Source organism: Castor canadensis, chromosome 16 (genome assembly GCF_047511655.1).
Source record: "Castor canadensis chromosome 16, mCasCan1.hap1v2, whole genome shotgun sequence".
NCBI lineage: Eukaryota > Metazoa > Chordata > Mammalia > Rodentia > Castoridae > Castor > Castor canadensis.
The window spans coordinates 17,238,996-17,308,531 of record NC_133401.1 but is presented as its reverse complement, the minus strand read 5'-3'; the positions used below and the strand labels follow the sequence as shown (position 1 = coordinate 17,308,531).

General features: G+C 52.4%; 2 protein-coding genes and 1 pseudogene across 13 annotated transcripts; 1 reads left to right on the top strand and 2 right to left on the bottom strand.

Moving 5' to 3' along the window:
• Nucleotides 1-9,054: 9,054 nt before the first annotated feature.
• On the bottom strand, nt 9,055-34,570 carry Ppp5c (protein phosphatase 5 catalytic subunit). Its single transcript, XM_020171099.2, has 13 exons — nt 34,365-34,570; nt 28,612-28,853; nt 20,699-20,846; nt 17,809-17,930; nt 14,539-14,604; nt 14,136-14,234; nt 12,976-13,081; nt 11,337-11,479; nt 11,155-11,242; nt 10,439-10,479; nt 10,169-10,347; nt 9,680-9,761; nt 9,055-9,569 (listed from the first exon to the last, which is right to left on the bottom strand). Exons 1-13 carry the CDS (start codon nt 34,483-34,485, stop codon nt 9,507-9,509), a joined length of 1,500 nt encoding a protein of 499 aa, XP_020026688.1. The 5' UTR covers nt 34,486-34,570; the 3' UTR covers nt 9,055-9,506.
• Nucleotides 13,713-13,829, top strand: LOC141418372 (small nucleolar RNA SNORA51; annotated as a pseudogene).
• A 1,576-nt stretch (nt 34,571-36,146) lies between the features above and the next one.
• On the bottom strand, nt 36,147-69,204 carry Hif3a (hypoxia inducible factor 3 subunit alpha). 12 transcript variants are annotated; one of them, XM_020170895.2, is made up of 15 exons: nt 69,111-69,204; nt 63,865-64,055; nt 62,286-62,431; nt 59,696-59,780; nt 59,351-59,460; nt 58,713-58,921; nt 57,277-57,383; nt 56,906-57,053; nt 50,301-50,419; nt 49,165-49,355; nt 47,721-47,825; nt 44,321-44,592; nt 42,956-43,067; nt 40,881-40,962; nt 36,147-38,974 (listed from the first exon to the last, which is right to left on the bottom strand). In XM_020170895.2, exons 1-15 carry the CDS (start codon nt 69,134-69,136, stop codon nt 38,877-38,879), a joined length of 2,001 nt encoding a protein of 666 aa, XP_020026484.1. In that variant the 5' UTR covers nt 69,137-69,204; the 3' UTR covers nt 36,147-38,876. The 12 variants fall into 12 exon arrangements, 8 of the variants coding, with proteins under 8 accessions (XP_020026484.1, XP_073913847.1, XP_073913850.1 ...); XM_074057746.1 differs by lacking the exon at nt 69,111-69,204 and adding an exon at nt 64,259-69,077; XR_012442636.1 differs by lacking the exon at nt 69,111-69,204 and adding an exon at nt 42,735-42,887 and having other exon boundaries at nt 38,925-38,974; nt 63,865-64,230.
• Between the last annotated feature and the right edge of the window lie 332 nt (nt 69,205-69,536).

Genomic DNA, 69,536 nt, shown 5'->3' with positions numbered 1-69,536 from the left:
CTAGTGTTTGTCTTGTTCATTTTCATGACACAGAACAGGAATCAAAACTAAAGCCTGATACTAGCCGGGCATGGTGGCTCATGCCTATAATCCTAGCTACTCAGGAGGCAGAGATCAGGAGGATAGAGGTTCAAGGCCAGCCCAGGCAAATAGTTTATGAGACCCTATCTCGAAAATACCCCACAACACAACACACGGCTGGTGGAGTGGCTCAAGTGTAGAGTGCCTGCCTAGTAAGTATAAGCCCTGAGTTCAAATCCAGACACTGCCCTCCCCCCCAGATGCCCGATGCTTCAACGCCACAAAACCTGGCAACTCTGCCCTGTGCCATTCTGAGTTTGCTTTCTCCTTCCTCTGGAAGCAAGGGACAAAATGTTGGGGATTGTGTGGAGGGAGCCTCAGGTTACAGCCACAGCCTCAGGCCTTGAATTTCCTCCTGGCCCGCAGCAGGGAAGAACCTTCCAAGGGAGGAACCGTGGCAGGGAGCGGAGAGGCCCCACGTTTTCCTGCCTTTCCTCATTGATTTTTCCCTAAAAGAACAGCCACGACACAGAAGAATCCACGCAGTAGGAATGTCTACGGAGAAAGCTCAGAAATGGTCAAATCCACTGAGTCTGGAGATCCATGGTGTTGTAATAAACGCCCACATCTCTAGAAAGCAAGAAGTACTTTTTATGAAACGGGATCCTTTACCCCGGGGTGGGGCGGGTGTGGGGTGAACAGAGGGGCTTCTGGGAGGCTATTTCATTTTCTTCTTCTTCTTTTTTTTATGGTGGGAGTGGGATTTGAACTCAGGGGCTCACACTTGCTAGGCAAGCTCTTTACCCTTGAGCCCCCCCCCAGCCAAATGTTCAAGGTTCCAATCAAAGGGACAGCAGAAAATAAATGTTAAAATCACTTTTTAGAATGTTCCACAGCTGAAAATTTGAACCCCAGCAGTGCAAAACCACATTTTCAAAATAAAAAGACTCATAAAAACGCACGCCACACCATCAAGGTGAATTTCTCTCACGGCGTGGGGTCCATTTTACTTCTTGCTGCCTAGAAAATGGCACACGGCTCAAAGGCAGTCTTGCCTGGTGACTAATCCTGCTTTTTGTTGGAAGCCCTTAGCCAAAGAAAAAAAGAAAGAGAATGAACTAGTCTTTTAAAAAAAAAAGATAAGTGTGCAGGGTGGAGGAGCGCCTGCCTAGCAAGTGTGAGGCCCTGAGTTCAAACCCCAGTGCCACCAAAAAGAAGGTCAACCACACTTAATAAACCTGAGGACGGAGTTTCTTTCCACGTGTTAAGGAGGGAGGTCAAATTCTCTGTGTGTCACATATATTTAAACCCTAAATGCAGGAAGGAGGACAAGAGCGACATTAGGAGGGAGAAGCAAGCTTTTGTTCCAACTGAAACAAGATTTGTGCAGGAAGGAGGCTGACCGCCAAGGCCACCCACTCTCCCTGGGGGAGGGTGTTAGCTTAGAGGTGGAAAAGAAAAATGAATTATTTATATGGCTTTTTTTCCCCTCTTTCCTGGCATTTCCATTAAAATGGTCCATGTCAGGCCAAGCATGGTGGTATATGTGTAATCCCAGCACTCAGGAGAGTGAGGCAGGAGGGTCACAAGTTCAAGGCTAGCCTGGACTACATAGCACCACTCTATCTCAAACAAACAATGCTGGTGGCTCACACCTGTAATCCCAGCTACTCAGGAGGCAGAGATCAGGAGAGTCTCGGTTCAAAGCCAGTCCAAGCAAATAGTTCTTGGGACCCTATCTCAGAAATACCTATCACAAAAAGGGCTGGTGGAGTGGCTCAAGGTGAAGGCCCTGAGTTCAAGCCCCAGACTCACCCCCTCTACTAAAAAAAAACCCACAACACATTTTAAAGGAGGCAGCGGAGATCTCTAGTCCATCTTTTACGGTCACAAAAGTTCCCACAGTGCAGTTGGTGACTCTCCTGTCACTGGTCTGGAGGATTTGCCGACCGGAAGTGCACAACCCGAGCCCCTGGCTGGCCTGCAGCGTGTCTTGCTCCTGTGTGGCAATCGCTATGTGATCTTCCCCTATGTGAAATGTCACTGATTGAATCACACCACCATTTAGTGGCATACTTACCATGTTTTGACATGTCTTTGAATTTTAATGAATTTAGAGACTTTTTAAGAGGCAGAAATGATTCTGTCTCATCCCAGGGGAAGGGGGCTCTGTAGAGAGAGAGAAGCTTTGGACACTCGGGAAAGTGGTAAGATGTGAGGGCCTGAGACAGCACACTTGGTGACCCTGGAACAGCAGGAATAGGCAATGAGCGAGGTTTTCACTGCCCAATTCTGCCTTGATCTCAAATCCTGTCTTTTTTTTTTTTTTTTTTGGTGGGACTGGTTTTGAACTCAGAGCTTTGTGCTTGCAAAACAGGCACTCTACCACTTGAGCCACATTTCCAGTTCATTTTGCTTTGGTTATTTTGGAGGTGGGGGGATCTTGGAAACTATTTGCCTAGGCTGGCCTCAAACCTTGATCCTCCCTATTTCAGCCTCCCAAGTAGCTAGGATAACAGGTGTGAGCCACAGGTGCCTGACAGACATGGGCTGAATCCCCGCCTTGCCCATCAGTGGGGTGTGTGCTTGGGCAGGTGGTGTGGGGGGGTCCCAAAGACCACCCTCAGCCTTGGCACGAGTCACCAGAAGGATTTCAGAACTTGGGAAAGCTACTGTCCTCCCAGTATGGACCTGTTACCAGAACAGCTGAGGCTCTGGGGAGGTCTCCAAAAGGAAGGCCCTTGGGTACCAGGTTTGTGACGTCGTCACAAAAGAGAATTTTAGGACACGTCTAGTTGGACACCAAGAAAGTTTATTAGTAAAGCAAAGCCATGCAAGAATAGCACACACCCAGAAACAGGTGCCGGCATCCTGTAAGAGGCGTGCTGAGCGCCCCAACTTTGAGATTTACAGTGGCTGCGGCTTGGTTTAAACTCGTCTTTGTCTGGACACCTGCTACTGTCAATCATTCTTGCTGTCACACTGTGGACATTACCAGGACATTCTCAGGCCAGAGATCAAGGCTGGTCAGTGTACTATATTTGGGCCACTGTGACACAGACACCTGTTGTCTTTGAGTGTCCCCTTAAATACAGGCGGTGTTTCAGCAGATGGTCCTTTTAAGTCAGGTGCCCTTCCTTAAGATAATTTTTTCCTTCTTTGCAAGCACTTCTGTGCTCAAAGGAGGTTTTTTTGTTTTGTTTTGTTTTTGGTATTGGGGTTTCAACTCAGGACCTTGCACTTGGTAGGCAGGCACTGCCAGCCCTTTTTGCTTTAATTTTTCTAATAGAATCTTGGACTGTGCCTCCAGTGTAGCTGAGATGACAGGCATGGACCACACTACCCAGCGTTTATTGATTGACATGGGCTGGCCTCGAACCCTGATCCTCCAGATCAGCTCGATTACAGAGAGCAGACCCCAGCGTCACACCCAGTTTTAACCAGCGGTCCTGGAGCGCCACCTGGTGTCATATTGGGCACTGCAGCTCGCGTGGGCTGACAGCTTCTGCCTGTATGTGGGGCCAGGCGTCCTGGGCCACAGCCGCACTGAAACGCCAGGACTTCGGGGGACATCAGATCTTGGTGAACCAGAAAAGAGGAAGGGCTGTCGTTTCCTGTCCCTGGAACCCTGACTTCTCCCTGCGTTATAGCACCTGCACATATTCCCAAGAGTCTGGGGTTATCCCTTGTCCCAGTCTGAGCCAGCCCCAGGGGTTAGATAAAAGCCTTAATGTTCCCAGCATGGGCACACACCCCGAAAGTCTGCAGTCCCCACCCGGTCCCAGCCCCATAGCCTCTGCGCACTCTTTCCTAAATTGTAGCCTGCGTGGTTCATTCCATTGGGTAGTCACTTGACAAACGTCAGCCAACAGCTCCTGTGTGCCATGTTGGGGCTGGGGACACAGCAGGCACAGGACAGACGCCACTCCCGCTGGGGTCCTGAACCTCAGCGCTCTGCTGTCCGCCCCCTGCCCAGTGCCCTGGAAGACTCCTGCCCCCCCCAGGGTCCTTTGTTGCTGGGGCACTGGGGTTGGAACAGAAGAAGGGGACACACTTCTTGACTGCATTATTCTTGTCACCAACTTCTCCTATTGCAACCCCTGACACACACCATCGATGTGTCCAGGTGGGTCTGGAGTGGTGAGAGCGCTAAAATAAAGGGAGGTATGTGGGAGGGGCTACAGCTTTAATAGGGTGGTCGGGGAGCCTCCGGGGGAATGTGGCATTTGGAGAAAGGCTGCTTTGAGTGTAGGATGGAGCCCTGGGAGTATCCTGAGTGCAGCAGCACTCCAGGCAGCAGGGACAGCCGTTGCAAAGGTCCTGGGCAGGAATATGCTGGTGTCCTCTGATGGGGGTGAGGGATGGAAGCCAGGAGAGACACAGAGGGCCTTGCCTACTACTCAAGCCACTGTTCCATGTGCTCTTGCTTTTATGTTTTGAGACAGGGTCTGAACAACTTCTTTTTTTTTTTTTTTGGTGGGACTGGGGTTTGAACTCAGGGCCTCACACTTGCAAAGCAGATGCTCTATGGCTTGAGCCGCTCCTCCAGTCCATGTTGCTCTGGTTATTTTAGAGACAGGGTTTTGCAAACAATTTGCCCAGGCTGGCTTTGAACTGTGATCCTCTTGATCTCTACCTTCTGAGATGCTGGGATTACAGGCGTGAACTTCTGTCTGGACCAACTCAGACACCACTCGCTATCACAAAAGAGAAAAACGAGGGAACTTCTTGTTCTGTCCCAGGAAGGGGACGATGATGGGAAGATGGAGAGGCTGTGACGTCTTCCTGCTGAGAACCACACTCCCCCCAAGTGAACCCAGGGCCTCATCCCTCCCTGTCCCCGTGGCCCTAGGCTGGGGCTTGAACTCAGAACCTACACCTTGAGCCACCCTACCGGCCCTTTTTGTGTTGAGTTTTTCAAGATAGGGTCTCACACACTATTTGCCCAGGCTGGCTTTGAACCTCGATTCTCCTGATCTCTGCCTCCAGAGTAGCTGGGATTACAGGTGTGAGCCCCTGGTGCCCTTTTTTCTTTTTTAGGCAGTACTGGGGTTTGAACCCAGGACCTCACACTTGCTAGGCAAGCACTCTATCGCTTGAGCCACTCCACCAGCCCTTTTTGCTTTATTTTCCAAATAGGGTCTTGAATTTATGCCCCACTTCCATCTTCCTAGTCACGCTTCCCATGAGCTGGGATATCAGATATGCACCACCAGTTCAGTTTAATGGTTGAGATGGGCTCTCTCGATTTTTTTCTCCAGGCTAGTCTTGAACCATAATCTTCCCAATCTCCACCTCCCAAGTAGCTGGGATTGCAGAGGTGAGCTACCACGCCCATCCAGTAAGGGGGCGAGTACAGACCACTTCAACACCCTCCCTTGGGAGCACCCCTGCTCACCCCATCTGCTCTGGTTACCCACACCTGCCTGGGGTTTGGGGTAGGGCAGTAAGTGGGGGTCCAGCCCCAGATTCTGCAGTCACTGGGGTTTGAAACTCGCCAGATTTCAGCGCTGTGTGACTCCTGGCGAGTCATCAACCCTCTCTGAGCCTCGGTTGCGGGTTAGTACAATCTGAGCGCTTTACACCGTGCCTGGGTGCAGTGAGGGCTATGGGAGTGCTAACGATGGGGACCGGGGCACTTGGGCCCCCCCCCCCCCCCCCCGCCCGCTCTCGGCTCCCTGGGTCCCGCGCGCCCCCTGGCGGGCGGCACGAGCGCCGCGGGTCTTCAGAACCTTCACCCCGTGAGCTCTGCCTCGTCCCCGCCTTTCTGGGCTCAGCTTCCTCCTCTAGCAGGGGGTGAAAATCTACCTGCGCCTCGCTCCCCAAAGGCAGCCCCGGGAAGGGCCCGGGCCGGGGAGGAAGGGCAGGCCGAGTTAAGTCAGGAAGCGCGACTCATAGGAAGCCAAGTGCGAGGAACACGGAGGGAGCCCCAGACAAATGAAGTTCGAAGTTCACCATTGGAGGGGACGGGCATTTTTCTGTAAATATCTATTATTACTATTGATAGGACAGGGATTTGAACTCAGGGCCTCACACTTGCAAAGCAGGCACTCTATGGGTTGAGCCACCCCTCCAGTCCCTTTAGCTCTGGTTATTTTGGAGATGGGGTCTCGAGAACTATTTGCCCAGGATGGCCCCGAACTGTGGCCCTCCTGATCTCAGCCTCCCGAGTTGCTGGAAGCACAGCTGTGAGCCACGGATGCCTGGCTCCTGTCTTTCTTATAAGGACACTAGTCAGACTGGATTAGTCTTGTCCAGGTGACTTCATTTTATCTCTTTAAAGACCCTATCTCCAAATGACAGTCCCATTCTGAGGTACAAGGAGATAAACTTCATATGTATTTGGGCTTGGGGACATAAACCATCCCAGAATATGTGGCACATCTAGGTTCAACCTGCAGAGGAATGCGCTGATGGATTTCTCACCATGATTCTGGTCACAGGTTAAGTGTTTAATGAACCTTGACTGTTGTCTTTGCCTGCTGGAGAATTGTTTTGGTGGCACTGGGGCTTGAACTCAGGGCCTCACACTTGCTAGGCAGGTGCTCTACCACTTGGGCCGCGCCCCCAGCCTTTTTGCTCTTTGTTTTAAGGTCTCTCACTTTTGCCCAGGCTGGCCTCAGACCACGATCCTTGGAGCTCACCGCCCCAGTAGGACTGATTACAGGTGTGTGTCACTAAGATGTGGTTCCCCAACCCTGCTACAGAGTTCTTACATGTCAAGACAAAACCAGTTGTTTCCCAATAAAGGTAAGGTAGGGTATTGAACAATAACTTGACTTGAGTTGGATGTTAGTGAACAGATTTTTCTGGTTTCTTTCTGTAGTTTGGAATTATGATTGATGGTTAAAAAACGTAATTGCCCAGCCCACTGGGGCCTGTGAGGTTTTTAAACAAAAAAAGTAACTCAGTACATGGTATAACTTTTAGACTGGGGCTTAATTTTCAGCTATGAAAAGTTCAGGGTGACTCTTGGTGGTTAAGAGGTAAACTCTGGGCTCAGTGTGGTGGTGCACACCTGTAATGCCAGCACTGAGACAGGAGGATCAAGAGTTCTAGGCCAGCCTGGGCTGCACAGGGAGTCCCTGTCTTAACAAAAGGATTGAGCTTTGCTACGGCTCTCTTTCTGCAATAGCTGAACAAAGTCATTTTGAGCTGGCCACTGGTGGCTCACACCTGTAATCCCAGCTATGCAGGAGGCAGAAATCAGAAGGATGTGTTTCGAAGCCAGTCCGGGCAAATAGTTCCTCAAGACCCTATCTTGAAAAATCACTTCGCAAAAAAGGGCTGGTGGTGTGGCTCAAGTAAGACCTTGATTTCAAACTCCAGTACCACAAAAACAAAACAAAGAGAAACTGAACAGGGTTGGGTAAAGGGTCTGTGGGAGGTGAGGTGACTGTACAGTTCTTGCAGGCTGTTAGGCTTACCCAGAGAACGTTGTGGGCCATGCAATTTCCTAGATTGAGTACAATATACCCTCCATCTTGGAAACTGCCAGCATTTGGGGGCACTGAACCTTACCTGTGAGAACTGGGAAGATGCCCGGCCACTGGCTGGACAAGCCTGTGGGAGGGAGCTGCATCAACTGCCCATTTTGGGAGTCACCTTGGACAGCCGACCAGGCCAGTCTTTTTTTTAGTACTGGGGTTTGAACTCAGGGTCTTCACCTTGAGCTACTCCACCAGCCCTACTTTTGTGAAGGTTTTTTCGAGACAGGGTCTCACAGAACCATTTGCCTGGGCTGGCTTTGAACTCTGCCTCCTGAGTAGCTAGGATTATAGGCCTGAGTCACCGGCATCTGGCTCAGGTCAGTCTTCAGCCCCAGACGGTACCTGAGCATCAGGCTTCAAACCTCAAGTGAGGACAGCCAAGACCAGTCAATCACGGAGCTAAGACAGGCAGCATCCCAGAAGCTTTAGGGTGGTGTCACAGATGTGCAGTAAGGGATAACTATAAATGGAGCCTTAGAACACTCTCCTGGAACCAGCATCTGTTAGCTGGGGGCCTTGGCTGTATAGACAGTTGGTACTAATGGTCCCTCTGAGACCAAGGCCAACCTTGGGGGCTGTCTGGTCAATGTGATAAGCCCCAATCACCACCTTGGCCACCCAGGCCCCACGAGCTCCCAGTCCACTCCCCTGGGAGGTAGGCGAAAGCAGAAGCCTGTCTGTCCCTCTCACCTATTGCTGCACACCCATAACCATGTGTACAGACTTCCCTTCTGACCTACAGAAGCACCTGCACCCCGAGAACAACTCCCCAGTCTTGCCTTCACAGCACACGTCCTCACTTCTTCCTTCCCCATGAGCAGTCCCTTCAAACAGGCCGAGCATCCTTTTCAGCCTACTGCCTCTGGCACCATGGGGCTCATGGCCCAAGAAGAGCACCCAGAGCCAGGCACCAGGGCTGCAGTTGCCCCAGTCCTGCCCTGGGGAGGCCACCATCCCCAAGCCTAGTCTCTCTGGAAAAGGTGGATCCTAGAAAGCTCAGCTTTGACAGCAGAGATCTTGAAGGGTTTCCAGGGCTGGGGCTGGGGGTGGGGGGTGGGGTCTGCTGGACTCATCTCATGTGATGGATGGTTAATTGGGGGTGGGGGAGGGAGTAAGGACAAAGTTCCCATGGTCACTCTTGCAGCCTGGCAATGCCTACCTCACTGCATGGTGTCCAGAACCAGAGCTTGGCTCACCCTGGGAGGGTCTTCCAGAGCAGAACTGGCAGGGAGCAGTGCGGAGTGGACACCTGCTGGTGGGTGAGGGGAGCAGGAAAAGGACTGGTATTCCTTTGCTTCATCTGTGGCCTGTCCTCGCTGGCCCAATGGGTTATGTGTGGAGGGGGACTCTCTACCCCAGGCTGCAGGACAGCTCTCCCAAGCGCCCTCCATGTGGGGCAGACACAGGGGCCACTGGGGGTCAGCCCAGCTCCCAGGCACCCAGGGAGGTACGGCAGGTGGGGCTGAGGCTACCACCCCCTGAATATCCTGGGGAAATATTTACCCCAACCCAGCAGCCACTGGCTCCACCAGCTGAGACAAGATGACTTACAATAATGATTTTATTTTAACATATTTAATTACAGACATAAAACAGCTGGGGAAGGGGGTGGGCCCCCCCCCAGCCTAGCCCCTCCCTGGGGCTACGAGGAGGCAGGGTGCAGGCCAGGCCTCCCTGATGACCCTCTTTCTAGGGTCTTCCTATGGCAGGGCCCTATTGCTTTAGCGGGGGAGGAGCCATGCAAACGAGGGGCGGGGAAGCCTCCTGGCCCCGCCCCCAGGCCGGCCTTCCTCCAGAAAGCCAGCTGGGCCCCACCCCAGCCTTACTGCCTTCCTGTGTCCCAGTAGCAGCCCTTCTGGCCAGCCCCGCTCTGCCCCACCCCCTCTGCAACCTAAAGGGGAATAAATACAAACTTTACAAAGTAAAGGGGGTCCAATGCTGCCCTGGGGCGGCGGGGCTGCTCCAGCGCTGGGGTCGTGAGCCCCACGTGGCACCTCACATCATCCCCAGCTGCAGCAACGTGTTGGCGTAGGCCATGGGCTTAACGTTGGGGTGAGGCTGAAAAGGCAGAGGGGGAGGGTCAGGGTCAGCAGGGGAACCCCCTCCCCATGAGGAGCCCCCAACCATCAGCCTTCTCAGCCTCTTCCTTCTGGCCAGGGACAACTCACCACTGCTGTGAACTGGTGGAACTGGGGCCGCAGGTCGGAGCCCCGGAGGTGGATGTAGGAGGCTTTATTCCCCATCTGGTCGCTGCAGGGACAGGAGTAGAGGGACCGGTGTGGTAAGGGCCGGGATTAAGACAGGTTAATACCAGGAGGGGGCAGAGGGGAAAGAGGGAGAGGAGGTAGAGCCAGGGACACAATCATGACAAACTCAGGGGCAGAGATGGCAGTGGGGGGAGGAAGGAACAGAGGGCACTGGCTTCTTCCACGGACCAAGATGAAAATAGGCCTTCCTTCCAGAACTATCCAGGGCATGAATGGAAGCAGAGGCTTGGTGTTGGCTGGGGCGTGGATGGAAGGCGGAGGCCTGGTGCTGGGTGTGCTTAGGCCTTCGTGGTACCCTTCCCATGACTTCAATGGTCCATAACGAAAAGTTAACTCCACACAGACAGTCTAGAACCTGTGGCCTGGGAAGAGGCCCTGGGTAGGACATACCAGTAATTGGGGGCGGAGAAGACGGTGACACAGCGGCCTCCGTGTGCCACCTCATAGCCCTCGGCCTTGACCTCGTGGCTGCGGATGATGTAATCCAGCTGGTTCTCCTCCAGGAAGGCCTTGGTGACGTCCGGCCCAAACTGGCAGCTCACGCCCCGCTTGCTGACTGAACGCCCGTTCTGGGGAGAGGCAGGGGACAGGAGATACAGGGTGACTACGAGCTCCACCCCACTGCACTGCCCACAGCCCACACCAGGGCATTGGACTCACCTGTGGCTGTGGATCTGACCACAGCAGGTCGCACATGGGACCTGGAGGAAGGCAAGAGCAAGCGTCAGGGGCTTATCTACCTCTGTGGCAGGCTCCCTGGCCAGTTTCTGGGCCAGCAATTATACTTCCCACTGCCAACCAGCCAGATCCCCAGCACAGCCCGGCGAGGGCCAGGCTGGCGACATGCACACATGGTACTGAGCTGGCCCCAGCCACCCACAGATTGGCTGAGTGGATGGAGCATTAACACCCAGCCACATCAGACCTCCTCCTGCTCAGGCCTGCACTGGCTCTCATGCCACACAGTGAAGACCAGGGAGCCTCACACCCAGCACTGAGCCCTGAAGCCTGACCCTACCCACCCTGCTGTCACTCCCTCTGTGCTCTTCCTCCTGGGGTCAGCTCAAATGTCCCCAGCCTGCAGAGGCTGCACCACACTACCCACATCCTCTACAGTGCGTCCCCATGACTTGTCAGGCACCTTCACACCTCACCCTGGGGCCAAGCAGGTGCTCAACTCAGCGCTGAGTGGTCACTGATGGTCCCTATCCAGCATGCCCCAATGGCCCAAGCTGCAGGTGGGGAAACTGAGGCTCAGACTTGTTATTCCTTGCCAAGGGCATGAAGCCCACTGTGCCAGTGCCAGTGCCAGGCCCATGCCTGCAGCTCAGATGGGAGTCCAAGCCACTCCTGTCCCCTGGCCTGGCACCACTCACCTGAGTCTGGAGGCTGCCGGTTCCGCTCGATCTTCCGGATGTCATCCAGGGTGACTCCGTCTTCACTGAACAAGCCCCCGTGCATGATCTGCGGAAGGCGGACAGCACACTGTGAGGGTAGGCCAGTCCCAGTCCCCACCACACCCGCACCAGCACTCATGGGCGGGGCCCCGTGGCCTCACCAGCACTTTGCCGTTGATGCACTGGGCTAGTGGGAGCCACTCGAACACCTCACTGAAGAGCTCGTACATCTGGGCTGTGTACTTGGCCTTCACTTCACCCTCAAAACCGTAGATCTGGTTCATGTTGTCTGTCTCGTGGTTGCCTGGCCACAGTGGAACAGAAGGGACCCCTTAGGGATGACTGTCCACAGGCAGCTGGCGGGCCTCACGTCAATGACAGTTCACACATAGTCCACTGGCCCTCCAGAGAAACCCAGTGAGGTCTATTTCCTGGGGAAGCAAACAGGCTAACGAGGTGTGTGGGCACGTGGCCACAGGCTCAGGCCTGGACTCTGCCCTGGCCCTGTGGACTTCGGGCTCCCACCTCAGAGTCTTCCAGGCTGGAGGTGGCAGGGGGGTTTCCACTCAACTGTCCATTTGCAGAGCTTCTGTCATAGCCTGGCCCCATGATGTTCCATCCTCCATGCAAGCACTGTCACACCCTGTCCCCAGGTTATCCTGCATCTGCTAAAAGCCCACCTGTCCCACCCTTATGACCCCTAAACCTGAGCTCTTCACTCTGGGAGGCCTAGAGAGTTGTCTACAGGGCAGGTGCACAGGCTGGCTGCTTCAGTGCTCAGACCCGTCTAGCCTCTCCTCACCCACTCTCCTGCCTCTCCTGTGCTGCACTTCCCATCAGTCCCCAGGGGTCAGCAGCAGGCCCTGTTCTCTGGGCCCACATGTCCTGGCAGCCTTATCCTGTTAGACAGCATAGGTCCACTGAGGAAGTAATTCAAACTTCACGGCCCCACGACCCTCCAGCCTATGTAGAGGATAGTGCTACACCTCTGGCAATGTAGTCTCATCCACACCATGCAGGTGCTCTGGCCAAACCCAGCTGGTTCCTCTGGCCCTTTCTTCCCTCCCCATACCCATTCTCACATGACAGACTCTGGGTTGCATCTCAGAGCCGGAACCCCCTCTGAGATGCACCCAGGACTTCTGCAAGAGCAGCACATGAGACCACAGCCACCGCCTTGTGAGGCCTAGAAGGCCACCCTGCCCACTATAATCACGGAGACGGAAACGGGGAGCAGTGACCATGGCTGGGTTGCAGAGCCTGACCCTGCCAGTGACTACACTACCTCTGCTCCAGAAATGCCCCATCCCATCTCACTAGTTGTGGGGGGGCGGGGGGAGGGCGGGTCATTTTAAAAACAAATGTTTTCTTTTTCTTTTTGGGATGATATAAATCATATAATTCCCATCTGCCCTCTCTCGTGCCCTCCCCCCCAGGAGAGACTGTGTGTGAAGAAAGCCCCCAGAGCAAACAGCTGCTGTTAACTGAGTGCTTACTGGCTGGCTCAGCTTGATCTTTTTGCTTGATAAGGGTCACCACAGAGCATTCCTGCCTGTGTGCAAGTTAGAAAAATGTGCCCCTTTTTCCAGGCCTTCAACTGCCACACACTGGAGAGCATGATCTCAGGAACACACACAGCTAGCGTGAGCCAGCTGGGCAGGGCACAACCTACCCAGCTGCCAAGGGCACGATCATGGTGAACTCATTAAGCAAGTTGCTAAGTTTATCGATAAAGAAATGGAAGCTCAGAGGGAAGGCAAGTGCACTGACTGGGCCTCACAATGCCGCAGGTAGTACTACCTCGAAGTAGGTGAAAGTGATCTGGGTACAGGAGCTTGAAGCCGAAGAGGGTGAGGATGACTTCCACAGAGAAGGAGCCGCGATCCACGAAGTCACCATTAAATATCTGCTCTGCTAAGGAAAATGCAGTACGGCAGAAGCCAGGCGGAATGGGCTGTCCCTTCCAGGTCTGTTCACCCCCAAGGCTTCTGTCAGCGCCTGCCAAGGAATGAGGATTGAGCGAGGCTCGGGGGATACGCTTTTGTTCCTTTCCTCACAGTGGGCTCCAGCCAGCCACTGGCCTCTGGGCTCAGCAGGATGGCACTGAGTGCCCCACCTACTGTGTCTCAGGGACGCCAATGAGGGGGGGGCTGTAGGCAGGCAGCCAGCTTTTGCTGTTCCCCCAAACAGGCCAAAAGCCACATAAGAGCTGGGACACAAGCCTCCCACTCAACAAGGCTACTGGCCTGGAGGCTCCTCCACTGCTAGTTATAAAGTCAATATCCTAATGTCAAAAATACTTATTGAGCTGGGCACCGGTGGCTCAGAGGCAGAGATGAGGAGGATCACGGTTTGAAGTCAGCCTAGGTAAAAAGTTCGAGAGACCCTAGCTCAAAAAATAACCAATCCCTCCCCCTCACTGCCACACACACACACAAAAGGGCTGGTAGAGTGCCTGCCTGGCAAATGTGAGGATCCGAGTTCCAGCCCCAGTGCCACCAAAAAAACCAAACCAAACCAAACCAAAATACTTACTGGGCCTCCAGTGCTTCCCACAGGCTGTTCTTACACTGACTCTATAGAAAGAGGAGGGAAGTAGACCTACCCCAGCCCAGGCACTGTGCCCGGGCTGTATTGTGAATGAGAAGACATGGGGCGGGAGAGCGGCCAGGCCTTGCTCTCAGCGCCACTCGCCTGCTTCTCTCAGTCCTGTTACAGATGGGGAAATCGAGGCACTAAGAGGAAGTGAGTGCTGCTTCATGCAGCTGCAAGAAGCCGAGCTGGGATGGGATGGCAGGCATAGCAGTGTGTGTGCTAACTGTAAGTGACCTTGCTGTAGACAAGAAAACCCAGGGCCCAGAGGGACACGGGGACTGGCCCTGGTCACTCCCTTCCTACACGGCCAGGCCTCTCCCTGGTGGAGGCTGTGGTGACCAGGGCTAGCTGCCAGAGAAGGATACATAGGGGTTGGTCTCTGAGGGCAAACCGTTGAGCTCAAATATGTTGAGGAGGTCATAGAACTGGCCGTGGGTGTCCCCGCACACCGTAATCTTCTCTGTCTGGAAGAAAAGAGGCCACCGGAGAGGGAGGGGCCCAGAGAGAGACATGGGGAGGGGGCAGAGGGGAAGGGAAGGGTGAGAGATCACGGCAGACCGAGAAGATCCATGCAAGACACATGGGGACACAACAATGAAAAGGGTGGACAGAGAGCAAGGGGCCAGGAGAGGGACACGCAGGAGGAAAGATGAGGAAGGGCAAACCACGCCAGGTGGATTTGTAAGTTCCTGAGCTTGATGGCTCCACCCCAGCCAGGTGGCCACCCACCTGCCCTGCTGCCCTCCCTCGCCCCCACACAACTCGCACCTCTTTCAACGTGGTCTCCACGAGCGTGCTCAGCTTGGAGAGGACCTCTTTGACTTGTACCAGAATCTGGAAGGCAGGGCAAGGCAGGGAAGACTGAGCGGGGCTGGCCAGTAGAGTGTGAACAGCCCAGGAGATGCTGCTGGGGAAGCCTGGACCACTGGGTGCTGGCCAGGACAGGAGGTGGTCTATGTGGTATTTGAAATCAGGATCATTTCATGAGGAAAAACTTGAACCTTGGTTTCTCCTAAGATGATCAGCTTTAGAAAACAAAGGGATGAATTCACAATGCACAAAACTACAGCTTGGACACACCTAAGGACACTGCCACAAGTCTCCTCCAGGTGTGAGCCTTTGTGAATGAAGAGGTAAAAAGGCAGGTCATAGGCAGTATCCAAGCGTCCCTGGCTGCTGGGGTTTTAAACTCAGCTTAAAAGGACGGGGTGGGGACGGGGGATGTGAAAATGTCTGCAGGCCGAAGATGAACTTGACAATGTCGTGAGCATTTGCCAGTGTTTCCAGACTTCACGGGTGACCTGTGGACTGTTTGCATTAGTCAGTATTGTCACATCAGTAGCTGGGACCGCTGAACCACGGTCACACAGGGGAGTGTCCTTGTTTTTTGGAGATACCAGTTATGATGGCTGTGATTTATTCTCAGATGGTTCCAGAAAAGAAAAGAAACTGTACAAGCACACATGCACATGCACACGAAGACAGTTAACAATTACTGAACCTAAGTGAAGACTGTGGTATTAGTTGCACTGATCTTTTTTTTTTTTTTCTTGTTTTTTTTGGCAGTAGTGGGGTTTGAACTCAGGGCCTCATGATTGCTAGGCAAGTGCTCTGCCACTTAAGTCACTCCTCCAGCCCTGTTTTATTTTGGGTATTTTTACAACAGGGTCACTCAAACTATTTGCCGGAAGCTGCCTGAGAACCTCAATCCTCCTAATCTCTGCTTCTCTGAGTAGCTAGGATTATGGGCGTGAGACTCTGGTATCTGGCTTTTTTTTTTTTTTTTTGATGGTAATAGAGTTCAAATTCAGGGCCTTGTGCTTTTGAGGCAAGTGCTCTGTCACTTCAGCCATGCCCTGAAGGATTGACAATTTCCAAAATAAAAGGTTTGGGGGGAAAGAAAGTGTTAAAAAACAACTTGGAGTGGCTACTTCTGGTCAGAATGCAGAATTTACAGAGGAATGTTACGCTCATCCTAAGGGTGAGAGTATGAGAATTTTAAAAGCAAACAAAACCCATTTTCAAGTCAGAAGGCTAAGAGGCCTAAGTTAGTCAAGTTGCAGACAATTACGAGCCAGCCATTCCTTATAGGGAGGAGGCCATGGCTGTCTTTGCACTGGGACGGGAGGGTGGCACCTGTCAAGGTTGAGTGCAAGGGGAAGTTGGGGCCGCTCCCTTGCTTGCTGGTGGACTCGTGATACAGTTGAGAAGCCAGGGGGCTGCAGCCGCAGCCACATTTGTCCTCAGCTGCCAAGTCTTCCATGGACCCCATGGAAGGCTGGGTGCTACGAGCCTGGTGTACAGACTCCCCCTCGCTGCATAAAAGTAGGGGGTGAGACTAGAGATGGGAGGACTCTTTAGCAAGTGCAAAATCTGGCAGCAGGGCTAAAAGGGAGAGAACACATACAACCCAAAAAGCTGGTGACTATAAACCAGAGGGGCACCCCTAGAATTCTACTGGGACGGAGACCCCATATGCCTCACTGAAGGGAAAGCTGATTATATTCTTTTCTTTTGTGGCAGTACTGAGGTTTGAACTCAGGGCCTACACCTTGAGCCACTCCACCAGCCCTTTTTTTTGTGATGGTTTTTTTCGAGATAGGATCTCTCAAACTATTTGCCCAGCCTGGCTTCAAACGGCGATCCTCCTGATCTCTGCCTCCTGAGTAGCTAGGATTACAGGCGTGAGCCTCTGCGTCCTGAAACAGAAAGCTGGTGTTGAATGAACGCCAACAGAAACTGCTCCTGAACCCCAACCTGCTCCCTGGCTCTCCCGGCCTGGTGCGGGAAAGGTGTGCCGCTTGGAGGGAAGAGCTCTGCTAGGCAATGCGTAGCACTTGGGAGTGCTAAATAAAGACGGCACGCCAGGTTATCATGGGGGGGGGGGTGTTCCAGCCTGTAATCCCAGCTACCTGGGAAGTGGTGATCAGCAGGATGATGGTTCAAGGCCAACCTCAATTAATGCCTGGGCAAAAAGAAAGACCCTATCTCAAAAACAACCAACTCAAAAAGGGCTGGTGGAGTGGCTCAAGTGGTAGGGTGCCTGTCTAGCTAGGGCAAATCCCTAGGTTCAACCCTGAGTTCCCCAAACAAACACCAACACCAAAAAAAAGATGACAGGAAGCCACATTTGGGACTAAGTTCCTACACTAGACCCCAATACATCAGGACAAAAGCCAGAATGGAGTCACTCCTGCTGAAGTTCTGGGTCCCCACACTCAAACGAAGTTATTTATTTGTTCTGAGAAGCCAGAAGAAGTGAGAGGTAACAACAGTCAAATTTCAGGATCTTTGCCACAGGATGTGACAAGGCAGTTTCCCCCGCCTTTCATGCTCACCTTTCATCCTTGTAGAAAGTTAAGAATTATCTTCCTGCCACCTGTCCTTACAAGGACAGCAACCGAAACAACCCATCTGGTTTTCAGTCTCTGTCTCTGCTTCCCCAGCCTTGCTCAGTCTGGAAAACCAGTCTCTCTTGCTCAGCTAACTGGAGCTACTTCACAGAATGGAGTGAGCTGCCCCCGATGACAGAATCAAAAGCAAAGCTAATTAAGATCTTCAAATTAAACTGCTGTAAACTTGAAACTAAACTTCCTTTGACAGAGCTAAAGGGAACTAGAAAGCCTAAGAAGTAACTTCAAAACTAAGTCTCTTTGTGGCCTTCTATTACTCCCCCTCCCCAGAGATCAACTCAAATCACCTAAGAGGAAATGTCTCACCCAACCGGCACTCCCTCTCTTATGCCACAACTAGTGCCAGCAGCCACCTCCCTGAAGAAGCCACTTACTTACCCCATCCTACCTCCCCAACCCTCGATCTAGATGCCCTGCGTCTCTGCACCTGGAGAACAGCACCGCTTGCCACTCCCCCACTGCTGTGACACTGACATGTGCATGTGTTAACCCCCAGCACACAGTCTCTGCTCAGGAAATGGCAGCTACCACAAGCAGCCTTCTCCTCACTGTTCACTGCTCTGGGAGGCCAGCCATGACAACATCCCAGGGCCCAGGTGTGTGCAATACCTGACAGGTGCCATACCTGGTAAGCGCATTTCCGGTGAAGTTTCTTCTGTTCCTTGTACCACTTCATGAGTTCCTTCATGAAGGTGATTGTCACTTTGCCGTCCTCAAGCTTGGGCCCGCTGTACTCATCCTCAATGGCTGGTGTATGACAAGAGAACTAGTCAGTGGCCTTGGCCGTGATGGGGCAGGAAGGGGACTTAGCTCCCAGGGATAGGGCAGATGAAGATGCTCGTGATACTTTGGTCCTCCTGGATTTTAGGATTTAGATTCTAGGATTAGCATACAGCCCCTAAAGTCCTTGGAGTCTCTGAAGTGATAATATCGTGATTGCCGGTTTCAACAGTGGCCTCTCCCTTGGGAGTTGTTCTTTGCCGAGTGGCTTCTCCACCCTCTGCCCCAAATTCAAAATTCTACAGAGAAGTTGCACCTAAATGATTAAGATGTCAGCTGCTTAAACAACCTTTAGATCTATAGATCCCAGCACATCTGGTGACCTACAGATAACATCAGAATGCTATCTTCAGTCCTGGGCATCAGCCGACACAGAACATGTAAAAGTTTAGCTTCCAGAAAAGTCCACACCTGCTAGAACTTGGGTCCACTGCCATGATGTTCTGGCCAGAAAAAAAAAGGACACACGCCTTAAGTGACAAAGCCCCTGCCCAGTACGTGGTCTTCTGTCCACTGCCCTGGTACCTCCTCTCCCTTCCTATATGAGCCCTCTTGCACGCCCCAGTTCCCTAAGGTGGTCTTTTTTGGGGTGATGATAGCTCCCCACCATGTTCTCAAGATCTGAGAACATACCTGACTTCCTTCCCACCAACTCATCTGAGTGGGAGACGGACTGGGTCCAGCACAGTGGCCAAAGACTTTGCTGTGTCTATGAATGAAGCCTGCCTGCATACACACAAAAGGAAGAGGAGGGCGGAAAGGGCTGGGGACCTCCTCTACCTCTGAGACCCTGGTGGAGGTGACAGTCAGGAACTCAAGGACCAACAAAGCTCAAACATGTACAGCAAAGTTGGGGTAACTGAAGACACCGCCTGTGAGGCGGCTACGCCTTTTACCTGCTTGTATTATGGGATGGATGCTGTCTGTCACTGCTAAACGTCCCCCCATGCAGGACTAAACAGAAGCATGAAGCCACCTTCTGGCAGTCACTGGGCTGCAGAACTGCCAGGGGGGACAGCTGTGCCACAACCCTCTGTGGAGCCTTGACTAGGGTTCATCACAAAAGCCTTCAGACTAGAGATTTCCACTCAGGACATTTACTACCTTGCTGTGGGCACCAGCTAGAGCTGGCTCCAGGACTGAGGACATAACACAGTCTTGAAACCTGAGGAAATCTGACATCATGGGAAACACCCATGGATGGCAGCAGGCAGAAGAGTCCAGAATGAACTGGAGCATCTATCCGGGCATTGCCTGGGGAAGGTGAGGAGAAGCCTCAGGAGCAGGAGCCTATTCTTGGGCTGACTGAGGAGCTACAGGCTCTAGTGACACCGGACAGGGCCCCGTAACAGCTGCCTGGCGTGTGGGTGGCAGGACCTAGGTGAAGGGACACAGCCTACCTGGAAAGACAGAGGTGGCTCTACTGGGGAAGGGGAACCAGTCAGCTCGGCGGGAGAACTGGACAGTGTTGAAAGCTGGGTATGTCCTAAGTCATGGGCAGTGGCCAGTGGCCTGGACATGTGCTCGGACAGGAGGACAATGCAAACCCTGCCTGTTAAAGGGATGCTTGTGTGCAGCACAGCCCCATGGGAGTCTGAGAGGTGCACTAAAGTAGGACATGTTGATGCTCATCAGAAGAAACTTCTGGGTACAGAAGGTAGCAAGCAGAATCATCACGTGCTTGCCTCAGGTGGTCACGTGGGCCATGAAATGAATGAGTGGACATAGGGAGTGTGGTGATGCTGAGATGGGCTGAGTGTGGACATGTTGCTTTTGACCTGTCTCAGGCACAGAATGCCAAGAGTAGCCAGCAACAGGAAGGGAGGGCCCTGAACAGCTGGCATGTCAGACAGATGTTGGGGTCCTGGGGACAGCTACAATGGATCCTGATAGGACTTGATACTGTCTCCAAGCTGGGCTTTGCTCCCTGATGGAAGATGCAAATGCCCAGAGTGTTCTGGACCAACCAGAACACAGGTAGTGTCTTTACACCAAGGAACGCCCCTCACAATCCCTAACATCTAACCACGGGCCCAGAGATGCCCTCCTCAGAGGCGGTCTGTCAGAGAAGTGGAAGACGCCGGCGGACGGCAGTGTCTAAGACAGAGGGAGATGAGACAGGAAGGCTTGGCTCGCACGTCCTCGGGAGCGTGTGCCCATATGCAGGAGCACTAAAAGACTGTCCTAGACATGCCTGTCTTCCTCGTGCATCTGGGGAGCAGGGTGGGGAGGATGCAGCTCTTGCCAGGTGAGGAGCGTGCTGATAAAATCATTACACTACTTATTCTTTCCCACCTCACCTCTCCCATTCCCACCGGATGCAGTGGTCACAGGACCAGGACTCTCACTCTGAGTGCTCGAAGTCCAACATTGTACCTGTGTTTTTAAACTCATGCCAGAACTCCAAAGGGCCTCATGGGCTTTGGAGTTAAAGGCAAGCACAGCCATACTGATGAGCTGGTGGTAGAAACAGCTACCTTCTGCACCCCTGAAACCTTACCCCATTTGAATGGGATGGACTCAGAGAGGCACTGCTAGGCTGCCATGAAGGAAAAGCCCCAAATGTCCACGTGTAATTGCCAGGGTGGGAGGACAGAGGGAAGAGGGTCAAGGGGCTAGCAGTCAGCGGCTATGGGGGAGACCCTTGCTCCTGACTACACATGGAAACCTTGATCTCTCTCCCAGTGGCAGTCCCCACCCCAGGCAGGTGGGTGGGGGATAGCCAGGCAACTCACTCATGCTCTCGATGTCCAGCGAGTCTACCACGGAGCGCCTGTGCTCATCGCCTGCGATGGCCCGCTCGAAGGCCTTCTGCTTCACGATCTTGCTGCATTCCTGGTACTTCATCTTGGCATCCTTGTCATGAGGCTTCACCTTCACCACCTGGCAGGAGGGGAGGCATCACACTCAGGAGGAGGCCAGCATCTGTTGCAGAGGAGCTGTCAGCATGGGCCTGCCCAGGCTGGGCTCTGGAGACCCCCAAGTCAGATCACCCAGGGCCACTATGCAGCAGTGGGGTACCCTGGGCCTCGGTTCCTGCACCCCCACTCTGAGCGTAACAGCCACCACACAGGTGCTCTGACTGAATCTTTAGGGCTGATCCTGTTAACATGAAACAAAACTGCCCATCCGAGGATCATGTGGCTTGGCCCCAGCTTCCAGGTGGCAGCTGGTATGGGAGCGAGGCACGTTTGCAAGGCTCTTGAACTGTCGTCACTGCATGTCACCACATGTGTGGGAATTCTGAGGAACAACAGCCCAGGCACTTCTGAAGGCTGGCTTGCTAGATGACCTGAGCCTTGGTTTCCTTGTCTACACAGTGGGTATGAGGGATTCCACCTGCCAGGGCTGCTGGAAGGAATGAGTCAGGATTCGGGCCTGGCACATAGCAGGGACTCGACAGGTAGCAGCTCACTTTGGCTCAGGCGTCTTGGGAGAACAGGATCTGTTGTTTTACTGAGGAGATGGAAGGATATGGGCCCTCTAGCTCAAATCCCTCTGAGTCAGTGTCCTCTCTGGAGGACAACAGGTCACCTGGGAAGGTGCTGTGACAGTGAAACAAGGAGCACTTATGTGTGTAGAGAGCCTGGCCAGGGGAATGCCATGTCAGCTTCCTCTCCACTTCCTGGCCCCTTTTGCACTGTGGCTGCAGTGTCAACGAAGTGAGATCAAACAGTAAGCACTGTGCCAGGCTTTGGGATACAGTAAGTTTATAGTCTAAGGTGCCTGTCTCCTCCCCTCCCCCTTCCTCTAACCTGTATCCTGTAAACCCTGACCCTCTGAGCTCAGAAGCACATGCAGCCGGCCCAGATCCTGGCTCTGCACTCGCCATGTGGCCTTGGGCACAGACTTCCCCTCTGAGCTGCACTTTGGCTACCTCTACCACTACTGTAACTATCTGCACCCTGCCTGACCTGCCCACCCAACAGTGGCCCCCAGCTCCTGTGCCAGGGCACAGACAGGGGAATGCCAGGCTGGCCCAACAGTGAGTCAGAAGCCTGAGCAAAGGCATTACTTCTCCCTACAGGTCTATCCATAGGCGTGTGGACCCAGAGGGAAGGAAAAAGTGGAGTGGCCGCAGGCGCTGGTCTCCTCCCTGTCTGGACAGGCCTACACTGGGACACATGCCAGGTGGCACACCTGGGGTGTGGACGTGGGATGAGGCCAGTAAGGCTGTCAGCACCAGATGGCCCCTGAAGTGCCTGTCTCTCCCAAGATGCCACAAGTCCACTCTCTGGGATAATGTCCCATCCCCACAGGGTGTGTCCCAGAGGCCCCGCCAACTCCCCTTCCGTCTGACCAGCACCACATGCAAGTCCCCACGTGCCAGCTCTCCCTCAGCTCCAGGTCTTTTTTTTTTTTTTGGAGGCACTGGGGTTTGAACTCAAGGCCTCAGACTTACTAGGCAGGTACCCTTACTGCTTGAGCCATTCCACCAGCCCAGCTCCAGGTCTTTGTTTACGCTGACCCCTGCTCCCTGCCCTGACACCTCCAGGTCTCAGCCTTCCTGCCCCCAGGCTTGGGCCAGCTATGTCCACCAATGGGAAGGCAGCTCTGGGAGGGCAGGGCTGAGGCTCAGCAGTGCCTGTGTCCCCAAATGAAGAATGAGCAGCAAGCACTTCCTCTGAGCCAGTCCCTGTCCTCAGGCTGTTTGTGGGCTGAGGTGGAGATGGAGACAGGCTGTGACAATGCAGGGAAGGAGGGGCAGAAGCATAAAAGCCAGCAACAACAGCAGAACACACTCCAGGTTTCCGAGCGCTGATACTGCTGTGATCAAATCGCTCGCTTGCTCATTTTATTTTCCATGCAGCTCCAGGTGGTAGTCAGCACAGCCCCCAATGGACAGAAGAAGAAACTGAGGCCTGAGTGGTAAAATCACCAAGCTGAGAACCCAGGATTCATCCTCTCCTGGATCAGCCCATGCCAAAGCCCAGGTTCTGGACTTCCATCATGCATGTGTGCAGGGTGGTGCCTTCTGCCTCTCCCCATCCTGCCAGAGGCAAGATTATCAGCTCCCACTGCTTCCACCTTGCTCACCCCAGGGAGGCAGCGAGCAACAGTGGTCACTTAGGCAGGCTCTGGGGCCAGGCCTCCTGGGTCTGGATTTAGGCGTTCCAAGGGAGGTGGCCCCATCTCTCAAGCCTCCTTCAGCTTCTAGAAAGTGGGGATGGTACTGGCATGGAGATTTGGCGTGAATTTTTTTTTTTTTTGGTGGAAATGGGGTTTGAACTCAGGTCTCAGGCTTACTAGGAAGGCGCTCTACCACTTGAACCATGCCACCAGCCCTTTGTACGGTAGTTATTTTTTGGACCGGATTTTGCTTTCTGCCAGGACCAGCCCCGGACAATGATCCTGCAGCGTAGCTGGGTTGACTGGCACGAGAACTTACTGCCAGGCCCACCGCTGAGCCCAAGCACCAAGCAAGCTCTCAATTCCAAAACCTGCTGTTGGCTGACTCTCTAAGTCTGCCTGGGATAGGGAATGGCCCTGCCAGGCTTCTACTACTGGGGAATGTCATTTATTGCAGGCTAGAAGGGGCTGGTGGGCCCTTCAGGACCTGAGAAGAGACCTGCTGGGCCCGAACTTAGCACTAAACATTTCTTTAAAAAGTGGAATCTGAAACTGGGCATGGTGGATCTCCTGAACCCAGGAGTCTGGGACCAGCCTGAGCCACATGAGTCCTCACCTGAAAAACAAAACAAACAACTTCCCCTCCCCAAACAACAATAGAAAGCGCTACCTAGGTTGCATCCGTGTCCTGACCTGACCGTAGAATTTATGCAGCGCTATGGTTGGAATCTGATATGTCCCCCAAGGCCATGTCTAAAGGTTGGTTGTCAGCTGATGGTGGTATTGGAAGGTGGTGCAAACTTTGAGAGTGAGTGGTTTTTCTCTCTCCTTCCCTCCCTCCCTCTTTCCCAGCCATGAGGCCAGCAGCTTTGCTCCATCACCCTTCCGTCATGCTGTTCTGCCTCATTACAGGCCCAGGAACAATGGAGCCAGCTGACTTAGACTGAAACCTCTCAAATCACAAGCCAAGATAATCTCTCCTCCTTTAAGGTATTCTCCCAGGTACCAACCCCCCACCCCACCCCCCACAAAAAAAACTGGTACCAAAAGTGGAAAGTTGGGTCATTGCTGTGACTACACCTGGCCGTGTGGCTCAGAAGCCTTTGGGACCGGTGTGGGGAGGGCACGCTCTGTTATATGACGCCTCCAGCAGGCCCAGGACGGCACCACAACCGCCCGCATGTCCACTTCAGCAAGCCTTCCAGTCACACCACACAGGGCAATTAAAATGAAAGCCATCAACACCTCTCAGTCACTCCATCAAACGAGGTGCTCGCATTTATCACAACTGTGTTTTTCTGAACTGCCTGGGTCTGGAACTAATGTTAAGACATTACACAGTAGCAAGAAGAGCCAGGTCCCCCAGTGAGTGGACCCACATAAAAAGGTGTAAAGGAGGGCATTAAGGTTTATCTGGGAGGGCAGATGGTGAGACGCAGCCCAGAGTGGGGCTATACCCACTGAAGGCACCACACAGAGGCGCAAGTCAGCCTCTGGTGAACTAATCTAGCAGGCGTACCCAGCACGCCTATGCCATAAACAGAACAGCAAGGGAGGTCCTGAGCTAGGACCAAGCCCTGTGTGTGGAAATGCGCCAGCAGCACACAGACAGCATCCCGAGCCTCGCCTGAGCTGGTTTCCTCACCTGTAACTCAAGAACAGCGGAGGCCCCCACTGTGCAGAGCGCTGTGAAGACTAAACGTATGAGAGCATGAAGGTCCCCACTGTGCCCAGCCTGTGGAGACTGCTGGACTCAGTACCAGCCCTGACAGTCTCGGTCCCTCCACACTGCCATACCACGTGTCCAGGTACGCATACAACTATGAATGGCAAGTGCATTTCTACGGACTGTGTGGGCCTATGTTCTCAGAAGCCCAAAGCCAGGCTGTGTCACAAACTAAAACAGAACCTAGAAGACCCCAGACAGGGTGGGGAGTAAAGGACAAGTCCCCCAGGTGTGGCTTGGGCCTGTATAACCACCTGTGTTCCCAGCACAGATAGGAAAGTACACAATTGGTCCCCAACCTAAGAAGAGGATGGTCCCTCTGGAAGGGAAAAGAGGGGCCTGTGGAAAAGGATGCATTGGCCCTAAATGGGGAGCAGAAAGTTCCCCAGGCCCTCGAAATGCCTTGGTGCTTGCATGCAGCCCTTCCTGTGGGCCACAGGCAGGGCCAACAGGCCCTCCCGTCACACTGAGCATGCCCAGATACCTTGAAGAGATGGTTAATACACCTGGAAAGCAGGCTCCCCTCCAAAAATACCAGACTCACTCGATCATCACAACAGGACTGCCAGGCAGGCCCCAAATTCTCCCGCCTTTACAGAAGACACTGAGGCCCAGAACCAAGGCACTTGGAGTCACACAGCTTGTATCTAATCTGAGCTGCAGTCTCCTGGGCATCCTGACCACTGAGCCTGTGCCTCCAAGCCCTGCACTGGTGACCTTCAGACCTTCTGACCCTGGCCCACAGTAAGAAGCAAGCACTATCTGACATCACAGCTGATATGTGCAATATTCCCGTTAGTAAACTATGGTGTTTTTAAAAACTTTCACAGTACTGTGGTTTGAATTCAGTGCCTACACCTTGAGCCACTCCACCAGTCCCTTTTTGTGAAGGATTTTTTCAAGATAGGGTTCCACAAACTATTTGCTGGAGCTGGCTTTGAACCGCAATCCTCCTGATCTCTGCCTCCTGAGTAGCCAGGATTATAGGTGAGCCACTGGCAAACTTTTTTTTGTTTTTTTAAATAAAACATTATATACACTTCCTCAAATCAACTGCTTTTTCTTCATTATGTGAGGAAGACAAAAGTTGATCTTGACTGTAGACCTGACTTAAGTGGCAGAGCAGTTGCCTTGCAAGTGCAAGGCCTCAGTTCAAACACCAGTACCGTCAAAAATATATAAGCAAATAAAAGCTTTATGGTTGAGCTGTTTTCTGAACAAGAATGACTGTAGAATGAAACCCATTGAAATCAACCTAACAAGGGGACTAAGGCAGAAAGGAAAATGGAGGGGTGAGTTATAACACATATATACAGCTGAGCTACAATACGGTATGAATGAAAACGTCACAATGAAACTCCTCTACAGCTATCTTAAATAAGAATGTTCTTTCAAAAACGGAAGACAGGAAGGCAAAACAGGTCCTGTCTGGGGGTTGGCACCAGTGGTGGGGGGAGAACATAAGGAAAGGGTGTAGGAAAGTGAATATGGTGGAAATATTCTGTACTCATGTATGAAGATGGAAAAATGAGACATGTTCAAAGTATTCTAAGAATGGGGAGAGGGGATAAAGGAGGATGGTAGAAGGGTGAATTCAACTATGATACATTGCAAGAGCTTTTGTTAATGTCACGACGTACCCTCAGTACAACAATATGAAAATAAAAATAAATAAGTAAAAGTTTTTTTTTTAAAAAATGCTGATCTCAAGCCATTCAATCAATTGCCATCATGGGCTCAGGTTCACATCCTAGCTCTGCCACTTCCTGCTGGGTGACCTGGAGGAGGAGGGGTATCTCCTCTGTTGCCTTCTGTCCTTTTCCTGTAGAGCAGGTTGAACTCACTCACACAGTGCTCCCAGCAGTATGAAGCCCACTGTGAACACTCAGATCAGGAAACTGGGACTGATTCAGGGAGGCCTGCACCCAAGGTCCCAGGCTGTGAGAGGCAGAGCCACAGGCTCATCTGCTCCAACCAAGGCCAGGTCTTAGTTCTGCTATAACAGCCAGCTGCTAAGCCAAGAGGACAGGGCCTGGGCATATCCTCTGTGAACACCAGCATCTGTCACAAGACCCCCTCTGGAGAGCATGAGGCAGAATCTTGGGATGGGAACTGCCACAGGATCCAGTCCTTCTGCCCTGGGCTTGATAGAATGTGCTAGGAGGGAGCAGGGCTCACAACCTGCAGGCCTGTGCATAGTTTGTTGGCACGGGCCAGACCTCGGAGGGCAATAATCTTAGGTTCATGCTGGGTTTTCCCAGTGCTGACAACGTAGGTGCTGGTTATGGCTTTGCGTCATCAATTCTGCTAAGGGCTTTAGATTTCCCACCAGTCACCCATAGCATCCACAAAGCCTAGGGTACAGCTACCTAGCCTCAGAGAGTACACAGGGTTAGGCCCTGCATCGGGCAGAGCCACAAAAGGAACCCAGCTCCTTAACCTAAGGCAAGACTCTCCTGTAACCCGAGAGTGCCAAGACCCTGTCCTTAAGTCCCATGGTTCCTCCAGGCTCTTTTGCCCCTCAGGAGCCCTGTCCCTCATTGCCCTTGGTTACTTATTACCTGGTCCTTTACCACTCATTACTCAGGGATCTTTACCACTTCACCCAGAGCTGCCTGGGTAGCCACACCTCTGGTTACCATTTTCCAGATCAGAACATCAAGGAACAACATGGTATGGCTTGGGCACCCAAGCTTGTAGAGACTCTGCCTGGCTGCCCCTTCCCCCACTACCGTGGTGGTCACCCCAGGCCCTCCACATCTTTGCCTCCACCCCAACACAAGTCCCTTGGTCTTGGGCTGGGTGTGAGCCTCAGCCTGGTTGCAAGTCCACTGTTCACTCCAGGCCAGGCTGTCTGACTCGGCCCTCTGCAATTGCTCTGCAGAGATGGTGCCTCCGCCCTCTTGGCTGCCCCTCCCAACAAGACAAAAATGCCAGAGTGTGCACAAGGCTGGGAGTGGAAGTGTGACTCCAACCCATTCAGCATGGTGAGCGAGCCCCTGCTGTGCATCCAGGCACATCCCAGCAAGCAACACCCCTACACTTAGGAGCTAAGTGTTTGAGGGAGAAAAGATGGAGCCTCAGGGGCCACACTGCAGGTGGCTTAACCCCTGAGCCTCAGTCTCCTCACCAATATGATGGGGTCCTAGTGCTCTCCCTCCACCCCCGCTGCTGTCATGGTTCAAGTAGCCAGTCTCTGTGAAGGGCACAGAACACCAACACACCTGCCCCAAGGTGTGTGCTCTGGCAGTCCCTACTGCCATCACCATGACCATCAGGGCACACTACCAGCTAGGGCGCCCTCCCTCGTCCCTGCACTGTCCCTCTACAGCGGGTTGCCCTGCTCCATTACCCCCTGCAATTACTCTGCTTGCCCGTCTGGGGACATGGGGTTGTGCCTGCCCCCGGCTGACAAGCCCCAGCAGCAGGTCTGCGTGGTTCATCACTCACTGCACCACACCGTCACTAAGAGCCACAATATACACCATGGTCGTTACCACAGAACACGGACTGTGCTAGCACCGTTCTAAGCACCTGCAAACCAGGAGACAGGTTCTATTACGTGTGGACAGGAAGGCACAGGGGGTTGCAGTGCATGAGGGCAGCTCTGGGATGGGGCCCCGCAGTCTGCCACAGGCTAGGGCTCCATGGACATTTGCTGGCTGACGGAGAGGTGAGGAGATGTGGCACAGCACCCCCCTCCCCACTTCATTGGGAAGGGAAGGAACAAACTTAGGCTCAAGAAGAAGGCCCAGAGTTGCTGCATAGGCCCAATGAGGAGCACTCCTGAGCACTCCAAGCATCCACCTAGCTTAGGTGCAAGACCTGGCCCATACCCCGAGGGCGGCTCACCGTCTCGTAGTCGCGCAGGGCGGCCCGGAACTTGCCCAGTGCCATGTTGCTGGCAGCCCGGCGGTAGTAGCCCTTGATGTACTTCTTGTCGAGCTCAACGGCCCGCGTGGCGTCACCCAGAGCGTAGCCATAGCACTCAGTGCGCAGGTAGGCCAAGCTGCGATTGCCGTAGTAGATGGCATTGCTGGGGTTCAGCTCGATGGCCTGGCTGTAGAACTGGATCGCGTTCTCGTAGTCCTTGGCTGTGGAAGAGGAGGCGGGATGAGGCTTCTGCTGCCATCCAGCAAGAACATGCCCTGGGTCAGGCTGTGGCCCTGCATCCTTGTTAACAGATGGGGAAACTGAGGCTCACAGTGGAGCTCAGACATGTCCCTTCAGCCTGCCCCTTGTCCCAATCATACCACCCTAGCTCAGGCCTTGTCCCCTCAGGTCACTATCTCCAGGACCCAAGTCAACTGCAAGCACTCACCCACCCAAAGCCCAACGTGGTCACTACTTCCAGGAGGGTCTCTCTGAACCCCCTGTGGACAGGAGGAGATGCGTGCTAGTGAGTGCCAGAACGGTTGTTTGAATGAGGCAAGCTGAGGGTCCTGCGTACCTGGCTGTCCAGCTTCCCAAATCAAGGAAACAGAAGGCCAAAAGGATGACACAATGGTGGGAAGGGAAGGAATAAACTTAGCTCAAGAAGGCCCAGAGGAGCTGCACAGACCCAATGAGGCGCACTCCTGACACAGGTGCAGCAGGTGAGGCCTGAGCTGAGGCAAGCCTTGGGTCTGGGCACTGGGGGAATCCAGAGTGACTGAGCAGAATGAGTGGGGAGAGGGCAGGAGATGAGGCAGGGAGCTGATGGGACAGATTCCCCAGGCCATGGCAGCAACACAGTCTGGATACAGATGTTCTAAGTATGAGTGAGGGTGTGACATCTAGCCAAGGGCAAAAGGTCAGATTTTATTTGACATGTGCCTGGCCTGTGGAATCTGCATGTGTCCACAGTACCATCTGGTGCTCACCTGACAGAAACAGCAGAGGACATGTTCAAGGTCAAATGCTCAGTCTGTACCTGCAGTGCCAGGCCTGTCCCCTCCCGTGTGCCCATTCATTCCACAGAGGAGAGCCGAGGCCTCAGAGGCCTGCCCGAACAGGGGCCCATGTTCTGGGGCCATGCAGGACTTCAGCGTAAGTCCCTTCATGGAACCCTCACAACCCGAGGGCAGCTGCGTTAGCCCATTCTCCACACGAGAGGGACTGAGGCTTAGACAGCGAAGCCTGTATCACCTAACAGGTGGTGAGGGGGGATTCTGAGTCAGGCAAAGAGGGAAATGCTCCCACTCTCACCACCCCGTGCCTGGGGTGCTCTAGGTGGGAGCCTGGCACAGGGAAGCCTCAGACACAGGGCAGGTCAGGTGGCCTGGGGCCAGTTCCCAGCTTTGCTTCTTACGGGCTGGGTATCCTTGGGCAACTTACCTAGCCCTTCTGGACTTGAGTTTCAGAGCCCTCTGCTACTACCCACCTGAAACTCCAATCCAAGTCCCTGCCATGACCCGGCTTTACTATTCTGTAGAGCACTTCTTCACAGCTCTTCCTCCCTTGTTCTTTGATGGCCAATCATTCATTTCCCCTGCCCCCCAACCTCCCAAGCCCCTGTGAATGTGGGCAACTGTCTTACTTCCTTGAGCTCCTGTCCTGTCAGGAGACCCAGTAGTCCCAGCCCTGCCCTCCAAAGTTCACAGGCCAGTGGAGGAGGAAGATCTAGCCCTAGGCAGTGCTTTGGGCTTGGGCAGCCCAGTGGAGGCACTGGAGCTGACACCTGGAGACTGAGTGTGAGCCAGATGAAGGGAGCAGAAGAGTGCTCGAGGCTCTATGAGTCGGGGGGAAGGAAGGAAGGAAGGAAAGAAAGAAGGAAAGGAGGGAGGGAGGGAGGAAGGAAAGAAAGAAGGGAGGGAGGGAGGACGGGAGGGAGGGTTAGAGACTGAAAGTAGAGAAGGGAGAAGCCAGGTCCTAGGGACGTGGTCAGAACACTATCCCAATCCTTTCTTGCAATCTTTCAAATGGCTCAAATATCCCTCCTTTGGAAAGCCCTTCACCTCTAGTCTGGGTAAGGTGCCCCTTCTGGACTGCCTCAGCTCAAGACTCTGATCCCAATTCCACTACCTAGGCAGCCACTGTCAGGTGATGGCGGCACCTTTCGGGTCTGTGAACCCCAGGCAGGCAGGAAGCAGAACTTCCGAGAAACAAGCAAGGAATAGCCCCACTCAGACCAACCCTCCCTGGAATGCCTGCACCTTCAAACACTCCCTCAGCCTCCTGGCCAGGCTCCAGGGGTGGTTGCCAGCACACCGGCCGGTAAGGTGTTACTTCATCCAGTGGCAAAGGACATGGGGCCTGCCTGACACCTGGCTCTGTAGATGGCAGGCAACAGCCTCCCCCGTCCTAGGACACCTAGTTTGCCTGTCTCAACCCCAGGATTGTTGCCCCACTGGCTCGGCCTCACTGGGAGGTTGGGAGGTCTGTGAACTTGTGCATACACAGTGACAGCAGCCCACAAATGACCACATGGAGGGAGGAGAGATGGGGAAATGGGAGGGGCCTGAACCCTGCTGCCCACACCAACACACTCCGTTCTTCGTGCCTCACACAGGTCAGCGCAAGGCACTCTCCAGAAGGCCCAATTCCAAGATGAGGAAACGGACTCACGGTGAGGTTAAGTCCTTCCCTGAGGGCCACAGAGGAAGGAACGGGATTAGAATCCAGGTGGCCTGGGGTCTAAATCATGAGTTAAGCAAACCTCTTCCCAATTTATTGAAGGGGCACAAGGCCCAGGAGAAGGGGAAGAGAGCGGAGCCACTCAGAGGGTCTGCCCTCACAGAGGAACCTGCCATGGTTGGAGTGGGAAAGGGGGCATATGAATCAGGAGTTCTTCTCCCTGCAGGGGGCAGGGTGACTGTGACTGAGAGCTGAGCACGTGTGGAGGAAGGGGATATCCGGGCCTGCTCACACTCTGACCTTGAGCAAGCGGTTTCACTTCTCTGAGCCTTGCTTCCTCTATAAAGCAAACAGGGCCGCTCCTACCTACTTCCCAGCGCCCGGGGCACATTAGGCCCAGTGGTGCACCTGGCTACCACAGGGGCTCAATTAAAATGAGCTGTAATTATTCCTTTTTTCTTTTTATTATTATTCCCACAGCCCCAGAGCCTGGGGCTCTGTGCCTGTCACTGCCTGCCTGACAGCAAGAAGCCAGGACCAAGAGGGGTGCCCTCCTCCATGCTAGCTCAATCAGGCCCCTCTGGCTGCCAGCCCAGTCCCCCGCTGAGAGCTTGGATCCCAGGTTGTGGGGGCGTGGAGGTGGTCAAGGATCACCCCGAAGGCTCTATCCCAGAATGCCCACCAGCTCCTCAGCAGCTCTGATTCTTGCTGCTCCACTGGAGCCCCAGTGGAGGGATGGTCATGTCTTCTACCCCACCTGGCCACCTCCAGCCCCAAGGCCCTACAGTATCCTCCTCTGCCCAGTCGCCCTCTGGAGTAGTTCTTGCACCCGCTTCTTCGCTTCTACCCCTGCAGCCTGCCTCTCCCCGGCCAGGTTTCTGCCCTATCCTTGTCTTGCTCCTGTTGAGGGGTCTTTCCAAAGCACAGTTTGAGCCTCAGCTGAAAGCCTGGGTCCCTCCTCACAGCCCCGCACAACCCGCTCCTTGCCATCTCACCATAGCCCCACTCACCTTTGGGCCTTTGCCACCCAGTTCATTTGGCCTACAGTGCCCTCCCCGTCTCCAGGCAGCCATCCTCACTTCCTCTCTGAAACACCTGGAGTCAGTGTCCACCCCTCCAGCCTGGTTGGAGGCTCTGGCACCTCTTGCCTGTTCACCCTCTAGAATCCTTCTGGTCTCCAGGTCTTGCCTTTGCATCCAGTCTGCATGGTGCCAGAAGCCGGGGAATCTGTTTCCAACACCAGTTGTACCCTGTGCCCCTCTCTTAAAACCTTCCATGACAGCATGCCAGTCACACCCCTCACCCAGCTTCCAAGACTCTGCCTCTGGCTTCATCTCTCTCTCTCCCCAGTCCTCCTTTCCTCCAATTGCTCCCACCAGTTCAAACTCCCCCCACTCTGCATCTGTTTCTGCTCACTCTCCACTGGGGATCCAGATTCTTCCACTCTGCCCCCACCTTCTCCAGAGCTCTGCTGGTGCAAATCTCCCCCCTGCCGCAAATTCCATCTGTGTCTCTGCTGATCCATGCTTGGAAAAGCAGACCCTTTGACCCCCCCACTTCAGAACCCAAACATTCCGCTGTCTCCCCTTCCTCACCTCTGTTCACTCACAGCCTGCTCTGTCCACTGGAGCTGGCGACCACTCCACATTCCCCAGCACCTGCTCTTGTCAGCACCACCACCAAGGTCTGTGCGGCCAGACCCAAGACTCTAGGCTCAGGCCACCTCAGCAGCATCTGACCTGGGTGCGGGTCTTTCCTGCCAGAAGCACTCTCTGTCCAGCCTCTCCTCTCCTCGACCTCAGTGACTGCTCCTCCAAAGCAACCCCCTCTCCCATTCTAAACCTGAGACATCCTCAGGGTTCCCAGATACATCTGCTCTAGACCCCATCCTTAAGTGACCTCATCAATTCTCAGGACACTTTCCAACCACAGGCTGATCACACCCAAATTTTTCTCCAGCTCAGACTGGTCCATCTACCTAGGGTCAACGTCTCTTCTTGGACAAATGAGTATAAGCTAGTCTAAGCTAGTCTTTGCAATAACTTATGAGATCCTAAATAATCATTCAGGGCCCCTATCCTCACCTTATCTTGCATCAGTCTCCACCTAACTCTTTAAAGCCCCAGCCACATGAGCCTCCTCCCATTCCCCACCCCAGGGCCTTTGCACATGCTGCTCCATCCACATGGAACACTCCTCAATTCTCCCTCTCTGAGTTTCACTTAAAATGCCTCTTTCTCCGTAAGGCGCTCCCTGACCACCCTATCTAAAGCTACCTCCTAGTTGCTGGTTTTCTTTCAAAGCACTGGTCACAATGAAAGAATTTTATTTGCGTGTTTATTCCGTGTGATTCTGTTGTTAAACTGCAAGCCACACGCGTCTGTCTCCTAGCTATATCCCCAAAGCCAAGCACAATCCTTGACACATCACAGGTGCTCAGTAAACATTCGTGAAATTAACGAATGAACACGTGCACCTGCCCCCCATCTCACTCTTACCCAAGATTTTAAGCCATGCTATTCGTACAGTTCCCCACCTCTATCTACTGCCAAGAACCCACTACATGTCCTTTCATCGGGTCACCCCAAATCTTTTACGTCCTCCCCCACCCATTCTTTTTTCCACTGGGTGGTGCCCACCCCAGGTCTCCCCACTTGGTAGCGCCATCACTCCCCAGCCACATGTCACTGCTTGGTAGCGCCCTCTTCAGGTCCCACCACCAGGTAACACCTCTATCCAGGCTTCACATTTGGTAGCGCCCACATTCCGGTCCCTCTCCCGCCCTACTCTTGGTAGCGCCCACCTCAGTCTCCCCACTTAGTAGCTCCCGCTCAGAACACCAGTTCTAAAGTATTGTCCCTCCCCTCGGAAGCCCCCTAGGTCGCCCCTCGGTGGCGAGCGTCCTGGGCCTCCCCGCGCCCGGTCACTTGGTAGTGCCTGCCCCGCGCCCAGACTGCTGCTCCGCGTTGCCATGGTGCCGCGCGGGCCTGGCACCCCTTTGGCCTGGGTCGCTGTCCACTCTTCCCTTTCCCCATCCGGGCCGGACGCACCTTTAAAGTAGTCGTTGGCCTGTGTCTTGAGCTCTTCTGCCCTCTTTAAAGCGCTATCAGCCGGAGGCTCGTCCCGGGGGGGCTCAGCACACTCAGTCCGCTCGCCCTCCGCCATCGCCATGCCGCAAAGCGACCCCCACCCTGGCAACGGCCGGCAGCGGCACCCGGCCGAACCGTCGCGAAGGAGCGCCGAGTGACCGCCGCCGCTGCCGCACAAGTGTCGTAAAGCGCGGGCCCCGAAGGCGCCCTTGGTGCGCCTGCGCAGAGCCCCCACGCCATAGAGCGTGCGGAGGACAAGGTGACCAGAGGGTACCCAGACAGCGCCCCTCATAAAAATGAGCCAATAAGGAAGGAGAAAGGGGGCGTTCGGGGGGAAAAAAGGTCCGGCGTCACCCCTGCTCCCAAAGTTACCAGGTTCCGAGGCCACAAAAGTTTCTGGGGTTGGATCGGCCGCAGTGGTGGGGTTGCTGGGCTAGGCACCGTGCCCAACGGGGAGCCAGAGCCGGAATTTACAATTACCTGTGTGCTCTTGAACAAATCTTTGCCCCCACTCTAGCGCCTCAGCTACCCTTCTGGAAATTGGTGGCTTCTTAAGCAAAGTTCCAACTTTGCTGGCCAGTGTTCCTAAGTTATTAACTCAAGGGAGCTCAGGTTCCCAAGTCCTGCGCAAGGCTCAAGTTGCTGCACCATCTTTTTCCTCCTTCCTGAATTCAGCTTCCCAGATCCTGCTGAATCCTCAGAATGACTCCTGCTTGCATTCAGCCTCCCTCCAGTTTGCAACTACAGGGATCATGGTAAAACTGTAACACTGGAACAAACCCCCTAAGGTTCCCCAGTGCCTTTAAGAGACAAACCCTCCTGACCTCAAGGCTCTTCCTCCTTCCCTTCCCTTTTGGTTTTTTGACTCAGGTTCTTGCTGTGTAGCCCAGGCTGGTCTGAAACTCGAGATCCTCCTGCCTCAGCCTCCCAAGTGCCGGGATTACAGGCGTGTATCACTGTGCTGACTCCAAGCCCTGCTTCTACTCAAGGCAAGACGGTAGCACTCAGTCCTTTAAGGCTGTGCACTGGTTCCTCTCCTGAAAGGGCATGAGCCACTGCTGTCTGGCAGATTTTTTTTTTGATGGGAGATCTGCCCTAATGAATTTGAATCCAGCTCAGCCTTTTCTGAGGCTCTGTGACATTGAGCAAGCAATCACCCTCTCTGAGCCTGTTTTTATCCTTTATAAAGTGGGGACAGTAGCAATGCTGTCAAATAAGTTTGTAAGATTCCTTCCCTTGAAGAAGGTATAAGGGTGACACAGAAGTGCAACAAAACAGACACATCTTCCCACACATGAACCTGCAGACACATAATCTCTCTCCTGTGCACACACGCTCGGGAGAACTGTCACTCAGTCACACATCGGTCCTTGGAATGACAGCGTGAAACTGTCCCACTTACGCACGGCATCACAACATCACACAGAACCATAAAAAGTCACAACGCTTCCCACATCAGTAACCAGAAGCACACACGTGGCAGAATCATTTCACCCAGCTACTGACACACACAGGTAGAAGGAAGGACAACCCAGGTCCTTCCTGTGTACAACACAGGTCTGCAGAAGTCTGTCACAAAGACCCATATGTCTCCCCAGGATGACACCACCAGACACAAGACATAAACTTATTCAGAAACACATGGTCACACACACATACACAGACCATGGGTAACATGGACACTAGCCACCCAGTGTGTCCACAGCCCCGAAGTGATACCACAAAGGAGCCAACACACAGAACTCTGGTGCCTACCAAGGCGAGTTCTTTATGGTGGTTCTGGAGACATTTGTCGGTCTCTCAGCCAGCATGGCTGGACTAGGCCCTTCCCTCCCCCACCCCAGCACAGTTCAGTTCACTGAGGGCCCATGTCACCCCTGAGGGACGAGGGTCATCCCCTTTCTCCCCATAGCACCAACCTGGACAGCCCACCACCTGACAAAACAGAGTAAGTGGTGCCTTCCAAAGAGGGGGTGAATGGGGCTGGGGGGGAGCTTTTTCCTGTGGGAGACCGAGAGTAGCACCATCATAGGAGGGGAGCTGAGGGGATTAGAAGGACACTTAGCTGGTGGCAGAGAGCCGAGGAGTCCTAGCCTCTCTCCCCACCCTGAGATATGTAGATAGGGATGTGCGTGTGCCTGTGCGGCTGGAGAAGTGGCCTGGATTGTGAACCTCCTAAAAGGGGGAAGGAGCCCCAGGTCCCCCAGACACCTGGGGTAAAGCCAAGGTAAGTGCGTGTCTGGAGAGTTGGGTTGGGGAGTGAAAGGGGTTCTAAGGTAGAGAAATCAGGGCTATGAAGTTAGAGGAGCTTGAAGTTCACGAGCGGAAGGGCTGGAGGGTACGGATGGATCATGGGAAGACTGAGGGAAGGAATTAGAGCAGGTTCTGTGCAGGTGCGGAGCCCAGAATGGAGTTAGGAGGGGTCAGGTCTGGAGTCAGGGAGTCGGGCTGAAAGACTTGGGATCAGAGGAATCCACAGGGTGAGACCTAGATTCTAAAAAAGAAGTATTTGGAGGCTGAGTTCTTAAGCCTGAGGAATTTGGACCTGAAATCAGAGGCATTTGGAAGCTGTGAGGCCTAGAACCAGAGGGGTTAAGTCATCATGAAATTAGAAAAAACCCAAGGCCCAAGTTCTAGAACCAGAGGGATTTTGGAGTCAGAAGATCTAGAAACAAAGGGGGTTGAGTGTGTAAGATTTAGAACCAGAGAAACTTGTAAGGCTAGGTCTATATAATCAGAAGTTGTTTGTTTTTTGCAGTACTGGGGTTTGAACTCAGGGTCTACACCTTTAGCTACTCCACCAGCCCTTTTTTTTTTTTTTTTGGTGGTGGTACTGGGGTTTGAACTCAAGGCCTTGCACTTGCAAGGCAGGAGCTCTACCACTTGAGCCACACCTCCAGCCCCACCAGCCCTTTTTTGATGGCTTTTTTCAAGATAGGGTCTCGAGAACTATTTGCCCAGGATGGCTTTGAACCTCGATCCTCCTAATCTCTGCCTCCTGAGTAGCTAGGATTGCAGGCGTGAGCCTCCAGCACCCAGCTTGAAAGCAATTCTTGAGTGCAGAGAGTTGAAGGGGAATGAACTAGGCCCCCATAGGCTTGGAACTAAAATGATTCACAAATTACAAGGTCTGGATTTGGAGCCAAATGAATTGGAGATCAGGAAGACTAGAACAAACAGGAAGCTTGGAGTTGTGGAGTCCAGAAGCTGAGGCAATCACCAATCATCAGATCTGGACTCAAAGGTGGAGGGTGTGAGACGAGAACCAGAGTGATTTTTAGGTACAGGACTAGAATCAGACGAAAGTACAGAATGAGTTCTGGAGCTGGAGGAAGCTGGTGGCCACAGGCTCTAGGGTGGAGGCTCTAGAACCAATTTTTTTTGGACATTGAGAAGCTTGAAAACAGGCAGAATTGGAAGTTGTGAGGAATAGAACAAGAAAGTGTTGAAGATGGTGAGATTTAGAATCAGAGAGGCTTGGAGGAAGCTGCAGCAAAACATGGCGGACGTGGTATACTCCAGAATCAGGGAAGGCTGGGGATTGATTGCACAGTCTAGAACCAGGGAAGGCCGAAGGTTGCATAATCTAGAACCAGGAAAGGTCAGAAGTCACATGGTCTAGAACCAGGGAAGGCCAGAGGCCATGAAGTTTAAAACTAGAAAGTGTTGGCGGTTTCATGATCTAGAATGAGGGAGGGCTGTAAGCCACGGAGCCTAGAAACAGGGAAGGCTTAGAACCAGGAAAGGTCAGAAGTCACACAGTTTAGAACCAGAGAGGTCAAAGGTCACACAGTCTAGAACCAGGGTAGGCCGGAGGTCATGTGGTCTGGAAGTGGAGGAAGTCGGTGTGCTACCGCTACAACAGGAGGACTGTGAGTGTTGTCACTGTCCAGGTGAGGCTGGAGGTGGCGGGAAGTCCAGAGTAGAAGGTCAGCTTGGGAGGCTGAACCCCCATCAGAATCGCGGGGGTGAGGTCGGGCCCAGAGCCTCACCGACTGACACCTGAGGGGGAGGCCAGGGTCCCACATTGTGTGGACCCCGTGCAGTTCCTAGTGATTAAAAACCTTATCATGGAAATAACAAAGATTTTAAAAAAGGACAGAAATGTAAATATGGCTATCCTTACCCCCCAGAGCCAGAAGCACATTTGACTCCCACCTCTCCCCACCCGAATTCCTCAAAATAAAACCAAGAATCAGAGGAAGGGGTAGTGAGGTAACCAGGTATGGAGAGCCCCAGAGGAAGTCCTGAGAGGAGGAGGAGGGGCGAGAGACCCCTCCCCGAGGTCACTGAGCTGAATCCACCCCTAGGAGCCCTAGACTGGGTGTGGGCAGAGGGGTGGGGGCTGAGGTAGGCCCCAGGCTGGCAGGGGCAGCTCGGCAGAGAGGTGCCCATCCTGTGCGTGGCTGCCGGCGAGGAGTGTGGCTGAGGTCCTTTCTGGGGCAGGAGAGGGGAGGAGGGCGGAGGGCTGGCTCAGTGGACCTGCGCCAAGCCTGCGGCTGGGGTGAAGTGGCTCCTGGGCTGAGCGGCGTCTTCGTCAGGGTAGAGAGAGAGCAGCGAGGGGCCCAGGCCTGTGGGGAAAGACTGAACATAAACCAGGGGAAAAGGAACACCAGACCTGTCCTTCTCCCCTGACCCCGGAGTTAAAAGCAAGATGGTGAGGAAGGTTCCAACACCAGTGAACTCTTGAGCAAATACAGCTATGGTTAACAACCTAAGTTCAGGCCAGGCGCAGTGGCTCATGCCTGTAATCCCAGCTACTCAGGAGGCTGAGGTAGGAGGATTGTGAATTTAAGGCTGGTCTGGGTTACAAAGTGAGATCCTGTGTCAAAAAGCCGAGGTAAAGAAATGACCCAAACATTGTATGCACATATGAATAAAAGAAGAAGAAGAAAAAAAAAAAGCCAAGGTAGGCCGGGGGTGTGGCTCAAGTGTTAATGTGCAGAGCCCTGAGTTTCACTCTTGGCACTGTAAAAACAAAGGGAGAAGGGGAAAGTCCCTGCTCCGGTGGGGCTGACAGTCCAGCCAATGAGACTGAGCACAAAGCCTGCTCAGACTGAGCACTTGGTAGTGACCAGCAATGACCTGGACAGCCCTGGCCTCAAATCCACACACAAACCAATCAATTGTACCAATGAATGTTGCAAGACACGAGCTTATGGAGCGAGGGAGGGTAAGGAAGGAGGCATATTTGATATGAAAGCTATAGGATATGACTAGGCAAAGAATACAAGAAAAGGTGCTCCAGGCAGAGGCACTGGGATGTGCAAAGGTCCTGAAGCAGTTTGCTCAAGCAAGACAATTTTAAAGTCACCACAGTGCCCCAGGCCTCTGCCTCTGCCACATTGGCCTTGCTTTTCCCCAAATGAGACAGACAGACACTTCCCTTTTAGGACCTTTGCAATTGCTGTTGGGTCTGCCTAGAACAGCCACTCCCCTTCCCACCACCCAGAACTCTTTTTCTCTGGTATGTATTATTTGCATGCTAGACATTGGCTCTACCACTTGAGCCCTTTTGGTTTGCATTTTGTTTTTGAGACAGGGTCTTGCCACTTTTGCCCAGAATGGCCTCAAACTCATGATCTTCCTACCTCTGCCTCCTGAATAGTTGGGATTATAGGCATGCATCACCATGTCTGGCATCTCTTGCAATTTTTTTTTTATTGCACTTGTCTCTTAGTTTTGGTGTCTGTCCCTCACTAGAGCATCAGTTCCATCAGGGCAGGGATTTCTATATGTTTCAGTCACAGTGTATCTCTAGCACCAAGACAGTGCCTGAAATTTACAGTGTTCGCCATTTTTATGTGGATAAAGAAAGGGGTAAACCAAAAGACAGTGACTGTGGCTGAAACAGAGTGTGTGAAGCAGAGTGTGGTCTGAGATGAAGCAGCGGCCTAAGCTGGCAGTGACTTGAGCAGTTTGATCTTTCTCTGAAGGGTACTAGGGAGTCATAGCAGGGTTTAGAGCACAGGAGGGCCTGAGTCAGATTCATGCTTTGGAAAGACCCCTCTGACTTGTGCCTGGAGCTTCAAGTGCTGCGGCTTGACTCACGCTCGTGGAGAGGCTGTGTACCAGTGTTGCCACTGTGGCCACAACTGGGGACATTATTTCTTTCTTTTTTTGAGACAGCATATTACTATGTAATCCAGGTTGGCTCTGAACCACTATGCAGCCCAGGCTGGTCTTAAACTCAGTGTGTAGCCCAGGCTGGCCTCAAACCCCTTGTCCTCTTGCTTCAGCCTCCCAAGACTTTCCACCTTGGCAAGTCCCTTCCCCCTCCCCTACAGTCTTCCCCCTGCCGCAAGGACCTGGAGAGGAGGAAGGGGCCTCCTGTTTCCACCAAGGTCACCTTGGGGGTACTAACTGTCCCCCATCACCCTCGGGGCAGAGTCAGCCCTCTGTGGAGATCAACCATCCAGGTCATCTTCCTGGGGAGAGGGAGAGCCAGGACCTCTGTATGCCCAGGTTGTCACTCACCCAAGGGCTCATTCATGTCCAAGAGTGGGGCGTCAGCATCCCGCTGGCTTCCTGGGGCGGGTCCTCCTGTTAGAAGGAAACTCTGTGGAAGAGAGACAAAGGCGCCATCACCACCACCATCAGTATCATCATCACCATGACCATCACCATGACCATCACCACAACTGTCACCACCACCATCACCATCACCACATCACCACCACCACCATCACCACCATCACCATCACCACCATCACCATCACCACATCACCACCACCACCACCATTGCCACCACCATCACCATCACCATCGCCACCACATCACCATCACCGCCACATCACCATCACTATCACCGCCACATATACCACCACCATCACCATCACCACCACCATCACCACCATCACCACCACCACCACCATCACCACCATCACCATCACCACCACCACCACCACCGTCACCATCACCATCACCACCACCACCATCACCACCACCATCACCATCACCACCATCACCATCACCATCACCACCATCACCATCACCATCACATCACCACCACCACCATCACCACCACCATCACCATCACCATCATCACCATCACCATCATCACCACCACCATCACCATCATCACCACCACCACCATCACCACCACCACCACCACCATCACCACCACCACCATCACCATCACCACCACCACCATCACCACCACCACCATCACCACCACCACCATCACCATCACCACCACTATCACCACCATCATCACCACCACCATCATCCTGATCAGCATCACCGATATCCAAAAAGGAAGGATGGTACTCTAGTTCAGAGCATTGGTGGGGTCCAGTGGGCACCTGCCAGCAGTGTGACTTGGGCAAGTCATTGTCCTGGACACCCTGTGTGTTCCTCCAGAGCCTCCTCCCTCCTTCCACTGCTGTGGGCCCCAGGAGGCTGACAGTACATGAACCACATCGCTATGTGACCTTGCTGTGTTCCCACTGGGCTCAGCACAGAGGAGACCCAGCAGGCGGGTGGAGGAAGTGGGTATTTGTTCTTTTAGCTGCTTCCCTCCTGGGTCTCTGTGGATTGGCTGTGTCCTTCCATGGAAGGTTTCAGCCCCTATCAGGGAGCCCCTGCTCTCTCCAGGGTCCAGGGATCACCTGTCACCCCTGCTGGAACCCCATGGTGCTGGTCCCAGTATTACTAATCACACCCTTTATGTTCAAAGGTCCTTTTGTAGATTAAGGAGCCAGGGAATTCTGCAGGCATCAGAGAGCCATGGGAGGTTCTGGAGGGAGGCCTTGTAGAAGTGACACAGTCCAGGCTGGCTGGTAGAAAGGGCATTCTGTTTGCTGTTGTGCAAAAAGGACAATAGAAGCCAGACTGGAAGCAAGAAGACTGGAGGGAGGCTGATTTGTGGGGGGTTTTGTTTGCCTTGTTTTGTACGGGGGTTTGAATGCAGGCCTTGTGGTTGCTAGGCAAGTACTACTTGAACCACACCCCAGCCCTTTTGGCTTTACTTATTTTTCAGAAAGGTCTTGTGCTTGCCCAGGCTGGCTTTGGACTATGATTCTCCTACCTATGCCTCCCCAGAGCTGGGATTATAGACATGTACCACTCTGCCCAGCTTTTTGTTGAGATAGGTCCTGCTAACTTTTTGCCTAGGCTGGCCTGGAAATGAGATCCTCCTGATTTCTGACTCTGAGTAGCTGGGATTACAGGTTTGTATCACTGTGCTTGGCTGGTTTGGTTGTTTTTGTGCATCACTGAATGGCAGCCCACTGAGTGTCAGCTCAGGCCAAGGCTGTTCTTGTTTGGGGAGGGGTCCCATGGAAGCAGAGAAGATTCCTACTGAGACTGACTACCTCATTTCCCCCTTACCATGCTTAGTGTGTCTTCTTGGCACTTATCACATATTTGCAAAGCCTTTTCATACCCATTAGTGGAACTAGAAGATCAAGGTCCTGGCTTCTGCTGGACCGTTGACCTTCTGCCTGACCTTCAGCCAGCCCTTGGCCCTCTCTGGTTTCCCATCTATAAAAGAGGAGGTTTAAGCCTGCTAGGATCTGAGACCAGAGAATCCCCACAACTCCCAAACATACCAGGCTGAGAGGAGGCAGCAGGAAGTTTCCGGATTCTGGGCTGGGGGGCCTTTTGGGGGGCCTCACTCCCAGCAGCTCTGCCCCCTCGTCCTCTGAGCTCTGGGCCAGGGCCCTGGAGAAAAACAGGTTAAGACTCTCAGAACACAGCAAAGCTGGGTAAGGGCAGACACCTGTATGAGGAGGCAATGTGTATCCACGCATCCTCCTACTTTCATGGCCACCCACCAACCCATCTTCCCATTCCTCTGTCTATGGTCCATCTCCTGTCCACCCAGCCAACTTCCAGCTGTGTCTCCTTTCATTCATCTACCTATCTACCCACCCATCCACCCACCACCTATCTATCCACCAGCCCACTCATTCATTCATCCATTCATCTAATCACCGCTCCATCTTCCCATCCATCCACCTGGTGATCCATCTGTCCTTCTGTTCCTCCACCTATCTATCCATCCGCTCAACATCCATCCATCCATCCATTTGTCTGTCCATCCATCCATCCATCCATCCACTCATCCACTTGTACATCCATCCATCTGTCCATTTGTCCACCCATCCGTCCATCCGTCCATCCATCCATCCATTCATCCATCCATCCATTGTTCATCCATCTGTCTGTTTGGCCATCCATCCATCTGTCCATCCATCCATCCATCCATTTGTCCACCCATCCATCCACCCATCCACCTATCCAGCCATAACCCTGCTCACTCTGTTCACTAATTCCCTATCTTCTTCATTTAATAAATCTTTATTAGACACCTAGTGTATAAACATCCTCAAGCTGGGCATCTTGGGATATACCAAGTTGTACCCATCAAAGCCTCATAAGAATAGAAAAGAGACTTCTGTGGAGACCAGGCAGGCGAGTGGCTGCAGTTTGGAGAGCAAGACCTTGAGTAATAGTAATCTAATGTCTGCAAGGGAGACATGGTCACCCTGAAATTATACGCAAAAGTGTGTGTGTGTGCGCGTGTGTGTAGCCCAGGTTGGCCTGAAACTCTCCATCCTCCTGCCTTAGCCTCCCAAGTGCCGAGATTACAGACATGCACCACCATGCCCAGCCTGCAATGTCTCTTTAACTATGACAAAAAGTGTTACTAAATTAGTATGTCCAAAGGAGAGATCGTGGGTGTGGTAGGATTTGGATAAACAGCGTGCAAAGTGGAGGGCATTCTGGAAGGGGACATGGCCTGGGCAAAGGCATAAAAGCAGGAGCTAACTAAGCCTGTGCTGGGGACACTGAGGGCCTGTCTGGGGTGAGTGAGATCAGGGCAGGAAGAATGACTGAGGACGAGGCTGAAGGAGGAAGCAGGGGAAAGACAGGCAGGTGGGGACCTCTCTACCCTGTTATGTCCTCCTCACCTCTTCCGAGCCCCGGTCACAGGGGAGGGTGCTGAGGGGTCCCCTCTGGAAGGGCTGGAGCAGCTCAGTCGGGGGTCACTCCCCCAGCGGGGCAGCAGGGTGGGCTCAGGGGTTGGGGGTGACAGGCCATGGAAGCTCCGCGCTCGGGGCCGGCGGATGGCACCTGCAGGTCTTTGGCGGGCCCTGGGCAGCTGCTCGCTGGAGGTGAGCTGGAAGTCGTCGTCCATGGAGATGTATGGAGCCAGCATCTCCAAGTCCAGGGCGTCGGCATCCTGCAGAGGCAGGGGGTCAGCGCTCCAGCCTCCACTGCTCCCAGCCAGGTGCCGGGGGCTGTCTGAACTACCGTTCCCCATCTCTAAAATGGGCACAGGGACTGGGTGGTAGTCACCAAGATGGCCCCAAGGAGCCTCCCTCCTGGCACTCACACCCTGGTGCAGCCACCTGGCACAGTGACTAGGCCAATCTGGAAACAGGATAGGTTTTGTGTGACTTCCACATTCAGTTATAAAGAGCACAGTGGTATATCTTCACTCTCTCTCCCTCTCCCTCCCTCTCTGTCTGTCCGTCTCTCCTGCTTTCATGTTCTCTAGCTCTATCTGTTCCCTTCCCCCCTCTGTCTGTCTTCTGTCTCTCTCCCTATCTCTCTCTCTCTCCCTCCGTCTGTCCTCTCCCTCCCTCCATTCCTGTGCCTGTCTGTCTCTTCCCCCCTCTAGTTGTCTGTCTCTCTTCTTTCTCTTTCTCTCCTCTCTGTCTGTCTCTGTCCCCCTTCCTCTGTCTTCTCTCTTTCCCACCTCTCTCTCCATCTGTTCAACCCTCTTTTCCCTCCCTCCCTCTCTTCCTCTCCTTCTCCTTCTGTTTCTGTGTCTGTATATCTGTTCCTCTCTTCTCTCCTCCTCCCTCCCTTTCCTTCTTCTTCTATCTCGGTGTCAGCCCCTCCCTCTCCCCCTCCTCACTCTCTGTCTGTCTGTCTCTTGGTCCCCCTCCCTTTCTCCCCCACCTCTCTTGTCTCTCATTCCTTGCTCTGGGGAAAGCCCTGTCATGCACAGGAAAGGAACTGAGAACTTTTGCCACCACCTAGTGAGTGACCTTGGGAGAGGATCCTCTGATCCCAGCCAGGCTTTCACATGACGGCAGCCTCATGGGAGACTCTGAACCAAAGCCACCAGCTACATGGCTCCCAGACCCTGGCCCTTGGGAATTCTGTGAGGGTAGTTCTGCTAAGTTCTGAGGTAACTGATGACCCAGAAATGCATATGAATAAGATTTTGGCATTAAAAGTGGGGGACTGCCATATAATGATCTAAAATATGGCAGGGGCTTTGGAACCTGGCAGGAGTGCTGGGCAGACTCTGAAGGACATACTAGAGAAATCCTAAAATGCCTTGAACAAACCATTTGTTAAAATGTTCACTTAAGGTGTCAGTGGCTTACACCTGTAATTGTAGCTACTCAGGAGGCAGAGATCAGGAGGATTGTGGTTCGAAACCAACTGAGGGCAAATAGTTCCCAACACCTTATCTTGAAAAAAACCATCACAAAAAGTGGCTGGTGGAGTGGCTCAAGTGGTAGAGCGCTTTCCTAGCAAATGTGGGGCCCTGAGTTCAAACCCCAGTGTGCTGAAAACAAATAAATAAAAGTGAACCTTGTGTCTGCCATTGGGAGCTGAAAGGAAGTGAAGAACATGGTACAGGAAGCTGGAGGAAAGGAAATTTTTCTTTTCCTTTTTTGGTGGCACCACGTTTGAACTCAGGGCCTCACACTTGTGAGGGAGGCGCTCTACCACTTGAGCCACTCCTCTAGCCTATTTCACTTTAGTCATTTTTCTGATATGGTCATGAGTTTTTGTCTGGGGCCTGCTCAGACCCCATCCTCCTACCTATGCCTTCCAGTAGCAGGGATTACAGGCATGTACAACCATGACTGGCCCTGAGACTTTTCTTGTGTTTTCTAGTGGCTGAAAACACTGTTGCCTGCAGTAACTGGAAGGTGGAAAGTGTAAGGGAGGAACTTGATAACCCAGCTGAGTTGAAGAGACTGCCTGATTTCTTCTTGCTATGTGCAGTAAAAAGGGAAGAGAAGATAGAAAAGCTAATGGGAAAAATGTTAGACATGAAGGAGCTGGTATGTGAAGGTTTTGAAATCTGCATGTAGTGAACAGTTACCTTTCCCCTTTGTTCAGCTCCTGGGAGGTCACCTTAAGACCTGTGAAGTTCCCAAGTGACACCAATATCTTTTGCTATTCATTAGAGGCTCCTTGGGCCACCAAATAGCTTATGCTAACAAGGTGACACAGTGACTCAGGATATTTTCTGTTAATGAGATGAATCAAGATGGGGACTTGCCATGTCACAAACACCAAATGTGTGATTCATTGGTGGGGCTTTGGGCCACATTAAACCAGCCCAACTTCTAGAAGTGGGATGACATTGGAAACTGAGTTCCATGTTGTGGGTACATTATACAGCCTCTGGAGATCCCCATGTGGTGAGAAACAGGCTTCATCCAGATGCAGTGAGGGACTGAAGGGAGCCAGCACTGTGGACATGAACTAGGAAGCAAATCCTCAAGCCCCAGATGACTACGGTGCTGGTCTGAGAGCCTTACTTCAACTTCATGAGAGACTCTGAGTAAAACCCACCCAGCTAAACTACCCCGCATTGTTGCTTCACAGAAAACAGGTTGCATAAGAAATGCTAGTTATTTTACGGTGATATCTACTACTATCTACTTAAGCTATCTACTCAATCAGTGATCTATCCAAACCATCTAGTCAATTTCATCCACCCAAAGAACCAATGGTCCATCTATTCAACTATCCACTCGATGATTCATCCATCCACCCGTTCATCCATCCATCTATTCATCCAAGTGCCAAGTATCTGCTTAACATCATCCACCCATCTATCATCAGCCACTTAGTGAATACAATAGTCCACTCATCTATCCATCCATCCACGCACCCATCCATCCACGCACCCATCCATCCACCATCAGCCACCTAGTTAACACAATGGTCCACCCACCCACCCATCCATCCATCTGTCCATCCATTCATCCACTTATCCACTCACCCACCTATCCATACTTCTGTCCATCCGTTCACCCATCCCTCTGTCCATCTATCCATCCATCTGTCCATCCAACCATCCACAAATCCACTCACCCATCCATCCATCAACCCATCCATCCAAACATCATCCATCCATCTACCATGATCCAGCTAGTTAATACTATGGTCCATCCATCCATCTGTCCACCTGTCTATCCATCCATCCATCCATCCACTTATCCACTCACCCACCTATCTACCCATCCATCCATCCATCCCTCCTCCTCCCTTCTCTAATGCCAGATGGGCTGGTTCCCAGAGCACGGATGTCCCTTCTGTGCCGGCCCTCACCTGAGCTATATCTAGATCTGTCTCCCCTGACTCCAGGTTCTTCCCAGTGGCGAAGAGTCTGCGTGCATGCTCCATGCCCACAAGTACCTCATCAGGGAGATCAGCCTGTGGGGAAATGGAGCAGAAACTCAGGAGGTCGGGAACTTGGTGGGGGCGTGGGGGTTTGGAGCTCAGGTAGAAGTGGGGGTAATTGTCAGGCAGCTGGGGCCCCAAAGGGAGGGTGTCAAAGAGCAAATGCAAATGAGTTTTTTTTTTCCGGCAGTACTGGGGTTTGAACTCAGGGCCTCATTGCTTGATGGGCAAGCACTCTACCACTTGAGCCACTCTGCCAGTCTTGTTTTGTGTTAGGTTTTTTTCAAGATAGGGTCTCTTGAACTATTTGTCCTGGCTGGCTTTGAACTGCAATCCTCCTGATCTCTGCCTCCCAAGTAGCTAGGATTACAAGTGTGAGCCACCTGTGCCCAGCTTGCAAATGAGTTCTGACCCTGGGTGTTCAAATGTCAGTGTGCCCAGGTGCTGTACAGGTCCACAGGGCAGATGTCAAAGAACAGAATGATCAGAGCCAGAAGCTGAGACATTCAGGGGTTAAGAGTTTTTGGGTTTGCAGCCTGGGGGAACACAGTGCAGAGTCCATTTGTCCCAGGGGTAAAGGGTAAGGTAAAGTTCACATGGAGTGGAGATATTTTCTTGGAGTGGAGGGTGGGAATGAGTACAGACACCAGCAGGTAACATGGACCCTATGAGGTCAGAGGTCAGACTGCACTCTGGTAAAAATGGTAGCTGCTAGAGTTCATTGTGTTCACTAAGTGCTCTCTCTCTCTCTCTCTCTGAGACAGTATCTCACTATGTAGCCCAGGCTGTCCTCAAACTGTGATCCTCCTGCCTCTGCCTCCCGAGTGCTGGAATTATAGGCAGGTACAACCAAACCTGGCTTCTTCTCATTTTACTGGGGAAGAAACTGGGACCCCAAGAATTTTCTCATCCATGGAGGGAGTGATAGCTGGTAAGCAGTAGATTCAGAATTTGAGTGTGGATCTGTGTACATCCAGATATCACACATTCCTCACTTTTTGGTTGAAGTTCACACAGCCTGGATACTTGGTGTCCCTTGTACCAGGTCAAATGTCCTGGGGGTTCCAAACCCTGCTGGGGCTGGAATCTGGAATTCCAGCAGTTGAAGCATCTGGAAACTATGGTTTTTTTTTTGTTTTGTTTTTAATTTTTGATAGTACTGGGGTTTGAACTCAGGGCCTTGCACTTGCAAGGCAGACCCTCTATCACTTGAGCCATGCTCCCAGCTTTTGAATCTAAGTCTTAAAGGAATCCCAGCCCCATCTTATCCCACCTTCCCTTTACACAGACAGATTAACTAAAAGCAGCAGGGCGGAAGCTAAAGGCTGAGGCAGCCTAGGTCCTGAGGGCTCAGGTGGGGAGGACTGCTTACCGGAAGAGGACTTTGGGGACGCTGTGCAGCCTGTGGCATGCTGGGTGTGGCGGCTCCCGAGGGCCCATCTAGGATGGGTGCCAGGAGGCGACGGAGGTCAGGGCTGCAGAATCGGCGGGGGTCAGCAGCCAGAGCAGCTTCACTCAGGGCAGGGGGGTGCAGGAAGGCCAGGATCCGGGGACCAGGGGCGTCTGTGGAATGGGGGAGGGCCAAGGGTCAGAGCCCCCCACACCAAGCTTGGCGTACACAGTTGACATCTTCCACAACCCCTCAGGACAGGCACTGTTCTCAGTGCTGGGGAGTCTCTGCTGGTCTCGGTGCTCTTTCACCCCAGTTGCCAGTGTGTAGTCAGACACTAGGAAGTGATGGCTGAGCTGAGAGACTGGAGGATGAGTGGGGAGGAAAGACAAGAGCAGAGCATTCTGGATAGGGGGAACCGCATGTGCAAAGGTCCTGAGGTTTGGTGAGTTGGAAGGGGAGAAGAGGTGGGAGTTCCATGGGGCCCAGGCCTTTCTCTTTAATTGTACATGTCCACATCCAAGGGTTCTACAGGGAAGGACCTGGTGACCCAAAATAGTATTCAGACATTCAACTGTGGGGGCATGCAGAAAACACTGGCCTGGGGCCCCTAAGATAGTTTTGGAAGGTGTCTGGGAGTCAAGCACCCAACTCTGAGCCAGAAAAGGAAAACAGATGGGTTGCCAGCCACAGCTTGGAGGAGGGAGGGAAGCTTAGCCTGTCCAGGATGGCGTGGGGGAGAAGGGAGAAGAGGACTTAGGAGGATCAAGATTACTAAAGCCTGGGCCTGGGGAGTGGCACAAGTGAGGCCCCAGTTCAAATCCCCGTGAGGTGCCGGCAATGGGGAGCCATAGCAGCATTCAGAGCAGAGGGTAACAAAAGCCTGAAGCAGTGGCAGGAGAAAAGGGAGGACTGGCAGGGCAAATTGCATTTGCAAAGGCTCTGAGGGGAGCAAGAGTCTGGCAGGTTCCAGGTGGTCTCAGGAAGCCACATAGTTCCGAGAGGGAGTGACAAGGGAAAGGAGGAGGAGGGGCCGGGTGCCACTGGGCCTCATGAGCTGCGTTAAGGCATTGGGTTTTTGTCCAAGGGTCCTGGGGACACAACAGACACATCCATACCAAGCCTGGCCCCAGGATTAGAGGCGTCCTTCTGAGAGGAGGTGCCCCGCTGACGGGGTCTGCGAGAGTGTCGCTCCGTTTGCTCTAGGGACAGGACCACTCCAGTCTCTTCCACCCGGCTGGGGAGCAAGACAGAAAGGGAAGTGGAGACAGGACACTGAGTCCCAACCCCCACAGTCCCTTCAGGTGATGTCCCACTACAGAAGGCGATTGCATCCAAGGGCTGGAGGGCACTTTGCCCATGGCTGGCCTCAGACCATGATCCTCCTACCTCCCCCTCCTGAGTAGCTGGGATTACAGGTGTGAGCCACCATACCCAGCCCTATTCTCAGGATTTTTGTTGGTTGCTTTTTATTATACATGTTGAGCATCCCTAATCTAGAAATCCTAAATCTGAAAAGCTCAAGAATCTGAAACTTGTGGAGCACTGACATGACACCACACCTGGAAAATATTCCATCTTGTGAAATTCTGTTTCATGGGCAAAACTATTAAAAAGTGTATAAAATTACCTTCAGGCTCTATGTATGAGGTATACACAACACATTAATTAATTTTGTGTCCTGGGCGTGGTGATGCATGCCTATAATCCCAGCTATTTGAGAGGCAGAGGCAGGAGGATTGTGGTCTGTGGCTGGCCCAGGCAAAAGTGCCAGACCTTATTTGAAAAACAAACTAAAAGCCCAAAGACTGGCAGCGTGGCTCAGGTGGTAGGAGTGCTTGCCTAGGAGTTGCATGGCCCTGAGTTCATTTTCCAGCACCACAGGAAACAATAATTTTGTGTGTAGACTTGGATTGTTCTACCCCCAAGAAACATCATTATGTTTATGCAAAAATCTCAGTCTTAACCAGGCACCAGTGGCTCATGCCTGTAATCCCAGCTACTCAGGAAGCAGAGATCAGGAGGATCACGGTTTGAAGCCAATCCTGGGCAAATACTTAGTGAGACCTTATCTCGAAAAAGACCCATCACTAAAAAGGGGCTGGTGGAGTGGCTCAAGAGCACCTGCCTAGCAAGTGCTAGGCACTGAGTTCAAACTCCAGTGCCACCAAGAAAGATTTCAAAATCTGTAAAAAAAAAATCTGAGCTCAGCCCAAGACAGACACAACACAAAGACAAGCACTGTTATAAAAACAGGTCATGCTAGGGGAGGTCACATACGAGAAGGGGAGGACAAAAGAGGGAGTTAATAAGGTGGATATAGTTGATGTACTTTCTATACAAAAATGAATAGAGAATTTTTAAGCCTGTATGAAATCACCATAAGAAAGGAACTAAGGTAGAAAGGAGAAAAATAGAGGGGATGAACCAATTTGGGTTATAAAACATATACACGCAATGAAACGCTGTATAGACAACTTAAATGAAAATGTCTTTTTTGCAAAAACAGAGAACAGGACAGAACAGGTCCTGTCTGGGGGTTGGCACCAGTGGGAGGAGGACATAAGGAAAGGGTGTAGGGGGGTGGATATGGTGGAATATTATGTACTCATGTATGAAAATGGAAACATGAGACCTGTTGAGAGTATTCTAGGAATGGGGGAGAGAGGATAAAGGAGGATAGTGGATGGGGTGAATTCAACTGTGGTATATCGTAAGAATGTTTGTAAATGTCACAGTGTACCCCCAGTACAATAATATGACAACAAAAAAATTAGGAAAGAAAAAAATCTGAGCTCAGAAACAGTTGCGGTCTTGAGCATTTTGTCTAAGGGCCGCTCAACAAATGAAGCTTGTCACCTTCTGGGTCCCTCTGTGCAAAGAAAGAATAAAGACCTGACATCCAGCATAGCCTGCGTGGAGAAAAGGGAGGCTGGGGTGGGGCACTGAGAGAGGAAGAGGGGAGGAGGAGAAGGGACACCGTGGGGAGACCCAGGGGCCATCGGGGGAGGGAGCAAAGGTCTTAGAGCCAAATATTCTCTAGGTAGATATTTACATATAAGCATCTTCTCATAGGGTACTGATAAATATATGCTATTATTATTTTTTGAGGCAGGGTCTTTCTATGTAGCTCAGACTAGCCTGGAACTCGTGATCCTCCACCTGCCTCAGCTCCCTCCCCCCACTCCCTGCCGGGATTACAGACATGCACCACTGTGCCCGGTGATAAATATATTTTTAACATAACCTTCATTTCATTACCAAATACGAAGAATTCATAGGACTGTATTTTTATGAATATGCGTTTATTTAGGAAGCTTCTATTCATAGACATTTTCATCTGCCAGGGAACGGGTTTATAAATACACCCTTCTTATGTCCTCCACACCTCCGGTCCTGCACATATGCCACACGGAGTTCACTCCTTCGTTCATTCCGTGAACAAATCCCAGTCAAGCTGTTCTACAGAGAGACCCTGCCTCAAAAAAATACATACATACAATACATATGCATGTATTTACCAGTACACTTATTAGAAGATGTTTATAAGTAAATAGCTACAAACAGCTCTCAGACCTTTCACTCCCCCTACATACACACAGAAATTACTGTTAAAATTAATTCTACCTGTTTTTTTTTTTTTTTTGGTACTGGGGTTTGAACTCAGGGCCTACACCTTGAGCCACCACACTAGTCCTATTTTTGTGTTAGGTATTTTCGAGATAGGGTCTCATGAACTATTTGCGCAGGCTGGCTTCAAACCACAGTCCTCCTGATCTCTGCCTCCTGAGTAGTTGGGATTGCTTACAGGCATTCTTCTTCTTATTATTATTTTTTAGTGGTACTGGGAATTGAACTCAGGGCCATGTGCTTGCTAGACAGGTGCTCTACCACTCCATTCCTTTTTGCTTTCTGTTTGTTTTTCACATAGAGTCTCTTGCACTTGTCTGGGCCAGCCTCAGACTTTGATCCTCCTGCATTAGTCTCCTGAGTAGCTGGGATTACAGATGTTCACTGCCACACCTGACCTTTACCTGTTTCTTTTTACCTTAACATGACCACTAGAAAATACAAAATGACATGTGCGGCTGGCATCACAATTTGGCGGGACAGTGTTAGGACAGTGATAAACACTATGGAAAAATAATGCAGCAGAGGAAGGGGTTTGCAATTCTGAAAATGGCAAATCAAGCCAGGCACCAGTAACTTGTGCCTATAATCCTTGATATTTGGGAGGCAGAGATCAGGGAGGATCATGGTTCAAGGCCAACCTAAGAAAGAAGTTTTTAAGACACCCCCCATCTCACTAGTTCATGCCTAAAATCCTCACTACTGAGCTTGGGAGGATCACGGCCAGCCTCGACGAAAAGTTAGTGAGATCCCCATCTTGACAGGAAAAGCTGGGCATGGTGGCACATGTCTGTCATCCTAGCAACGGTGGGAAGTATAAATAGGATTGTGGTTCAGGCCAGCATTGTCAAAAAGTGAGACCTATCACCAAATAAACAGAGCAAAAAGGACTGGAGGTGTGGCTCTGGTGATAGAGCACCTGCTTAGCAAGAGTGAGGCTATGAGTTCAAACCCCAATACCACACACACACACAAAAAGAAAGAAAAGGAAAGTAAAAACAAGCAAATAAAACAAACAAAAACTAACCCCCACACACAAGTAAATAGGATGATTACAAATAGTTTAAATTCTCTGGAGCAAAAGGTACAGGCTACTAGGAGAGAAAAATGGGTATTTGAGCTGAGCCTGGCAGGATGAGTGGGTATGGCTCAGGAGAAAGGGGAGGGGGGATAAGAGAAAAGCATTCTGGGTAGGGAAACTGCATGTGCAAAGGCCCTGGGGTTTGGAGAGTGAGTGGGAAGGGGAGGGAGGCAGGAGTTTGCAGGGCCTGGAGTTTTCTGTTAAGGAAAAGGGTGGACATGAATTGATTTGCATTTCAGACACCTCCCTGCTCTGGGAAAAGCACTAAGGCTTTGGGAGTTGGTGCTATGTCCTGTAAGATAACCGTCAAAGAAAAGCTTTTATTGTAACCTTTTTTATTCCCCCCAGTGCTGGGGTGGAACCCAGAGCCTTGTGAATGCTAGGCAGGTGCTCTACCACTGAGCCACGTCTCTGGCCCCTCTCACTCTGTCTTGTGATAACATGCTGCTCTCTCCACTCATCACAGTGTTTTCATTGATGTTCCTGCATTCCTTTTTTTTTTTTTGGCAGTACTGGAATTTGAACTCAAGGCCTCACACTTGCTGGGTAGGCACTCTACCACTTAAGACAGCTGTGTGTGTGTGTGTGTGTGTGTGTGTGTGTGTGTTGGGCATTTTTTTGTGTGTATGGTACTGCGGTTCGAACTCAGGGTCTACACCTTGAGCCCCTCTACCAGTTTTTTTTTTGTGTGATGGGTTTTTTCGAGATAGGGTCTCTTGAACTAATTGTCTAGGTCTGGCTTTGAATTGCATGAGCCACCGTCATCCAGTGAAAAAAACCTATAATTTTACCACTGCATCCCTATTTGAATTACTAAAATTAAAAAAAAAAAACAGCTGGGTATGGTACCACACATCTGTAATCCCAGCACTCAGGAGGCAGAGGCAGGAGAATCATGTGAGTTACATAGCAAAACCCTGTCTCAAAATACCAACAAAAGAGCAATGAGAAAGCAAAGATACCCAGCAACATGAAATGCTGTTGAGGAGGACCAAGTGGGACTCTCACACTTTGCAGGCAAGGCACTCTGCAAACCAGTGACCCGGCTCCTTAAGAAGTTAAACATACACTTCCCATATGACCCACCCAGTCCACTCTAAGATGTTTACCCAGGGAAATGAAAACGTGTGACCTCATGAAATCCCATATGGGAATGTTTACAGTAGCTCTTTTCACAATCACTCAAAATAGAAAATAGCCCAAAGTTCTCCAGATGGTGAGTGAATAAATAAAGTGGGGTCCATTCACACCGCGGAAGGCTGACATTAAAAAGGAACTTGGGGTGGGGGGACAAGGGATGGCGATGAGGGGTGAATAAGATCAAAGTACAAGCCAGGTGCTGGTGGCTCACGCCTGTAATCCTAGCTACTTGGGAGGCTGAGATTGGGAGGATGGAGGTTTAAGGCCAGCCTGGGCAAGTAGTTATTGAGACCCCCATCTTCAAAAAAAACCAGGAGTGGCTCAAGTGGTAGAGCACCTGCTTTGCAAGTGTGAAACCATGAGTTCAAACCCCAGTCCCACCAAAAAAGAAAAAAAAAAAAAAAACCCAAACCTCAAAGTACATTATATGAATGGTTGTAAAAGCATAATGAAACCATCATTTTGTACAATGAAAAAGAAACTACTGGTTCGCACCATGACATGGGTTATTTATTTTTTCTCTTTGACAGCACTGGGGTCAATTCCTGGCTTCAAGTTTGCTAGCGGGCATTGTACTGCTTCAGCCACTACAGCAATGGGTGATTTTCAAACACAGACAGTCCACGACTCACAGTGGTTCAACCGATTTTCAACTTTACAATGGTGAAAAAATGCATTAGAAACTGTTTGATTTTTTTTGTGGCACTGGGATTTGAACTCAGGGCCTTGTACTTGCTAGGCAGATGTGCTACCACTTGAACCACTGTGCCAGCACTGATTTTTTTTTTTTAACTTTTTTTGAGACAGGGTCTTGCTATATAGCCCAGACCGGTCTCAAATACATGAACCTATGCCTCAGCCTCCTAAGTGCTGGGATTACAGATGTGTGTCACCATGCCTGGTTATTCAATGCATTTTTGGCTTACAATATTTTCTCCTTACTGTAGGTTTATAGGGATGAAATCCTATATGGGTGGAGGTGCATGTGTATATCATGCTAAGAAAGGCAGACCCACAAGGCTGCATACTGCCTGCCTTCCTGTGTATGATATTCTAGAAAGGAAACAAACAATCCACCCTCCCACCCTGTCATGATCCCATTACATTTCTTTCTTCCTTTTTGATTTTTTGGAAGTAGTATGGTTTGAACTCAGGGCCTCACACTTGCTAGGCAGGCACTGTATGACTTGAGCCACTCCACCAGCCCTATTTTGTAATGGCTTTTTCAAGATAGGGTCTCATGAGCTATTTGCCCAGGCTGGCTTTGAACCACGATCCTCCTGATCTCTGCCTCCTGAGTAGCTAGGAGTACAGGTGTGAGTCATTGGTGCCCACCTGCATTTCTTATTTTAACTTTTAGAGTCCTTTCTTACTTTTTCCCCTATTTTTTTTAGTCTCTTTTCTTTCTTTCCTTCCTTCCTTCTTTCTCTTTCCTTCCTTCCTCCCTCTTTCCTTCCTTCTCTCGCTCTGTCTCTCTCTTTCTCTGACAGGGCCTCACTATGTAGCCCAAGCTGGCCTTGAACTCCTAACCATCCTGCCTCTGCCTCCCAAGTGCTGACATTACAGGCGTCAGCCATCACGCCTCATGCCTCACTTTTGACTTCTTTTTTTAAAAAAAAATTAAAAAATTTATTTATTTTTCAGGGCTGGGGATGGAACCTAGGGCCTTGTGCATCCTAGGCAAGCACTTTACCATCCAGCTCCAGGGTCCTTTTCAATTTAAATGATCAGCACACACGAGTACATGTAGGTGTGTGTGCACACACATGGCCACACACACGTGCATATGCACACTTCCACACGCAATCACATGCATGCTCGTGTGCAAAGACTAGACCCACACACACACCAACCCCGTGCCCCTCTGCTCACCTGATCAGGAAGTGGACACAGACAATGCTCTCCGATTGGGGACCCCGGCCCCCTGACACCACTGTGGCCTGGGTCTGAGTCCACAGGTAGCCACCACTCCGAGCCAGGAAGCGGTACTGCCCGGTTACTGCCTGGCCCTTGGTCAGCACTGAGGAAGTGAGGAAGGGGTCAGGGCCACAGAACGGGCACCTGGGCAGAGGAGGCTCTGGAGACTGGAGTTGGGTATGAGGGGACTGGGGAGGAAAAGATTCCTTGGAGCTTGGGTTGGGAATCAGGAGCTGGTGTGGGGTGGGGAAGGGGAGGCTCCCTGGGGTGTAGGCAGCTGAGGCCACATGGCAGCTGGCTCCAGCCCATGCATTTGGGTCACATACAGGTGTGGATGCTCCTGCTGACTGCATCTGAATCCAACGCATGGATGTACTCATAGGCAGAACAGCCAATCAGGTCGTCAGGGCTGTAGCCAGCAACCTCTGCAATCCTGGGTGCAGTGGAGGGGGTTGGGTCAGGGCTGAGGTGGAGAGAAGGGGCAGGGGACACAGGAACAAAGCCAGCAAAATGAGAGACAAGGTTGTAACAAAGTGGAAGGGAGAGAGTGAGAAATGCAAGAGAAACCAGGCGTGCACACCTGCTATCCCAGCTACTCAGGAGGCAGAGGTAGGAGAATTGAGAGTTTGGGTCATCCCAGGCAAAGGTAGCAAGATCCAATCTCAAAAACAACGTAAGAGCCAGGTGTGGAGGCTCATGCCTATCATCCCAGCTACTCAGGAGGTGGAGATTGGTAGGATCCTGGGTTGAAGCCTGGGCAAAAAGTTTGAGATCCTCATCTCACCCAGTAGCTGGGCATGTTGATACACACCTGTCACCCCAGCCACATGGGAAACATAAATAGGAGGATCGTGGGCCAGGTAGGTTCTGGCATAAAAAAACCCATGAGATCCTATTCCAAAAATAACTGAGCAAAAAGGGCTGGGGGTGTGGTTCAAGTGCTTGCCTGGCATGAGGGAGGCCTTGGGTTCAATCCCAGTACAAAACAAACAACAAAACCCCCTAATAATCAAGAGACACTTCTATCATGCTCTGCACTAGACCAAAGGGGTAGGGGCCGTTAGTTTGTCTACGGGACAGTTGAGAAAACTGCAGCAGCACAGAGAGGTGAAGTCACCTGGACAGGGACACAGAGCCAGGATTGAAACCCAAGCTGTTTCTGAACATGACTTCACGAAAAGGAGGGGGGGAAAAAAAAAAAAGGAAGAGGGGGAAGGAAGGGCAGAGAGGAGAAAGTAAAAGTGATGAAAGGGTAGAGAAAAAATAAATCACAGTAGTTTATGGAGTGGGTATCCTGCATGCTGGGTACCATATTAACTGTAACACGTGCATTGACTCTTTTAAGAAAAGCAACAGGAAGTGTGGTGGTGCACACCTGTAATCCTTGTGACAGGAGGGTCAGAAGTTAAAGGCCAGCCTGGGTCAGGACTCTGTCCAACCCCTCCCCCCAAAAAAAAACCAAAAATGAAACTCAACAAAGAGACAGAGAAGGAAACAGTAAGAGAAAGGGAGGGGAGAGATAGAGAGAGAGAGAGAGAGAGAGAGAGAGAGAGAGAGAGAGAGAGAGAGAGAGAGAAAGAGAGAGAATGAGAGATAAAAAGGAAAAAGGCCCACAGAGAATTCAGAGTCAGGCGGACCCTCTCAGAGAGAGACAGTAACAGAGGGAGAAAGAGAGATAGATGGGGGTGGGGGTGGAGGCAGAGCCAGTGCTTTGGAACAGAGGGAAGAGGGGCAGCTGCGTGGGCCATGGGCCCCCTCCCACCTGTCATCACAGTAAGTGAACTTCATGTCCAGGCTGTGGCGGCTGAGGAAGGCCCCCCGGCCCAGCGGGGGCTCCAGACTGCCCGGATGGGGGATGGCTTCACAGATGAGCACCAGACATTGTAGAGGGGGCTCTGAGCGGGGGCTTCCAGCGGGGGACGTCTGTGCGGGGGGCTTGTAGGCTCTCATATGTCCAGAGCAGTGCAGCACCTGAGGGCAGAATGGGGGGGGGGTCGTGCACCTGGGCCTGGGGCTGCCTGTGGAGCTGGAGCCATGCCTCTGGGCAGCTGGGAAGAAATCTCGGAGGACTCCACAGAGTGTGCTGGGGAGCTCTGAGGACCCCGATTCCATCCTTACGGAGGCCTCCCAGCCCCAGGCACAGGGACACCCAAGCTCCCAGGTGCCCTTTGGTTCTCCTAGACCCAGCCTGAAGGAGCACCGCGGGATCCAACGCCCAGAAGAACCAACTCCACCCAACTAGGAGACGTTCTGGGGCCGGGGCAGGCCCCGCCCCCCAGCCAGGGCCCCGCCCCACCCCCGGCCCCGCCCCTTGGTCAGGCTCGGTTCAAAGCCGGGCTCTGCCCCAGGCCAAGCCCCCAGCCAAGGCTCCGCCCCCGCCCAGGCTCCGCCCCCGCCCACCTTCCAGGTGGCCGCCTTGAGATTGAGGGTGCGCCCGCGGCTGGTGAGGGTGCTCTTCATGCGTAAGGAAAAGCACCGCTCCGTGGGGGCCTCCGGCTTCTTGGATAGGCCTGGGGAGGCACGGGGATGGCACAGGTCACCGGACAGCTGCCCAAGGCCCAGTGCCCTCCATCACCTGGCTGCTAAGGATCCCTGGCACGATTCCCAAAGTTGGGACCTGGAACCCCAGGGGTAGGTAAGGTTGCATCGCCTCAAACCCTACAGCAAGGCCATTTCTCGTCTTCTGTTTCCTTGGTGCCATGGGGACATGCTGAGGCAAGGCGGCAGGGCCGGCAGGGCACTCACTGGGACTGGGGGTCAGGGCGTCTTGCAGCTCCTCTTGGTCGCAGGGATGGATGAAATCAAATATACTGTGTCCGATGAGCTCCAGCTGCGGGGAGGGGCAGAGCCAAGCAGTGGAGGGAGGACAAGCTGACCAGGGCCCCAGCCCACCTCCTGCTTCCCCCCACCATCGCCTCTGCCCCAATTCATGAACCTGGGCTACTCCACTGATCTCCCCAACCACTCACTCACTCATCCATCCATCCACCCACTCATCCACCCATCCATCCATCCACTTATACATTCACTTATTCACTTACATATTCACTCCCTCCTTTTTTCCCTTGCTCACCCATTCACTCACCCATTCACTCACTCATCCATCCGTTCATTCACACAATCATTTACTAACTCATTCATTCATTTCCTCATTCACCCATTCAGTCACTCACTTGTCTCTCTATCCATTCATTAACTCAATCATTTATTCACTCACTCACTCATTCATTTGCTCACTCATTTGTTCCCTCACTCACCCCCTCATTCATCACTTGCCCATTTGCTCACTCATCCATCCATTCACTCACTCATTCATCCACTCATATTCACTCACTCATTCCTCATTCACTCATTCATCAAATATCCAATCACTCATCCATTTGTTCACTCATTTATTTACTCACTCACCCATTTATTCACTCATTCTCACATTGGGTCACTCATTTATCCACTCATCACTTATAGTCACTCACTTATTCACACTCATTCATCCACTCACTCACTCACTTATTCACTCATTCACCCATTCACTCATTCACTCATTCATTCGCTCACATTCACTCATGCACTTACTCACTGAGGAACCATTTATTCAGCACCTACTATTTAATAGGTCTTCTTCTTTTTTGGTGGTATTGGGGTTTGAACACAGGGCCTCACACTTGCTAGGCAGGCGCTCTATTGCCAGAGCCACTCCCTCAACCCCAGGCCCTCTTCTCCCATCCAAGTACTAACTAGGCCCCACCCTGCTTAGCTTCTGAGATCAGACAAGATCAGGCGTGTTCAGGGTGGTATGGCCATAGACCCCCAGGTCCTCTTCTAACTGTAGGGACACATCAGTGACCCCATAGACAGATCCTTGCCTTACGGACCTTACCGGCTAGTGTGTGTGTGTTTGTGTGTGTGTGTGTGACAGACAATAAACAAACAACATAAAATAACACCACCACAATGAGTAACAAAGACAGCAACTCAAGCAGGGTCGGCAGGGTGATGCAATGATGGGATGTCATTTTAGGGAGTGTGGTCCTGGATAGTTTCTTTGATGAGGTGACATTTTAAAAAATTGCTGAACAGTTGGGAGGTTGAAGCAGGAGGATTGCAATTTTGCATCCTGGGCTACATAGAAAGACCTTGTCTCAAACAAACAACAAATAAAAACTGGTAAACAAAGCAGGTGAGATGCCCTTGTGGCTCCCAGGAGTAAGAGTGAGAGCAGGAAGTGCAAAGGCCCTGAGGTGAGTCACACCTATTGGGCAGGCTCAAGACCCCACTACTTGTTTTGTTTAGGAGATGAACCTGATCCCCCCACTCTTCTTCCTCCTCCTCTCTTACTCTCTCCCATCTTTCCTCCTCTTCTTTCTTCTTCTTTGTCCTCATCCTCCTCCTTCTTCTCCCTCTCTCTCTTCCCCTCTCCTCCCTCCCTCTTTTACTCAGTCTGGAGGTTTGAAATCAGGGCCTTGTGCTTGCTAGCAGGGCACTGTACCACTTGAGTCCCGCCCCCAGCACTTTTTGCTTTAGTTATTCTTTGAATAGGGACTCACATTTATACCAGGCTGGCTTAGACAGTGATCCTCCTATTTATGCTTCCCACCTAGCTGAGATGACAGGCACGCACCACCAGACCCAGCTTTGTTGACAGAGAGCTGGCAGAGACAGGCATTTTGCCTGAGCTGGTTTCAAACTGCAATCTTTCCTGATATCTGACTCCCAAGTAGCTAGGATTACAGGTGAGGGCCACAGTGTCTGGCCTCTTCCATTTTTTGAGATGACTGGCCAAAAACTTTGGATCCTCCTGCCTCAACCCCCAAGTGCTGGAATTACAGGTGTGCACCACCACACCTGGCTCCCATGAGGGATCTTTCTAAAATATAAACCTGATTCCCTTTGATACAACTTTCCACCCCTATTTAAAATTGTCCCATAGCTTCCACTATACCCTGATCCAGCAGAATAAACTTTATTTCCCCAAAGGGCTCTGTTATCTCACCTCTGGGCTTTTGCATCTCTACCATCCTCACTGGTTCACTGGTCAAAGGATTATTTCCCATAATCCTTTGAATAGTTAAGTCCTTCAGGTTTTAGCTCAGATTTTTCTTTCTCCAGGAAGCCCCAGTTCCACCCCTTTCCCAGACTGGTTCACATACTGCCCTCCTCCTGGCTTTCCCACAGCCTTAGGCGGTCTGATCTCAGCCCTAGCCATTCTGCATCTTGCTACCTGTGACACACCTTTCTCCCCTTCTGTGCTGTGAATCCCATAAAGGCAGAGATAAGGCTATGCCACAGTGTCCCCAGCATCTCCAGAACTGGGCCAAGCACAAAGCAGGCAGCTTACCTGACTGAGGCCCAGGTGCTTGCTAACATTTTCTGACAGGTAAGCCATGTCTCCCTCCGTGGTGAGCACCATCACGAAGCCCTCCAGGGCCTTCAGGTAGCACGAATCCAGTGGTTCACCCCCTGATCCCACCTGGTTCCACTCTCCTGGTGCCCAGGGTGTGGGGGGGGGTGGGGACGTCTCTGGTCAGTTGTGGGCCCACTTTGGCACATCGCCTTCTGCCTGTCCTCACTCAGAGGAACTTAGAGATATGCCCAAGAGAGTGGGGACACAAGCTAGTGACTTGGAGTCCCAAGGGAAGAGGGCAGGACCACCAAGCTATGGAATTAGGAGCAGGACTTCCCAGGGAACAGAATTCTAAGGAAATAAGGAACCCCTAGAGGAACAGAATTCCAAGTGGGTAGACCTCTTAGGAGGACAGGATTCTAAGAAGACAGAATGTCAGAGACTAGGGTCTGGGACAGTTGGAATTCTAGGGGTGAGGAGCCAGCTTCCCAGAATTCTTGGAGGGCAGGACCTTTCAAATGGGCAGATTTCTAAGAGTAGGGACCATCAGGGGACAGAATTCTAATAGGGAAAAGCCTCCCAGAGGCTTTTCTATGGGGTGGGGAAGTCTAATGGCAGAGCCTGCCTGAGGATAGGAGGACTTTTTGTCCATAATAAAATCTTTTCAAGGTCCTTGGTTCCAAGGTGTGTGTGTGTGTGTGTGTGTGTGTGTGTGTGTGTGTGTGTGTATGTGTGTCTGTAATTGTTTTAACTGGATGGAGATTCAAAGGGATGGCTGCTAAGGGAACTATCGAGAGGACTACAGAGGATGGGGGGGAAAGAGGGACTTTCGAGGAATTAAAAATTGGGCAGGAGAGCCTCCATGGCTATTTTTAATAAGCAGACAGAGCAAGACCTAAGAAAGTCTCCTAGGGAACAAATCTAAGAGGAGAAGGCCTCTGGGAGACAGCTGGCCTCAGAGTTCTAAGGGGGCGGGCCTTCCCAAAGGCGTGTCCCAAGGGGCAGAGCCTCTCCCACGATAGACTATCAAAGGGGCGGGACTCCCAAGAATAATGGACTCCGATTGGCCCGGCACTAGAAGAGGCGTGGCCTCAGTGGTCTAACAGGGCAGGCCTTCCCACAGGCGCATTCCAAGGGGGGTGGAGCCTCACACATGATAGACTATCAAAGGGGCGGGACTCCCAAGAATAATGGGCTCCGATTGGCCCAGCATTAGAAGAGGCGTGGCCTCAGAGGTCTAAAGGGGCGGACCTTCCCAAGGGCGCATCCTGAGGGGGGCGGAGCCTCACACATGATAGACTATCAAAGGGAAGGGACTCCCAAGAATGGGTTCCAATTGGCCCAGCACTAGAAGAAGCGTGGCCTCAGCGGCGGACCTTCCCAAGGGCGCATTCCAAGGGGGCGGGGCCTCACATGGTAGACTACTGAGGGGCGGGACTCCTAAGAATAATGGGCTTCGATTGGTCCAGCAGTAGAAGAGGCGTGACCTCACCAAGAGAAGCGATTCCAGGGAGGTGGGGCTCCGCCAGGAAGACTTCCCAGGGGCTGGGGGGCATTCGGGGGCGGGGCTCACCTGCGGCGCAGAGGCGGTGCATGCGCAGGTAGCTGATGGTGAGGCGCATGATGGAAGCCTTGTCCAGGTGCGCGCTGACGCCGCGCGCGAAGGGCAGCGTGTGCGCCAGCTGGTACAGCACCTCGGTCTCCTGGCTGCGCCGGCTGCGAGCGGCATCCCGGGACTTCTCCTTGCGCAGCTCGGTGCTGGACCTGCGGGCATGGGCATCGTTGACAGGCGGCGTCCCCGGGAGGGAAAGAGCTGGATGGCACAAGCACACGAGGGCAGGCATGGCCACTTGGGGCCCAGGCTCCTCTGCTCGCTGTGTGGCCCCCGCTAGTTCTCCGCGCTCTCTGGGCCTGGGAGGTTACCCTCGGGAGCCCCTCCTAGCCCTGGATTTTATCTGTCCTCCTACCAGTGCATGCTGTCTCTTTTCTCCAAGTGGTGCCGTGGGCCGCTCTGTCCCCTCTCTGACTTATCTGCAGTTTATTTCCCAAGCTAGGGACTCCTGGGGGACAGGGAGGCCCCCTGGTGGGAAGGGGCTGGCTGTTTGGCCCGGGGCCATAGGAAGGAGGGCGAATGAAGATCAGCAAGCCTCCCAAGTCTCCTTCCTTGCCCTTTTCCCTCCTCAGCTGAGCTGAGGCCTCTTGGAGCAGAGATATCTCAGTCTGACGATGTACGTCAGGGGCCTTAAGAGGGGCAGGGCCCCACCAGGGTGACACAGCAAACCAACCCCAGGATAGCCTTTAATGCACTTCAAATACCTGAATTTTGCTAGTGGGGTCGGGATGGGGGATGAGAGCTGTTTTATCCCAAATATCTGCCACTAATCTACTTTTAATATTACATCAGTTTCCGTGCCACCCTGGGAACCCATTTAATGCTCAGACAACCCTACAAGGAAGTTCGTAACATTATCCCCAATGAACAGAGGAGGAAGGTGAGGCCAGAGAGGTGCAACGCTCGCCATAAATAGCAAAGCTAGGGTTTGAACACCGTCTGCCTGAACTCTTTTAATTCTTAAAGCCAAGTTTTAGAACTTCGTTTCTACCATTGGCTTCAGATTCAAACTCCAGGCCTGTCTGAATCCAAATTCAAGAGTATTTTATGTCTACTATTGAAATATAGATGTGTGTCACCATGCCCAGTCATATCTACTTTTCTAATATTTCTAAAAAAAAAATCATGATAAACGTTTTGGGCCTGGTACCTTGGACATTTCACAAAGGGGAAGCTGAGGCTCTGAAAGGCGAAGTTCTTTGCTCAAGAAGTCACAAAGTGGGTTGGCAGAGTAGCTCAAATGGTAGAGTGCCTGCCTAGCAAAGTGTGAGTCCCTGAGTTCAAACCCCAGCACCGCCAAAACAACAACAACAACAACAAAAATTAAGAAAGTCACAAAGCCAGTACCAGGCTGAGCTGGGATTTGAACTAGGCCGTGAGGTTCCAAAAGCCTCCAGTCTTTAATCCCCTCTTTGCAGACCCCTTGCCCCCAATCTCCCAAGCTAAACGTCTAGGAGAGACTGTCCCTTCCTAAATTCAGAGAGCAGAGGCCATTCTTGGGATCGCATTGACCCCACTCCCAGGCAGGAGAGGTTTACAGAAGGAGATTTTTCCTGTCTGGTTGCAGAGGGGAAAAAAGCTCTTAGTGTAAGAGGGTGGGAGGTCCAGAAGCCAAGGGTTGGAGGAGACAAAGTATGGCCCCATCCCTTCCCTCTTGGCTGGTGGGGGCAGGGGCCACAGTCCTGCCTGTCCAGAGGACATTCCGTCCTGTTCTGTTCTGTTCCAGCCCTGTTTGTCTTCCTGCCCAGAGAGGGTGGGGGTGGGCGGGCCACACTGAGCTGGGGGCCCAGACACAGGGAACAGGGAGTGGGAAGAGGAACAGGGGGTGGGGCTGGCGCCCCACCTCCCAAGCAGCTGGGCTCTGTAATCCACTCCTCTTTAGGGGCAGGATTTCTTCCTCCATAGAAGGAGCCAGCTGGTGACTGCAGAGGGTCCCTCCTTCCAGCTTTCAGCCTGTTCTCCAGATGTTCTGGTGGGGCTCTCATTGGGGCTCTGGCCTTTCTGGCCTTTTTCAGTCAAACAGAGTGGGGGACCATTTTCTCTGGTCCAAGGTTCCAATCTTGGCTCCATTACTTATTAGCTGTGTGACTTTGGACAAGTTGCACAACCTCTCTGAGAATAGTAACAGCATGTGCCTCTTAGAGTCTTTTGAAGATGAAATGAGTTAATATAAATCAAGGACTTAGAAAACAAGGCCTGGCTATTTGGGTTAGTGCTTAGTACAGGTTAAATTTGCTATTCTCTTTGTCCACCTTTCAGAGATGGAAGGTTTGGACATAGGAGCCTCTTGTGTACCAGTGTAACCTGTGGGCTTTGTCTGTGATGTGTTTTTACACAAGGACTTTGGGAGGATGACTAAATAACACTGTCCACGATAATAATAGCTTTGTTGTATTACACACTCATGAATGCTATTAAATCCTTATAACAACCTTATGGAGTAGGAGGAGGAGTCTCCCTTTAAAAAAGGTGGAAACAGCTGGGTGTGGCGGCCACGTCTGTAATTCTAACACTCAGGAAGGTGAGGCAGGAAGATCTTGAGTTTGAGGCCAGCTTGGGCTACATAAGACATTCTGGGTCAGCCTACATAGCTAAAGTAGAAACTGAGGCTCTGGGCATAGCTTCCCCAGCCCCAGTAAGGGGCACCCTCAGGGGCTCAGCTCTGCTCAGCTGCTTGTCAATTAATCTTTCCTTGTACCTGTTATCACCTTCCCAATTTTCCTGATGAGGAAGCAGGGCCCAGAGGGTGATGCAACCTGCCAGATGCCACATAGCATTCAGTGGCAGAACCAGGTCCATTTACTTCTGCTCAGAACTCTGACATGAACTCAGTTATTATACACCTATTGGGTGTCCAGACTCCCCACACCCCCACCCTCCCATCTATTGCTTTACTGACTCCTCATCTTGATCTGGGGTGTGGGAGGAGAAGACATGACTTCCATTTTCCAGGATATGGAGCTGGCGTCAGAGAGGCAATTACTGGCTTGAGGCCACACAGCCAGAAAGTGGAACTTGAACCCTGATTTTGGGGCATTTGTTCTAAAATGCCACACCTCTGGGGGTGTGCCACTTCTCAGGGGACCCCTGCTTTGTCCCTCTCTCCCTAGTGTCTCCAGTCCTTCCTCCTGCTCCACCACCACTGCCTCTGGATCTCCCCTGCTGGCCTCATGCCCAGCCTTGGTTCAGCCCCTTGGCACTCTGCCCAGTTTGGGACGTGCAGCTGGAACCCTGCCACCCTTCCTCGGTGTTCTAGCTGAGAACAGGGGGTGGGGCCAGGAGGCCCGGGGTGAGGCCTGGGAAGGGGGGGCTGGGGCATGGTGTTCCCCAGCTGGGAGGGAGAGAAGCTCACTTCTTTCCCACCCTGGAAAACATGCACCTAAGAGCAAAGGCTTAGCGAAAGTAGAGAGTCCCTGTCTCACATTTGGGGTTACTTCTGAACTTTATCTTCTAACTTTCAACTGGGTATTGGGTGGCCTTGCAAAACTTGTAGAGGATTTGGGGAAGGGGAATGTTAGGTTTATATGGCAGAGACCCCTTTTGTCACTACTCAGAGGTGCCCTGAGATACCCATGCAAGGTTTCAGTTGGAGAAGGGACTGGGAGACTCTGTAACCTTGACTTTGCTTGTTCCCTAGGACTTGGTAACCTGATCGGGTGCCAGTCCTTAAAGTCCTGTCTCCTTCAGGAACTCCTGCCTTGCATGGGCACTGGGGCACAGTGCCCATCATAGACTACCCAAGAACACCCCTGTGTGGTGTTGGGTAGCTGGAAGCCCAAACTGGAACAAGGGAAAGAGTCACAGGGGCATGGGAGCCCACTCACCATCATTAGGCTCCCCCTCTGGCTGTAGTGCCATTCAGGGGGTCCGGGAGGGGCCAGAGTGTGTGGCCGCAATCTCGGTGTGAGTTTTGAGTGGGTGTTCCGGTGGTGAAGACACCACCGGAAAGGGCTGGTCCGGGGTGGCGAGGTGGGAGCGCCCCAGCACAGCCAACAGGGGTTCCCACCCAGCCAAGAGGGGGTGCTGGGAGGGGCGGGGCCAGCGTTGGTTCAGAAAGGGTGAGATGGAGTTCCCTGGTGGGCTCAGAGCCAGGAATTGCAATAGAGTGGGAGAAGGGAAATCTAGGGGGACAAAAACATAGGGTGTGGATGGATCCAATCGGCCTGCGAAGTCAGGGAGGAGGGTAGGGGGTGAGGCTTGCTGGATGCTTCAGATTGGACAGGGAAAGCCAAGGACCTGGCACATTTCCTGGGGTCCTATGAGAGTCTGGCCAGATAGGACCCCTTGGCAGAGGTCGCAGAGCACAGGTTGCCTCTGCCCCTGCAGATCTGTACCTATTAGGAGGTGAATGTAGAAACACAGTTTTGCCCAGAAGGACCCCATAGTTGAGCCCATTGCTGGTGGGGAGGGGGGAGTCTCTCCCCTGGATCAGGGACAGCACCTCCCCAGAGGGTCTCCCCCAAATAAGACTTGGGTGGGGCCCTCGTCCCTCAGTACAAGGGACTGGGTGGGAACGGACAAGTAAGACTTTGGGAAGTGGGTGAAGTTGTTTCCCTGTTATTGAAAAGGGTGACCCTACTTTTTAAAAAGATACGAAAAGGCCCCTGGCAGATACAAAGCGTCCCAGGCAGTTCTTAGAGGGACCTTCTCTGCCTAGTTCTGGGGTTTGGGAGACTGTCAGGCAGGGTCCTATCTAAAGAAGTCTCCCTTCTGGAATTTAGGAGCTGAAACTCCAAGAGATTCTTCTATCTGGGAAGACTCAATTTTGGGGTATCCTGTAGGATCAAAAAGGCCTGATGGCATAGAACAGCTTCAATTCTGGGGTTTTGGAGGCCAGAGGGATCAATACATAGAGAGAAGAAAGCTGACCACAGAAGCCCGGGGACTGCTCAAACACAACCACCTCCAATGCCCGTGGGGACGTCTAGTTTTCCACCCACAACCAGGCGGGGAAGCGAACCTGGGATAGCAGGAAATCGGGAATCACTACCTCCCCCCCCCACCACACACACACACACACAAAGCCAGTTCTGGTGAGAGGGGCGAGACAGCCAGGGACGTGGGGAAATCCCGCACCCCTAGCAGTCCCCTAGGGTGGAGTGTGCGCCTCCAACCGTATGTCCAAATCTAGTGCACCCCCACAGCATAGGGGTCTCCAGAAGGAGAGCCCCCCAATTCTCATCACCCCTGTCTCCAAAGGCCATTACCTCGCTCGCTGCAGTCCCAGCGCCATGGCTCGCCCGCCGCTGCTCCCGAGCCCTCGGAGGCCCGGCGACCCCTCCCCTGGCCCTGCGAGCCCCCTCCCCAGCTCCGCCCCCGCCACGCCATTGGCTGCGCCACGCCCGGCCCGCGCCTCTGGTTGGAAGATGGGCCTGTCACTCTTAAGAAGGGGGCGGGACCAGAGGACAAGCCCTGGAACACTAAGGGTGGGGGGAATCCTGTGTAATACACACCCCCAGCCACGCCCCTCGCCGCGACTTCCTCAGCCCCGCGCGGGCACCGTCCGCAGGCCGCGCCTTGTCCCTAGCAGCTGAAGTCTCAGACTTAAACTTTTCTTTTCTTTTCTTTCTTTCTTTCTTTCTTCTTCTTCTTTCTTTTTTTCCGGTGCTGGGGTTTGAACTCAGGACCTGGCA

What these genes read in the sequence shown, in the direction of transcription:
- Ppp5c (XM_020171099.2), bottom strand. Translation starts at nt 34,485, where the DNA reads ATGGCGATGGCGGAGGGCGAGCGGACTGAGTGTGCTGAGCCCCCCCGG. An exon ending in TCACTTTCACCTACTTCGAG is followed by an intron (nt 11,480 to 12,975) that starts GTAGTACTACCT and finishes CACTGTGGCCAG; the next exon opens with GCAACCACGAGACAGACAAC. An exon ending in TTCTCCGCCCCCAATTACTG is followed by an intron (nt 9,762 to 10,168) that starts GTATGTCCTACC and finishes CTGTCCCTGCAG; the next exon opens with CGACCAGATGGGGAATAAAG.
- Hif3a (XM_074057745.1), bottom strand. Translation starts at nt 64,135, where the DNA reads ATGCCTGCCCTCGTGTGCTTGTGCCATCCAGCTCTTTCCCTCCCGGGG. An exon ending in CGCCCTGACCCCCAGTCCCA is followed by an intron (nt 59,461 to 59,695) that starts GTGAGTGCCCTG and finishes GTGCCTCCCCAG; the next exon opens with GCCTATCCAAGAAGCCGGAG. An exon ending in CAGCAGGAGCATCCACACCT is followed by an intron (nt 57,054 to 57,276) that starts GTATGTGACCCA and finishes TCACTTCCTCAG; the next exon opens with TGCTGACCAAGGGCCAGGCA.